We start from the raw sequence: 72,089 nt of genomic DNA, 5'->3' as shown, positions 1-72,089 counted from the left end.
AGTACCCGCTCCTTCACCATTGCCTTCAAATCCTGCAGCTTCTCTTCTGGTAGCCGGCATTCCATTGACACTGTGTCAGTGGTAATGCCCAAAAACTCAATAAAGTTGTGGTTCCTTCCATCTTCTCAGGGGCCAATGGCACCCCGAATCGATGGACGACCCTCTGCAAAGTCCCCAACAATGCCGCGTATGTTGGCGACCCTCCCGGACCTACACACGGAGAATCCTCAAGGTAGTGAATGACCGAATGTACTCCCTCACCACCCATTCCAGAGAAGAACTGAAGGCTTCAAAGTACGCACATGAGATGAAGCATCCCATGGGAAAACACTGATCCGCTAAATAGTGTCCCTCCCAGAAACACCCTAGTAACCGTATATTTTCTGGTGCCACTAGCAGCAGGCATAGAGCTGACTCAATAACGGCCTTCGCCACCAATGCCCCAGTCCATATTTTCTCACCCACTGAACTGCAGTGTCAAACGAAGTATACACCACCGAACGAAGCTCGGAGAATGTACCATCATTAACTGACGCCCCTTTTGGGTACGATAAATGATGAATCAACTGAAATTTATCCCGTTCTTTCTTATGTACCACCCCAAGCGGCGACACAATGAACGCAAAGGAGGTTGCTTAAATGGTCCCACAATGCAACCTAAGCAAACCTCCTTATTGAGTTTCTCGGTTACAGCGGTCAGGCGCAGCAGTGCCGACCGTAAGTTCTTCCTGGAAAAAGGAACTACATGATCAGGGGGCGGAATTTTGAAACCATCCCGCAACCCTCAAGTATCAGCTCCGCTTTTTTCCTATCCTGATATCTATTTAGGAATGGAACCATCTTTCCCAGCTTCCCTGGTGTCATCCCCTTTTCCACCTACACTTAGCCCCATTCCTCTGCCTTTGTGAAAATACTTTGCAGCCCCGTGTGATCCTGCATTGCAAAGGCAGCAGGCATGCTTAAACCGTTTGACAATGATCGGCAATGGTGGCTGTAGATGCACAAAACCACTGATGATACTTAGGGGCTGTTGTGTGGTGGTCTACTTCTGTTCGCTTGGAACTAGCTCTCCTCTTCAACTTTATCTTCAAGGTTTTCACTTTTGTCATCAACACAGTGAAAAATGTGATAACTGTCCGTTGGTTATGTTGTATGGATGCCCAATCGAGGACATTAAACTACTGTCCCCTTAATTGGCCATTTATTAAGCACAAGAATTGACTAAAATTTAGCCATCTCAGCCACTTAATTTTCCCTCTGAGAGTAGATGCTCAAACAGACACCCCCTGGATACACATTACTTAGACACTGGTCTACTTTGCATGAATGAATTAGGCTACGTTCACATGCTTTTTGATTGATCCAGTTTACTAAAAAACGGAAATTAGCAAGTTGGAAAGCTTTCCTTCTGTTTTTTTTTTGTGAATTTATAAAACGAGATCCATTTTTTGTACAGCCTAGTAAAGATGAGAAATCCTAACATGTACAACAGTGGATGTTGCCCTTCTCCACTACAGAAGGTGTTTATGCTCCCCTTAGTACATTTGTGGCCGTGCTTCAATTAATGTGGCTCGTTTCTTAACACACTAGCCATACAGTGCTGGAGTCCCAGGTTCAAATCTGAGCAAGGATAGCATCTGCATGGATTTTTAAAAAACTCCATACAGCTGTCCTTGGTTAGATTTGAACCTAGAACTCCAGTGCTGCAAGGCAACAGTGTTAACAACTAAGCCACCATGACTGTTTGCCCTTTTCAGTAGAAGAACAAGAAACAAAAAAAAAATTTCAAATTTCATGCAGGTGTTGTCCATGGCCAGTTTTAAGCCTAGAACACAAGCACTGCAAGGCAACAGTGCTAAAAACTGAGCCACCATGCTTGTTCTTTCCTCTTCCATCTCCAGAGGTGGAGAAGAAGAACAAAGCAAACATACAGATGTTGTCCTGGATCAAATTTGAACCTAGGACTCTAGCGCAAGAAGATAACACTGCTAATGACTGAGCCACCATGCTTATCTTTCTTTTGTTTCTTCCTTTTTTCTTCTTCTTCCTTTTTGTTCCAGAGGAGAAGTAGAAGACGAGGAAGAAGACTGTTAAAAAGGAGAGGAAGCATTTTTTCTTCTTCTCCCCCTCTGGAGGAGGAAAAGATGGCTAACATCTCTATGGACATTTTCAAGGTGGACATCATTCTTGGAGAAATTATAACCTTGAACTCCAGCTCCGCAAGGCAACAATGCCAACCACTGAACCACACTCATTGACAGAGACCTGTCATGACTCAGGGGCACCAAGGAGAGCATGAAAACCTCCTGTGGTGCTCAGGAAACGAAATTGGAAGAAGAAAATGGATTGCTTTCCAGTTTCATCGTCTCAATTGACTACAAAGCAATAAAAATGGATCCATTTATAGTCCATTTTTGTAACTTTGGTGTTACTGTTTCAGCGTGAAAAGGAGAATGGAGACAGAATTGGATTGAAACTGAAGACCTTCTGCTTCCATACAACGAACAGGTAGATGGAAATGAAAACGCTCGTGTGAAAAGGCCTAACATTGTTGTCTGTTTATACTGATAACCAAAATTAAATGAAAGACTCTTACCAGACACTGAAGAGGTTAATACCAGCACGATGGCAGGAGACCACAAAAGGGTCCTCATTTCCCAGGACCCACAATATTACTTTCACTACCAGATTGACATAAGAATCCTGACTTGGCAGTGAGAAACCTTTATAGCAGGGGCAGGGGCGGTGATTGCAGGTGTCAGTTACGTGATGCAAGGCCCTAGGTGACACATGGGTGACACATGGGTGACACATGGGTGAGATGCTTCATCTGAAGTGCAAAGGTTTATGGTGTTATTGGTTGCATAGAAACAATGATGAGTCCAGCATTAGTTGACCCTTTATTTTTAGCATGCTACAGGTCTCTGGGTATCATCGGGACAAGCTAGGAATTAGATAGTCAATTAAACCTATAGTATGTGGTGGTTTGTAGCCAGATCTGGGGTAGGAGCTCAAGCTCATGACAAGCCCCTGTGGACAGGGCCAGTATGGCAGTGCATGGACCCTGTAAGCCTCACTCATTGGGTAGAATACCTCCATATACACAGTCTGATAGGACATGGAACAACTTGTTGCACCTATGAAATCAGAGGCAAACCCCAGGTACAGCAGAGGGCTCATGCACCTTTATTAACACTTAAGGATGCGGCTCTTTTTTGTTTTTTACTTTCAAAAAATCCAAATTTTTATTTATTTGCTTTATGCTATCAACACTGAGGGCTTGTTTTTGGCGGGACGAGTTGTATTTTTCAAAGTTACTATATTTACTAGTTACTGAAAAACGTAGCGAAATAGAAAAAAATTAACACAATTTCGCAATCTTTAGGGAGGGTCTTGTTTTATAGAATACACACTGCAACAAAAAGGACATCACTTTATTCTATGGGTCAGTACCATTGGCACAGTACAACATTTATATGTTTTTGTTTTTTGCTGTACTACTTAAAAAAAAAATATATATATATATCTTTGGAAAAACATAAGATTATTTTCTGCCGCCGTCTTCTGACAGCCATAACCTTTGTATCTTTCTGCTGACATAATTGTGTGAGGCTCCTTCTTCGCATTCTTTCCTGTAGGATCGTCGATGAGGATTTTGTGGATAAAAGGCTTGACGAGGTACGTGACAAGTTTCTCCAGAGGGGATACCCCAAAACATTGATTGATAACCTAAAGGTCAAGGCTCGCTCTAAAGATCGTGAGTCATTATTGCAGCCTGTGTCCCAGAAGAATGAGGTCACTCGACTATTTGTAACCACATTTGGCCGAATGAGTGGGAGGATTCCCGCATTATTAACCCTTTCCAATCCAATTTGTATCCAGATTTTTCTAGGGGGCTTACTCTTTTTCTGCCGTTATACTATCTGCTGGCTAAAGCCAGTACTGCATGAGGTGACACATTGTATAGGCTCTGACAGCAGAGATGCTGGCAATATACAGTAATAGAACCCTGACGGATGTCTTCCAACATCGGAGCTGTACAGCCTTAAATCATAATGTGTTTAGACGTCAGACAGTGGATTGGAAAGGGTTAACCCCTTTCTGCTCCAGGACGTACATTTACGTCCTGGAGCATCGGGGTATGAATGCAGAGAGGTCGCGGGGCTGTTTACTACAGCTGGCACCTGCAGGCAATAGCCGCGATCATCCGTTCGGCCAATCGTGGCTATTAACCCTTTAAATGCCCCATGTCAGTTCTGACAGTGGCATTTAAAACTACCGACTGATGTTCAGGGGTCCCGTGCGCCCCCCCACGGTGAGATCGGGGGAGCCGTGCAGGTGTCATGGCAGCCGGGGGCTGCCTTGGGAGACTGTCTATCAAGCCATCCCTGTGGGGTGGCTTGATAGGCTGCCTGTCAGAATGCAGTATGACGTAATGCTGTAGCATTACGTCATACTGCAGGAGCGATCAAAGCATCGCATATTATAGTCCCCCATGGGAGACTTAAAAGTAAAGTTAAAGAAAGATCAATAAAGTTTTTTAATTATAAAAAAAAAAGTAATAGAAGTTTGCTATATCTATAATTAAAAAGTCTAAATAATAAAATAAAAATACATATTTGGTATTGCCGCGTCCGCCGCGTCCGTAAAAGTCAGATCTATCAAAGTAGCATATTATTTACCCCGAATGGTGAACGTCGTCCGAAAAAAAAAAATAAAGAACGCCAGAAATGCACTTTTTCAGTCTCCCAGAAAAAGCGCAATAAAAAGCGATCAAAAAGTCGTAGGTATTCTGAATTAGTACAAACGGAAACGACAGGACATCCCACAAAAAATAAGCCCTTGGTGAACTATGTCAACGGAAAAATAAAAAAGTTATTGCGCGCACAAAATGACCGCAGAAAATAATTGAAACAAATTAAATGTCTTTGAAAAAAAAAGAGTAGTATAGGGAAAAAAAAACTATACAAGTTTGGTATCGCAGTAATCGTACGACCCATAGAATAAAGTTATCAGGTCATTTTTATTGCAGTTTGTGCGCCGTAGAAACAAGACGCACCGAAAGATGGCGGGATGGCGTTTTTTTTGCATTTTACTCCACTTAGAATTTTACTCCACTTAGTACATTATATGGCACATTAAATAGCGCCATTAAAAACTACAACTCGTCCCGCAAAAAACAAGCCCTCATACAGCGATGTCGATGGATAAATAAAGGAGTTATGATTTTTTTAAAGGGGGGCAGAAAAAACGAAAATAAAGAAAAAAAGGGCCGCATCATTAAGGAGTTAAAAAAACACAAACCTATAGTAGCACAAAGTCATCCTGAAATTATGGACTTCAGGAAGCCCCCTCTTATGGCATACCGAGGGGTCCAAACCTGAGGGACAGGGTAGTTTTCACCTTGAGGAGGCCATCTGAGCAACCCAGGCAGCAGGCACTCTTTCCTGTCAGGCATGGGTGTTTTCCCTGCATGGGTTGCGCCTGTTGCCACAATCTGCTTAAAGGGGACGGATTCACACACCCTAGATCTGGGGCCGAGTACCGTATCCACCAGAGGTACACTGGTCGGTCCACGTACATAATTTATATGATTTGCTACCCTTGTGGATTGCTGTATGTAGGCGAGACCACAATGAAGGTCAGATTAAGGACTACAAACCATAAAAGTACGATACGTAGGAGGAAAGTGATCTCTCTGTCGCCAAGCATTTTGTGGAAGCGGGTCATGCCGTAAGCAAGTTGAGGTACCGGGTTATTGATAGTGTTTCAGCTGATATGAGAGGAGGAGATTGGGGCTGCTTGAGTTAACATGGATTTTCGAACTCGACACGTTGTACCCTGGGGTCTTAACGTGGAATACCATGCTACATCTTATTTCTAGGTGGTGATTAGGACAATGAGGTTTATTGTATACAGTTTGGGGCCAAATAAGTCTATACTGACACTGTTTGATGTGTTTTTAGAATAATTGTTGTGTATATGTATTTCATGTTTTTATTTTTATTTATTTATTGGTTGTTTGTAGGTTGAAAATGGGAGGAGGACCGGTTGGTGCAGAAGGCCGGGGGCTTGCATATCATAACCATAAACCTGGTTGTCACCGAGCTTGAGGAACCCTGCCAAAGATTGAATAAAATGAATATCCCAGGGTAGATGTCTGTCTGATGAGTCTGTGTCTCTGGTCCGGCCACCCTAGCCAATATATTTTGCCTTCTGTTGGCTATCTTGGCCTACGATGATGATAAGGGGGGTTTAGGCTATATGCCTCTAGGCCCCTGTGGGAACTATTTGGTTGATCAGCTATTCAACATGTGGTCATATATACCCTTAAGATTGCATATGCTTATGCATAGAGTGTAGTAGCACATACAATTTAATAGAACATGGCTTTTCAGACTAGCAGTAATTACTATTCGTTAGTGGTGGTACTTGACTGATGTACGGTGTAATAGAGGTGTTGTTGTCATGCAAATCCTGGCGAGACGCAAGCCCAGTTGGCAACGTGCGAGACATTGTTTAACCTGCCACTTAATTCCAGCATAGGCACATGGGATCTACACTTCACCTTAGGTGAATGCGCCTTATAGCTTATAATTTGATCTAGTGCTGCTGTGAAACGGAGCGCATGCACATGCGCGGCTGGCTGCACACGCCATAGCTATTTCTGCACTGAGCAGTCTTGATGATGCAAGGAGCTATAGGCCATGCAATACTACGGGCGTCCTCTAGCACTTGCGTAGTGGAGTGCCAGGATGCCAGAGGTTACCGAGGCACTATAGGTGTCAGTGAGTGTACAATCTAGTGTTGTAACTGACAGGCATGCGATCCACTTGGTTCTCAGCAGTCGGCACCTAGTGGGACCCTCCTGGATGGCCTGTCACACTGTAGGCATGTGGGGGGGGGGGGGTCTTTTGTTTTGGCACTGATTGGTAGGTAATAGCTCCTTAATGGTGTTAGCACTGTGTGAGCTTGAAAAAGGCCAGATGGTGGCCAGAACGTCGCTTTTAAAGATTTAATAAAGATGCATCTTCGGATGTCATTATTTTAAACAAGAAGATTCCCGTGTGCTGCTTACGAAATATCTACATGCTACTACCCTTTGTTGGACCCTAATGATGTCAGGATCCAGACAGGGAGCGGGCACTCTGCATGCTTCCCCAAGAAATTTGGTCTGTTGGTTGTGCTGCTGGAGACCCCTCAGAGGGGCAGTGTATATCGACCGGTGGCGGGAAAACCCGGCTAATATACGCCCGTGTGAATAAGCCCTTATACTGCACAGTGATCACTAACAAAAAAGACAAAATTGAAGATTTTGTTAATCATGCCTCTAGAAAAAAAAACTGAATAAAGTGATCAAAGTGGTATATGCTCTTAAAAATGGGATAAATGAAGACTAGAGCTCCTCCCACAAAAAAACAAGCCCTCTTAGACTTCCATTAATGGATAAAAGAAGCGTTACGGCCCTTGGAATGCGGCAACACAAAAACAAATTTAAAAAAAAAAGTGTTTTTAGTGTACAAAAGTAGCAAAATCTAAAAAAAACCTGTATAAACCCGGTATTGCTGGAATAATCTTATCACTACTCTGCATGCTGAATGCCGTAATAATGACATTTAAACAATGGTGGAATTTCTTCTTTTACAACTACCTCCCCCAAAGAATTAATAAAAGTTACACAATACATTATATGTACCCCAAAATGTTGTCATTAAAAAATACAACTTGTCCCGCAAAAAACAAGCCCTCATTCGGCCATGTCGACGGAAAAATAAAAAAAAAGTTATGGCTCCTGGAATGCGACGCTGAAATGAACTGAAAAATTGATTGGACATTAGGGCATAAAATGGGCCTGTCACTAAGGGGTTAAAATAAGTTTATTAGTAGTAAATATTAATGAGTCAAACACATAAATAGACCTTTGGTCACCTAGATGGCCCAGAAATCGTTTTGCACTGCGGCCAGGAATGCCAAGCTGTATCTTTTTATGGTCTGGATTGCTCTTTTATTAAGTGTACTGCCCCACTGAGGACTGATAAGAGCCGATTACCGCGAGGGAATCCCCTGCACGATCCAGTGGTGTCAAATGTGATATTCAGATGTCTAACCCCCTAAAGTTCAGGCCTCATTAAGCATTTCTTTTTTCCCGTGTTGCTGCCATAACTTTGTGATTTTTCTATCATAATCCGCTTGTTTTCCGCAGGATGAGCTTCACTTTTCAATGGCAAAAGTTTTGGATACTTCTAACTTATTGATTAACTTTTTTTAACTTTGTTTTTGGAGGAGTTGACAAAAACAGCAGTTTTTGCATTTTAAATAGTGTTTTTCCAAGTTACTTCTGTTATATAGTTTTGGGCTCCCCATGCCAAAAACTATATAAAAGAAATATACTCACCGCAGTAGCAGACCGCCGTTTTGGTGGTCCGCTGTTGCGGCATCTGATAGGTGACATAAACCAGTCATGTGAGCTTCTAATGTAAAGCCCCAAGGCAGGTTTATAGGACGTTACTGATGATGTTCCTGCTGCCCCTCATTGGCTGCTGTGGTCACCTATGTAAGCAACCCATGTGACCGCCACCGCTGATCTAAACAGAGCACTGGAGCAGCAGCCAGCAGCAGCAGGGAAACAGTACGCGGCAGGAGATGACTTTGTGTGGTTTTTGCTTTACATGCAACTCGCTCCCCCACTGCCACCAAAGTAAAAAAAGGTCAGAAAACCACTTTACGTTTTGTGCCATTCACCTTGTGGCATAAACAACATGTTACCTTTATTATATGGGTCGGTATGACTACAGCGATAGCAAATATGTCTAGGGTTTTTTATTTTTTCCTAATTTCTCATATTAAAAAATACTTTTTTGAGAAACAATAATTGTTTTGTGTTTATTTTGAGAGTCATAACTTTTTTATTTTTTTTACATCAGTTGAACTGTGTAACTAACGGTTTAAGTTTTTTTACATAATTTTGCTTAGCTCCACAAGATGAGTTGATCACTTGAGGATTTGATTGCTGGTATAATGCACTGCAATACTTTGGTAGTATGCCAGACAGGCATCCTATTAAGTCCTTCCATACTGAAAGTTATGCTTCTAGTGGGGCAATTCGATTCCCTGTGGCTGTTCTCCTGGCAATCTTTGGTGTTACTAGTACAGGGCATTCACGACCCATGCTCCAGATTTGTGGTTTGGTGCCGTGGATTGCCGGGTGACCAGCACATTCAGCTATAGTCACTTCCTCGGGGTGCAGATATAGTTGAATACTATGGACATCAGCTCCTTGCACATCCACGCACTATGCACTCTAGTAGACCATGGGCTTGGCTGTGTAGAGGGCTCACTTCACCATGATGCCTGCACTGTGCTTATTGCACAGGAAATAAGCTGCTCCACTCAATGTGGGAGCAGGGTAAGGTGAGTGTTGGGTTGTATTATTTTTGTAGGTGAGCACTATTATTGTGTGGAAGACACAGGGGGAGGGGTGAAGTGAAAATGGTTATTATTTGGGGAAATATTATTGTGAGTCACAAAGGAGTTATTCCTTTGGGGCACAGAAGGGGCACTTCTGCTTTACCATGGAGAGATACAAGGCGGGTTATTACTATGGAGGCCATAAATGGAGTTCTACTTCTGTGCGCAGGCACATGGGAGAAATTATTTCTTTGTGAAGGGCACAAAATGGGATTATTACTGTTCGAGAGCACTATTAACGTGATACACAAAGGGAGCATTATTACTTTGGGAAGTACACAAAAGGGGTATTTTTACTGTATGGGAGCACAAAGAAGGGCACTGTTACTGTTGGGCATAAAGAAGGCATTTTTTTTGCAGAAGGAATAGGAGAATTATTACTGTGTATGAATGGAGGCACTAGTAAGTGTGGCACACAAAAGAAGGCACTATTACCATGTAGGGAAGAAGCTATCCTTATTAATACAAAGGCTGGCCAGAAATATAATCTATGAAGGGAGAGCTCACAACTACAAAATTTGTGCTAAAGTGTATAGAGATAAAGTACAATATCACATAGTGGTGTTTTTTTTTAAGGCAGCCATATTTGGATTAGGGTAGACATAACTTAGCATTGGACCACTCATTTTCTACACGATATATAAATACATGAGGGGACAATACAAGGATCTGTTTATACCCAGGACTGCGACTGTAACAAGAGGGCATCCGCTACGTTGAGAAGAAAGCAGGTTTCATCACCAACACAGAAGGGGGTTCTTTACTGTAAGAGCAGTGAGACTGTGGAACTATGTGCCTGAGGACGTGGTGATGGCAAAATCCATAGAGGAGTTTAAGAGGGGACTAGATGTCTTTGTAGAGTGCTATGATATTACAGGTTATAGACATTAAATAACCAGTGGGGTTGTTGATCTCAAATGTTGATCCAGAGATTACTGTCATTATAGAGTCAGGAAGGATTTTATTTCCTACAAATGAGCTAAATTGGCTCGTTTGTGGTTTTTTTCCCCTTCCAACAAGTGGGGGTTGAAACAGGCTGAACTAGATGGACATTGTCTTCATTGAGCCCAACATACTATGACTATGACTACACAACTGTAGCTAGCTGTATCAGTACAGAATAGTGCCAGCTACTAATGAGGTATAACTTACAGTAATTAAGATAAGAGAAGTGGAGCAGGTCAGGCACAACGTCACAGATATGGAAAGGTATTTCTGCTCCGTAATGTTATGCATGATACGTGCCATGCCCTTTATTATTGCTAATAATTACCTCACCCTAGATTGCGCATGAAGGTAATAAGCCTATTACAGAGATACAGGGACTGAAATGACGTTCCATTACATGGAGTTGAGCTCTAGTGGGAAGACTTTAAATTCCACGAAGTTTAGCACTTAGAGGGCCACTCCAGCGAAAACACATTTTTCCATGCCTCACCGGATTTCCTGTTACACCATGGAGGCCTCCTCTGTGTATTCCAGTCACTTCCGTGCAGTGCAGCCCCCTTATCAGACACCATCTTGATGGTGAGATTTTTTTTCTTTTACTTTCAATCCCATGAGGTATCCGACCTGCGTTAATTAAAGCTATAATTTTCGCCTGCAAATGGGACAGTTTGATTATCATTACCTTCTATATTCACCTAAATAAGCTATAAGTATACAGTCAGGAGGATGAGCTGTGATGTCCTCTGTTATAACTGTGTGATAGGAGCTGTGTGATCATCATCAGTAAGTGTAAGTGTGAGCATCATCAGTAAGTGTAACAGGAGATTCTGTGTCCTCCTCAAGCCAATTTATGTAGTAGGTCGATGTAACAGCATCTCACAGACTGAGACATCGAATAGAAAATGAATCCAGAACCACAAGTAGATCTAAGCTGGTTAGAACTGAGATCACATGGCCATCTGAGGAAAAAGAGGCCAGGAGTTTCAAATAAAGATGAAAAACTAACCCAGCCCACTTATATATTTAGGGGAATAGGTACATAGTGAATGAATAAAGATGTCTGATGTCTTATGTGTGTCAGTTGGGTGATGCCTGACACTGCTCCCTGTATGGCAGTATGGTGTCTGACTCTTTCCCCTTGGTGTGAGGACACGTGTGCTAGCAATGGTTTATCTGTATGCATGTGAGGGGGGTTTCTGTGTTGGGTTTCTCTGTCACCCTAGGGTTTTGCATTTATGCAGGATGTGTGATGCGTGTCTGTGCAGGTGGCCGGACGTGTGTGAACAGTGGGGTGTGCATTGGGTCTGTGCAAGTGCCAGACAAGGTGCATGAACAGTCCTGTTCTATTTTGCATGCAAGTTCCTGGGGTGTTGGTGTGAACAGTGGCATGTTCAGTGTCTGTGTAGGTTTCCAGACATCAGATGTGAACAGTCCTGTTCTGTAAGTTGGTGTGAGCTGTGTCCTGTCCTGCTGTAGATCTAGGGATAGGTAGATCCCTACGTTCCAGTGCGGAGTTGTCCTTATCGGGACGATCGCTCTGCTTGCAGGCAGGTTTTCGCGTGGTGGATGTCTTGTTAGAGTAGAGATATCTTATGTCTGTCCGTAAGACCAATTCACAGCCCTACCTTGGTGTTCAGTATGCATTGTGTGTGTTCTTATGGCATTTGTGTGAATGCCGTCTTGCGTCCGTTCTGAGGCTTGGTGCCCTGGTGTTGCACGGACGTAACACATAACCTTTTTATTTTCTGTCAACATGGCCATATGAGAGCTTGTTTTTTGCGTGGTGAGCTATAGTTTGTATTGGTACCATTTTTGGAGTACATACAATGTATTTTGTAACTTTTTATTTTTATGATGCTCACTATGCAGTATAAACGACTTGGTAACTTTTTATTGCAAGTTGTTCCAATTACAAAAATACCAACATTTCAATGAGTGCTGCAGTTACAAGCACCAGCCACTACACAAGGGTTAGACCAGCTGCTTCTGCTCTGACCCAGTGCATATGGGGTCCTGGGCAATAAACTATTGATAACTTATGTTGATGATAGATAATTTCCAGCATGCACCCACCGCTAGTTCTCTGTGGGCAGGAACTCTGTCTCCAATGCTCTCCCTATCTGTCCAATCAAATACTCTATGACAATGATTGATAGCTGTAAAGGTGCACTGCACACCCAGTATGTAAATGTACTCCCTGTGGTGTTAAGGAGTTTATGTTTATATCCCTGGCAAAGAGCACTAGAAGGGTTAATGCTGCATACTTGTGGTCCAGTGCTCACTTATGTATCCAGACTTCAATGTAGCCATGGTTGTAACTTCCCATTATCTCCCAGCACTGATCATAGAGGTAAGTCATGACAGATATAGAGAACCACTGCACTGTAACTGTACAGCTTAACTGTTCTCTCTGTGATCAGGCAGAGTGATCAGGTTCTGCCCAATCACTAAAAGGAGAATCCCTCTGTGATCAGCGGGGCCTATGGGCAGCCTGCAACGCCTGTAGCTCAACTGCCATTCCATTCATTCGAGGGCATTCTAATATATCACACATCATTTAAAGTTTGGGTCTGCTCACAAAGACCAGAGGGACATTTTGGGACTCCATTCCTGGGTAAGACTGCAACTCTGCACCTGTTGCAGCCGTTCTGAGGTTCCCACCTTGCTTTCAGGCCAGACCAGGGTTTAGCAGCATTCCTACTTCTCCTGGAGCTGAGAGGTGTGGTGGTTGCAAGATTAATGTCAGTCAGCACCTGGTGCTAAGTAGCTCTGCTCCTATTTAAGCAGTGCTAACAGTGACACCTGTGCTGGTCAATCACTTCAGTTGTATGTTGGACAGCGATGGAGTAACACAGAGTGGTGAAAGCTCTTTATTATAAGCTAAGTTCTTTGCTGTTTGGTTTTGTTTTGTTTCTCTTTTGTTTTGTGCTAGGGCTCCCAGATAGGGACTGGTCAGTGGCCCAGGCATGAGTGCAGGCTCGCACTTATCAGCGCGGTCGGTCTGCCGAGCAGGCAGGGCCCCCTCCCGGGCTAGGGGAGTATAGGGAGAGAATTCCCCCATTTATTTTGTGGGGTTTTTTGCACAGTTGTGCCTTTGATTTATGTTATTGAGGTTGCACGTTCATAGGACGCAACAGCACCATTTATAATTACACTCTTGGACAAAGGGTTTTCCAGGATATGAAAACCATGGCTACTTTCTACCAGAAGAAGAAAATACACCTGTGCACAGGCTATATGTGTAATTACAGCTCTGCCTTGCAGAGGAGAGATGCAATACCAGACACAACCCATGGACAACAGTGGCACTGTTGTTTGAAGAAATCAGCCAAGTTTTTTATTTTCTACAATCGCTTTGCAGACTTGGAGTCCTGGCATAGTAATGCTTCTATGGTGTAAAAAATAACTGGAACCTGTGCTTTTATAATTCATTTTAATTACAAATGCTAAAAATCTCCAATATAAAATTAAAAAAATTGGTGATCGATTTACAAAATAATTAGAAAGACACTTTTTACTTCATGGATTTTCTGAATGTCAGAGTTTACCACAGTCAGTTTATTTCCAGCTAGAGACATGGATCATTTCACAGCCTTCCAGTGAAGGGCTTTAAGCTTTAAATGGGTTTTACCACCACTGACTTTTATCCCCTATCCATAAGATGAGGGAAATAAATGTCACATCAATGGGAGCCAGACCACTGGGATACCCCACTATCCCAAGAACTGCACCCCGTAATGCCCCTGTGAATGGAGCGGTGAAGTGAGACTAGCACTCCATTTACTTCCACAAGATAGAGGAAGAGTCCCAAGTGCATCAATGTCCTCTTTCTCCACAGAAGTGAATAGAGCGCGATCGAGCATCTGCACCATCATTTTAATCACAGGAGTTGTGTTGAGTGAACCAAAACATGCAAGCCCTCTTTCAGGTCAAACTTTGCTAAAAGTTCATTGCTAACCCGAACTTCATGCGGTTCATCTCCGTCAAACCCACTAAAACGTCTTCTTTTTCTTCTAGTGCATAAGTGTATGTACTATAATATTGATTATTACGAAGAAGAAACCCACACAAACACATAGAGAACATACACATTCCATGTACACTACCAGTCAGAAGTTTTAGAACACCTCATTTTTTCTAGTAATTTTTTACATTAACACAGTTCAAGTCCAGAAAATAATGTGAAGGGGTTAAAAGGTCCAAAAGTAAGTAAACAAATATGAAATTTTAATCTGAAATGCAATAATAGTCTGAATTTATGATTTTAACCAAAAGGCCTTTTTTTTCAGAGAACACATTAAGGGCGGCTGCTCTGCACCACAAAAAGCAAATTATGGCTTGAAATTGGTTACAAACTATTCCTACAGGGTTCTCAACTTTTGAAGATTACTTTCAAACTCTGATTCTATATAACCAGTGTTGGAACAGATTGCATTAAACCCTCTAGGGCAGGATTTGGACAGTTCTGCTCTTCAGAACAGAGCACATGGAGGCAGTTATCAAAAGAACACAGACAATTGTAAGCCTTACAAGTGTAGCTCTGCCCTACAGAGAAGTAGCCAAGAAAGCCAAAGTGGCAATCAGTACAAATTCCTATACCATCAAATGACACTTGGAAACTGGAGGAAACTTTGACAGGAAGAGGTCTACAGATCAAAGGCCACTACATCAGGTGACACTTTTTTGAGAATCAACAGTTTGTGTGATCGGCACCTCACTGCATAAACTCTTCAGGAACAGCTTAATGTAGCAAAAATTAAACAAGTTTCCATTTCAACTGTGAAGAGAAGACTTCCATCTGCAGGTTTGAATCAGTAAGAAAGTCACCGCTTAGATTGCAAAATAAAAAGAAAGACTTGCCTGAGCCAAGCAGCACCTCCAGTGAACTACTGAAGGGTGGAAGGAGGTCTTATGGACTGATGAAGGCATACAAAAACCATGTGTGATGAACAAAAGATGGCAAATTTTGATTCAAGTTGGTGAAAGGATGATTCTGGAGTGTGTGATGCCAACTATCATACATGGAGGACAAAGTGTGATAATCTGGGGTTCTTTTACTGGATCCAGAGTTGCCAACTTGCACAGGGTGACTGACACACTGAATAAAAAGGGCTACCACAGCATTTTGATATGCCATGTAATACCTTCTGGTGTGCGCCTAGTTGGTCAGGGGCTCATATTACAGCAAAACTATGATCCAAAATATACCTCTAGGTTATGGCAGAACTACTTAAGAAGGCAAGAAGAAGCCGGTAGGCTTTAAAGAATGGAATGGCCTGCACAGTCTCCAGACATAAACCCCATTGTGCTTGTTTGGGATAAACTGGACAGAAGGGTGAAAGCAAAGCAACCTACAAGAGCAGCAGATTTGTGGGAACTTCTGCAACAATGTTGGGAAGAAATTTCTGAACAATATCTGAATGTAACTGTAGAGAGAATGCCTCGATGGTGTAAGGAGTCAAAAATCTAGATTTAGTTTGGTTTGCAGTTTGTATGTTCTTAGTGCATACATATATGGGGGTGAAGAAGGAGTTTTATGGCCCTTAGACAGTGTCATGCACCAGTTTTAGGGGTATTGCTGAAGCTCTAGTTGGATTTGAATGAATTCAGACCAAACCAAACTTTTTGTCACAGATGAACCTGTCGATCCAAACTTTTCAAAACTTTGCTCAACACTACACAGTAGCATTAAAAGGTGCAGATCTTGGTATACCTGGGGGACCCAGAGGTTGGACCCTCAGAAGTAAGAAATTGTATCCTGTGAAAAGAGTATAAATGTTTTTGATGGTAAAAGCCCTTTAAGTAAATATATTAATACATCTCATTGCATACAGCAGAATCACACCATCCTCTAGTTTATGTACAAACAACTGTAGAAGCCATAAAGGTATGTTGACACGGTCGGTCAAAGAGGCAGCAAACTTCAACCTGAAGTCCGTGGGGAAGCAGCATCTAAAATGAGTTGATGTAAATATCTGTGTGGAATACACATGGGTTCCTTGCCAAATTCCATTGTGTGAAGAAGGAGTCTAGCTGTTGTGCCTGTATCAGAGTGCACTACTCCACCCTGCCTGCAGAGGGCAGAGGTTCTTTCATTGTACAGTTTATCCAGTCAAATGACGTCTTGGGAGAAACACCTGAAACAGAAAATGTAAAGAAATAGAATTTTAGCAATGTTTTTATGAAACTGGATCATTCTAAGATTAAATACTAATGAGATGCATTTTTTGTACAGTCTTTAAATAAAATATGAACTAAAAGGAGGTTTTGGCTGAATGTTGCTATACAGGAAAAATAAATACTTAGGTTTTTTTTCTATTGACCTTGGTGTTGTAGTAACTCTTGCTGAATGATTGTTAAAAAAACAAAAAAAAACAGCTGCTTTCTTATAAAACAGCGCCACACCTCTTTGTAGATTGTATGTGGTATTGCAGCTCATCCCCATTCACTTCAATGGAATAGATCTGTAAGGCCATGGCAGGTGTAGTGCTGTTTCTAGAAGAAAGAAACCATGTTTTTCTAATCCTGTACCCTTTACAGCTTGGCTTCTCTTTACCCATAAACAGCACCACTCTTATCCATGGGCAGTGTCAGGTATTGCAATCCACAACAAAGAGCTAATGACCACAGGTTGAGTCTGTAAGCATCTTCGGTCTTCATTGTTCAGCAGATGCCACGCTGTTCTCCCACCTATTAGCTATCTCCATCGATCACATGCACTCAGCCTGCCTCTTAAAGGGCAGTGTGAACACCCAGATTTGCTCTTTCTAGGCAGTCTTGATGCTCGGTTTACTGAAGCTTCCCTTCCACACTGGAGAGTTCCTGAGCAAGAACTTCCATTAGGTTCCTCATATCCAGTAACAGTAACTCAGTGATCACTATTTGATCCAACCTTTGAGGAGCCGTTAAAAGTGAAGGAGGGCCACTAAGCTACTGTGTAACCCCATCCCTGATAATTAACATTGCTATTGAAAGGGTTTAGCTACAGAATGCATTTATTAGCAATCCACAGGACCTTCTCTGGATTGGGACCTGCACGAATACTAGAATGGGGGCCCAGACTTCCCTGTTCCTCCTCATTGCATGACTGTGGTGTGGAGGAGTATGAATGTCAAGGCAGTCAAGCATGCATCCTTCCACTCCATTTTAAAGTCTATGGCAATGACAACGGAGTACATCGACAGCCAAAGCTACTTGCAATGAGCTCTGTGGGAATATTTTCGAGCATTCTACGGTTGGCTTTGCTACTGCATCACCCTATCTAATGCTGCATCTCCCACTTCCAATTGGAAATTTATCAGGAGAGGCAACTCGCTGAGACAGGGAGGACTGCCATTTCATACATTAGTCTTAATCCACACTTCATTCTACCCCATAAGGGCACATGCATGTGGATATTTTTTCTGTCCAATGTTTGGACCAAAAATTCAGTCCGAAAGTTGGATGTAAATAGCAGAATGGGAGAATTCACATAGTCCAAGTAAAAAAAAAATTGAGCATGCCCTATTTTTGCCCAATTCTCTGATGAAAATAGTACGTCCTTACATGGTGTCCTGCAGGTCGGACAGGATGTCCATGTGCTGCCAGATCTCAGGCACAGCTTTTTTATGTATTTATGTCCTATACCCTAAAAGAGGCGCAAAACCATTGATAAATTCTCACGCTGTATGATGAAACTACACTCTGCTCCTCTAGTCTCTGTGTTTACACTCTGAGAATGGAGGCACACCAATTCTGAGATGGAACTCGTATGGGAAAAGCACCTATTCATTTCAATTGGTTACTTCAATCAAACGAATTTTCTCTTGGTCCGATAGTCCGAGTTAGAACAATTGCTGGATGTCCTGTTTTTGGGTGATTCTTGTTTGAGAATTATACATTATTTTCAATGAGAGCGTGAAATCCATGTAAGATCCTCACATGACATGAGAGTGCCATCAGTTCATAAAATATTTTATTCTATTGGAACTACATTTGGTTTTTTCACGCATCAGAAGAATGTGTGTGAAAAACTGATATAAATGTGATGCAAATTGTGCAATTTTGTGCAAAAAGCATGACACACATGAAAATTGCAGGGGAACATGTGACTGTCCCCAGCAAGAGAAACCAAGTAATCTTGTGGATAGGATACTTTTTATTGGCTAGCAAAAATACATGATGTTCTAGTGAGCTTTCCAACCTCTCAGGGTTCTTCCTCAGGCAGGGGCGTAACTATAGGGAATGCAGTTGCACCCGGGCCAAGGAGCCTTTGGGGGCCCATAAGGCCTTTCTTCTCTATAAAATAAGCCCAGTACTATGAATAAAGCATTATAGTTGGGGCTCTGTTCCAGGTTTTGCATTGGGGCCCAGAAGCTTCAAGTTACACCTCTGTCCTCGGGCTTAACCCTTTCCAATCCAATTTGTATCCTGGTTTTCCTAGGGGGCTTACTCTTTTTCTGCCATTATACAACGGTACTATCTGCTGGCTAAAGCCAGTACTGCATGGGGTGACACGTTGGATAGGCTCCGACAGCAGAGCGGCTGGCAATATACAGTAAGAGAACCCAGACGGATGTCTTCCAACATCGGAGCTGTACAACCTTAAATCATAATGTCTTCAGAGGTCATACAGTGGATTGGAAAGGGTTAAGCCTGCGGTTTTTGGTGTGTAGTTTACTGTGGCTTGTGGTACTTCCTATGGTGTAATTCTATCTTGTGTGAAAGCTTTCTAAAGCCATATTCACATGGCCAATAATCTCATGCAAGTCTTCTGTGTTCCTGGATGTAAATAGCTTGCATGACAATACAGCCCATTATATGCAATGGGTTCTCTTATATGTGGGATTCTGCAAGAGAGAATATGCTGCGACCTTTCTATTTTTGGGGGGTAGTGGCGCCCATTCTATTCTATTGGAGCCCAAAACAATCGCACTTGAAATAACATGTTTTTTACATGCAGGACAATCACAGGGAAAATTGCAAGTTTACAAGCGTGATATTGGTCTGAGTTTCACTTGCTGTGAGAATACAGCCTTACAAGGTATCAGTCCTGACAATCAATGGACTAGTAGCATAAACGTATCGCCTGCATGGAATTTCAGGCTTATACACTATGTTGGCAGAAGTATTGGAACGCACATAGAAGGTGACAACATTTTGTTTTATTCACATTTTTCAATCCAGTGTTTGGCCGCCTTCGGCCTCAATGACTGCAGTCGCCCTCCTCGGCTGGTTTCCACCAAGTTCCCATAGATGTGTGAAGGAATTTGCCTCCATTCCTGGAGAAGCTTCAGATAGTGATGCGGACGATGATGGGCGCGCATGGGTACACGGTCTAGTTTGTGCCAAAGATGCTCAATTGGATTGAGATTTGGACTTTGGGCCGGACAATGAAGTTTGCAGATGTTCTGCTCCTTAAACCAATCCTCAACACCACGTGCCGTATGACATGGCGCTCAGCCATGTTGGTAGTGACATGGAGCTGTACAAGAATATTACCACAGGGTAGGTGATGCCACATGGTCCATAATGTCTCAGTACCCATTGGCATTGAGGGTAGACTTCACTATAACCAATGGTCCTAGTCCTTCCCAGCAGAAACACCCCAAACACCATAACTGAACCCCATGCAAACTTCACTGTTGGCATAATGCAGTGGTGTAGAAACCATTCTCCAGGCATTGGTGTACCTTGATTCAGCTCCAAGCCCCATCGCAAGCGCTGCTGTGCAGTCACTGCTGGGATGTTGTGTGCAGCCACTTATCCAGGCCGTTCCCTACGGATGGTTCTGGTGCTAATGTATCCTCCAATGTCCTGTGAGACCGCTTGAGCAAGGGCAGACGATGTGTGTGATGTCTTCACAGCTCCTACAAGGCTTTATTGTCCAAGTTCTGTCATTTTATGAGGTCCCCCTGAATGTGGCAGCATCGCATACCGGACGGTCTCCATCTCCCAATGACATGGCCAACAGTGGACTCTAGAAGGTCGAGAAGCTCTGATGCCCCATACTGATTGGATGGTGACATCCCACCACCAGAGCCTTTATACCTAATGCTCACACATCACCTGACAGCATGGGACTAGTGGGGGGCCAGTACTGTTGTCAACATAGTGTAGTTATTGCCTGCACTAATACAGAGCAAGAAACCCTCAAATATGTGAGCAGGATTAGTCAGTGCTGATTCTTTTGGTGGACTCTGTACATAAGTAATTACCATTCACTGACAGCAAGGCAAGATCTTGAAAGCCATGAGGAATTGACACACAGAATATATAATGCTACATTTGCCACTTACGGATCTATGCCTGAGCCGCGGCGACGTCGACATAAAGCAACGACAAGAACTACAATGATCATGAGCAGCACAGTCAGACCAACGGTCACTCCACCATAGACACCCGGCTTACTAACTGCCGTCTGACATCGATCTCCCATGTACCAGAACTGGTCTGAGGTATCACAGCTGCAATGGAAAGACATCAATAACTAAATCACAGTGGACAGCTACAGATTATAAGAAAGCAGGGGAGAAAAATGTGGGAAAAGTGAAAAACAGTGAGATATTCCAGTTTAAAGTATGCACACACATAACAAATGCCAGTTTTATAGTGGATGTCAGCTATATACCCAGGGCATCGCATTATTGTAGATGGGCATGCAGACTTGGCATAGAGTTGTGAGTTATCCGGGGCCCAAAAGAAACATCAAATGACAAACCCAATTCTGCTATATCTGCTTAGTAAATGGAATTTCAAAACAGCTCCTTCTGCAAGTATTGTGGTTGCTCCTTAGAAGCTTATCTAGCAATGAGAGAGATGTTCTGACCAGCCTGGCAGGAAGGGGTCATCTATTCATGCTGCTTGTGCCAAATGCTGACCTCCCATCAGCAAACAGAAATCTTGATTTATCTGACCAGGAGATGTTTTTCTGCTGCTCAATGATACAATTTTTGTGCTGTTTTGTCAATTGGAGTCTCGTCTTTCTACTTCTACTTTCTACTTCTGCTTTCTACTTATCAGACATAATGGTGCTGGAACTGCTCATCTGCTGTTATAGCCCAAAAAACATAGAAATATTGACCTAAATCTGTATTTATGACTAGTGTTTAGTGAACCAAAACAGTTCAACTCTGTTTCAGGTCAAACTTGTTCAAAGTGCAGTGCAAACCCAAACCTGGGGCGGTTCATCTCAGCCAAACCCATTAAAACAACCTCCTCAACAACCTCCTCCATCTCAGCAACTTCCTGCATCTCAACAACCTCCTCCATCTCAACAACCTCCTTCTCAACAACAACCTGCTCCTTCATCTCTACAACCGTCTTCTAGCCTCCTTCTCCTCAACAACCTCCTCCTCAGCAAACTTCTCCTCTCCTACTCAACAACCTCTTTGTCCTCCTCCTTCTCAACAACCTTCTCCTCTTCCATCTCAACAACCTCCTGCTCAACAACCTTCTGCTCTCCTCCTCTTCAAAAACCTCCTCCTTTTCAACAACCTTCTCCTCCTCCATCTCAACAACCTTGTCCAGACACATCTGATCAAGGACAACATCTGGCTTCTCCTCCATAAATGTGCTAATTAAATCAAGGTAATTATTATGAGAAATAAACCAACACAAACACAGGGAGAACATAGAAACTCCTGGCAGATATTACCCTTGGTCAGATTTGACTAGAGAACCACAGCGAGGATGCTGAGAGCTTTTATGGCTCTTAGATAGTTGTATCAACCAGTATTAGGGGTACAGACGAAGTTTTGGTTCAGTTTGCGCTAATTCAGAATGGACTAAACTTTTTGCTGAAACTCTGCAAACTGAAACTCTTACAAAACAGGAGTCCATATAAACTAAGATCAGCGGAGCTGTCTTGGCCACTCCAACCACTTGTGTTCACCTGCGCTAACAGCCTGGTGACTGAATTTTGATGCATTTTTACAGCTATCTCTTAGACCTTATTATCATAGTTCAGTACAACAGCCAAGAAGAACAATGCGAAGAGGAACATTATGAGCAGAATTTCTTTCTTGGACTATTGGAAAGAATTAGGTTATACACATATTTAACTATATACAGATAGAGCAGAGTTGAGCTTATCACTTGGCACCACTCATGATGATATTTGCATGTGGTCATTTAAAATAGTACTGCATGTTGACCAACAGCATTGAGAGTTATCAAGGCACAGTTAGCATCGAAATCCCTTGATATAAGGCTCAGTTCACATCTACATCGAAGCCTCCATCAGGCACATTTGACTACAAGAATAGCATCAGGACTAGAGATGAGCGAGTATACTCGCTAAGGCCCTTTACTCGAGCGAGTAGTGCCTTAGCCGAGTATCTCCCCACTCGTCTCTAAAGATTCGGGGGCCACCGCAGGTGACAAGTGAGTTGCGGCGGGGAGCAGGGGGAAAGCGGGGTGGAGAGAGAGATCTCCCCGCTCTCCCCCGCCGCTCCCCGCCCCGCGCCGGCTCCCGAATCTTTAGAGGTGAGCGGGGAGATACTCGGCTAAGGCACTACTCGCTCGAGTAAAGTGCCTTAGCGAGTATACTCGCTCATCTCTAATCAGGACATATTGAGGTAACAGAGAGATAGGGATTCATAAGTTATAAGGGTCTTACTAGCATCGGGGTCCCACAAGACTGACAGAGCACTGCCCCCAGTTACAGTTTATTGGAGCTTGGTGCCTGATGCTGCACTTGGTGACACAGAGCAGATACTGTGACATGTTCACTCCATAGAAGTAAGGCCTCATATTCTGGGGAATGCACTTCTCCTCCAAGCACAGATCTAAAAATGGGCAGAATACAGCATAGGTGAACTCTTACATGGACCTTGTCACGCATCTAAACCTCAACTCCATAACGCTGGTGCACAATATTTCTGTACTGCAGTGGTGTGTATATTGGAACTTGGGGTGCCTGCAGGTCTACAGAGTGTATGATGCCTTAGGTAATCTTGTCTGAGAATACTGAAAGAGCAACGGACTAATGTTAAAATAATGTGTTTTCAGACATATATTTTACTTCTGATTCTACCAATAAACGATCACCTGCTTAAATGTATCTCTATCGGCCAATTAGCTAACTTAGGCCAGGCTCACACAACCGGGTTGTATTCCGCATGCGGGAGGCCCGCAGTGGATTCTGTCTGTGAGCCTGACCGGTGACCCTACGTATGGTGTGTAATTGTATTGTGTATCACCGCATACACATGCAGGCGGTCAAGAGCAGTGCAGCTTTTTTTTTTTGTATTTCCCATGCTGTGAATTAGCAATGGCGCGGGTACCCGCAGCCCATGCGCAATGTAATTTGGATTTTGTGGTAAAATAGAAAATGCTGCATTTATTTTCCACGAGCAGGTTCCAACCAGCTAATGTGAGCAGAATTGTGTGATCCCATGTATTTGATTGAACTGCATATTACTGAATGTTATACAATTGCGGAATCCGCAATTCAAATCTGGTCATGTGAGACCGGCCTTACATGTTCTTTATACACTTTTTACACTCTTTGTCAAAACAATCACGCCCCTGCAAAACTTGACACACAGCTACATCTCAGACTGCCCGGTCACCAGATTTATTGCCAATAGAACTTGTATGGGACCATCTGAGATGCCAATTTCCACTGCCTATGGGTTTGCAGAATCTAGAGGCTCAGTTACAGCAAATACGAAGAGATATGCTGCAGAATACCATACAGAACCTGCATGCCTCCATGCCCACCCGTATCACATCTTGTATCCAAGCAAAAGGCAGCCTAACAGGGTACCAGAGCCTCCATGCCCACCCGTATCACATCTTGTATCCAAGCAAAAGGCAGCCTAACAGGGTACTAGGGCATCCATGCTCACTCGTATCAGATCTTGCATTCAAGCTAGAGGCTGTACAACAGAGTACTAGAGCATCCAGTCCCTATTGCATCTTATATCTAAGCTAGAAGAGGTACAACAGGGTACTAGAGCCTCTATGCTCGTCCGTATCATACCTTGTATCCAAGCTAGAGGCGGTACAACAGGGTACTACAACCTCCATGCTTGCCCGTATCACACCTTGAATCCAAGCTAGAGGCACTTCAACAGGGTACTAGAGCCTCTATGCCCACCCATACCACATCTTGTATCCAAGCTAGAGGCCAATAAGTTCTCTGCCAGCAGTGTGTATGTCTGGAAAAGTGTAAAACACTGTGGGGAGATGCGCAGCACTTTACATATACGGCTGTGGGAATGAGCCCTTATATCAGCAATACAATCACACAGAGAAAGTTTCATTCCAGTCCAAAAACTTCTAGAGGAAGGATTGTTTTTACACTGCAGACATTTTGTTTATTTCACATATTATGTTGGCAAAACTCCCAGGAAAATGTTATTTAAAAAAGCTGCCAAAAGACCCTGTTATATGCCTAGGACTATAGATAATAGTGTAGCTCTCAGAAATTCCTATGTATATTTTCTACTTTGTAAGACAGGTGTCTCTGCAATTATTCATATACTCCCTATTTCTTGCTTTTTGTACCAACGATGTATATATTATTTTCACTAAGGGCTTAGTCACACGGGCGCATCCAGGCGCCGATGGGCCCGTCTTCCTGCACGAAGAAGACGGCCGCACTGCAGGTGCGGACGAGTCTTTGCAGCACCGGAAGAAAGAACACATGACCGGCAATGGAGACGGTCATGTGTTCTTTCTCCGCACCTGCAGTGCGGCCGTCTTATCCTGCAGGGAGACGGGCGCATCGGCGCCCGGATGCACCCGTGTGACTAAGCCCTAAAGATCTGCTGCAGCCCCACAGTCTCTGTTGACAGTGGAAGTCATCGCCTGCCAGTCAGAGACTGCAGAATCAGCTTTCCAAACTCCTGGCATCATGGTGCCCAGGATGTGAGTACTGATGCCAGGAGAATAGGTGATGCTGCGGCCGCTAAATTTTTAAAAAAAAGTTCATTTCTAAGCAGACAACCTCTTTAATATATTTTACCTGATTCTGTGATATTTTCGCTATTGATTGATGTTTTAGTGATGTTGAAGCAAAGTCTGTCTGTTGGAGAGAAGAGAAGTCATCAATCAGCGATTTATATGATCACAAGGCTGCGCTGAACCGCAGATGATGATAGAGAGCGAGAGATGTAACGACACAATAAAGGTCCTTCATAACGACATCCGATAATCCAGCACTTGGTTCTAACATAAAACGCTAGCAGAAATGTAGGTACTTCATGAGACTAGAATACAGTCTGATCATACGGAATTTCTGGTAATCCAGCACATATAGATGATTGATTTGTGAATAGGAATATACTGTACACGCAAAGAAAAAACATCTGCAATTCACTGAGTGCTCCCTTTTTAAAGCCCCCCTACCAGGGGCGTAACTATAGGGGATGCAGGGGATGCAGGGGATGCGGTTGCACCCGGGCCCAGGAGCCTTAGGGGGCCCATAAGGCCTCTCTTCTCCATATAGGAAGCCCAGTACTATGAATAAAGCATTATAGTTGGGGGCCCTGTTACAGGTTTTGCATTGGGGCCCAGGAGCTTCAAGTTACGCCTCTCCCCTCTACCATCTCACAATTGGCACTTCCCTGTATGTATATTCTCCCCGTGACCTCGGAGTGCAGCATAAATCACGTGCCAAGTTTTCTACAGATCAGTTTCAAGGTGAATCCACATTAGATGGGAAAATGTGAGCGACTTCTAATGAGGCCGGTCATCGGTGCTAGACTAGCTGGGGCCGGGATTTCACTGCCAACCGCATGGGGTTTTCTTATGTAACAGTGTGGAGAGTATACCGAGAATGGCGCGATTGGGGTAAAACATCCAGCAGAAGCGGATCTGTGGACGGAAACAACTCATTTCCATAAGAGGTCAGAGGAGGATGTCAGGAGTCACTCTGACCAACGGGTGTTGCACAGTCAAGAGCAATTGAATACAACTCTGGTGCTTCTACTAATGCCAACTCACTGTTCTTTAGCATGGATGGGCTATAACAGCGCACTATAAGTTCCAGCACCACTGTGTATAAGAGGAAGAGAAACAGAAAGGCGAGATTCCAGGGGGCAAAAAAGTGAAAAAAATTGTATCACTGAGCAGTAGAAAAACATCACCTGGTCAGATGGATACAGATTTTTGTTGCACCATGCTGATTTGGTGCAGGCAGCATGAATCGATGACCCCTTCCTGTCAGCTGGTCAGAACATGTCAGCACCGCCATCTAATCTGCAGCAACTACAAGAAGCTTCCTGTCCATGGGGGGCCAACTGCAGACTGGTTTATTCACCTAATGCAAAGAATTGCTGTGGTTCTGTAGGCCAAAGGTGATGCAATATGCTATTAGATGGGGGTCTTTAAAAAAGTGTATCTGTAAAAGTAGTATTACTGCTTCTATATTAATGCATCCACCTACTGGATACAACAAAACAATGAAAACATATAAAATGAGTGTATGAAGCTGTGAAGCCCTCAGTCTTTACCTGTCTCATTAGATGTGCAATTCAGTTCATGTAAGGTGGTACGCAGCTGGCTCTCTGCTTGTAGCGTTTCTTCCAAGCGAACTCTATAGTCCACCTTCAGGAGAAGCTCGTGGTCCACTATTATACTGCCTGGTCTGATAGAGACATGGAGGGTGACAGAAACAAACTACTCATAAGAAGTTGAAGGGGTATCACGGTATTTCATTTAGATACTCCAAGCGATGGTGAGGTGGAGTAGCACCAACGTGAACAATCCAAACTCACCTGAAAGAGATGACTCTGATCTCCTTGAACCGAGAAAGTGTCCGGTATATCTTGGACATCTGTATAATAGAAGAGAAAAATGTTTAAAACTGAAGAAGCCCTCAATCAGGGGTGAACCAGTCTCCATAAACTCTATCTGTGCCACCTATACTCCCCTACTTTGTGTTTCCAATCAGGCTACAGATCTCTGCTTGCTGTGAATGGCAGTGCTCTTGTTAAGCTCTTGCTCACCCAGTGTCATCTGGACATGATGGATTCTGGAGTCCAAGAAGCCATAATGGGACAGATTTACCATTTCTGTTCTACTAAAATTACGGCATTAGTTGTACCAAAATTTTGGTGCAGACTATTTTGGACAAATTTATTAATAATCTGCTCTAAAAAAGTACAAATGTTTGCGCCTTGCTAGAAATTTTTTAAAGTGTCTAAAAGAGGAAACACAAATTTGTCGAATTGCTAAAATACACTAGAATTAGTACTTGTGTGCAGCAGGTAATTGGTGCAAATAAATATGTCTAAAGTATATCGGCGAAGAAATGCTATAAAATAGGAAACTGAGTCAAACGTGCAGAACAAATGTGCCAAATCTATCATATAGTGTGCAGCACCGTGATAGATTTGGTGACTCTTTGGATTGCTTTAGTAACTACGCTGTCTATATATTAGACAGCCATAAAACAGCCTTCTTTTTTCAGAGCAAAGTTAGGGACCAGGGGGAGGCGTTATATTTCCTGCCGTTGGTTCTCAGAGCCATTGCCCCACAGGTACACAACTGTAGGTTCAGTTTTCACTCATCCAAGGTGGTTGCCAAAATTGTTTACTAATCCCTATAGTGCATTCTCTGATTGGCCAGCACTGCCCATGTGATCACCACTGGCTAATTAGAGAGCAGCACAAAGGTGCCTCAGACTACCTATGCACAGTGTGCATTACACAGCTAGAAGATTTCATTAGCTATCTTGGAAGAGCAAAAATCGGACAGATCGCGGGGCTACAAGGCAAAGGACCAATGCAGGTAATATAATACCCTCCTCCAGTACCTGGACAAAATTTTGTCCCAGAACTGGAGGGTAAGTTTAGTAAATCTGCCCAAAGTTTCCATCCACTAACAGCAGGTAGAGATCACAGAATTGGATTCTATCACTCTAATCAGAGTATCACAGCTCTCTATAAATGGTCAATGGGTCAAATGTGTAGGAAACCTAAAGGACTTAGATTGAATCACCATCAGGCTAGTCAGGGTGGGAGAACTGAGGAAACGCTATATTTTCTCTTTAGGGAGAGCAACTTTAAACTAAGTAAGGAGACTCAAATGGCCATGCACACTCCTCTGGGTAATATGCAAATAAGGGAGATGGAATAAATCCTCTACAGTGCCACCTATTGAAAGGCAGCATTCCTTCATGCCAAAGTCAGACTTTTTATACAAGCCTTGTTACAATGACCGGGAATTACAGCTGTATGTACATGGAGTCTGGCTTTGCTTGTAGTTCCCGGTCATTGCTTGTACAAGGCTTGTATAAAAAGTCTGACTTTGGCATGAAGGAATGCTGCCTTTCATTAGGTGGCACTGTAGAGGATTTAGTCCATCTTTCTTATTTGCATATTACCCAGAGGAGCGTTTATGGCAATTAGAGTCTCCTTACTTAGTTTATAGTTGCTCTCCCTAAGGAGAAAAGATAGCGTTTTTGACCCCGTTCCAGGCCTCTGAGTAGCAAAGCCAGACTTCTACTGTACACTGATGAAGGGCAAAAATCCTGAAACAGCTGTATGTACATGGAGTCTGGCTTTGCTTGTAATTCCTGGTCATTGTAACAAGGCTTGTATAAAAAGTCTGACTTTGGCATGAAGGAATACTGCCTTTTATTAGGTGGCACTGCGGAGGATTTATTCCATCTCCCTTACTTACATAACATATACATTAAAAAGTCACATGGGGCATGACTTAGCTACCAGCAGGAACAGACATGCAGCTCTATAGTTCTGGCTGCCTACAAAGGCATCCTCACCTTCCTTGCCTCTGGGCATCCTTCCTCATCCTAGGTGAGAGTTCCCTGGGTCACACTTTGTGCCGAGCTGTGGCTTAGGCTTGTGGCCTGTTGCTGCCCACTGAAGCATTGCTGTCTTTGGCCTAGATTTTCTGTACTCTTTCGCCCAGTGGAGGTTTGGCCCTGCGGCTCACCTGACTGCATCGGCCGCCTCTCCTGCTCCTTTCTCAGGATAGCGGGGTTCGCCAACATCTGGCACCTGTGGCCTGGCTGGCGCTCTGGCCCACAAAGCTTCTGATAATGGTGCCAAAAAGAGGAGAGAGAAAGCTCTCCTGAAGCTCGTCACCTGAAGCATTTCAGCCCAGTACCAGAACCCCAGAGTGGAAAGGTGGTCAGGCCTTCTGTGACCAGAGTCCTGGCAGATCCTTCACATCAGCCATGCACCACCTGGATCCGCTATCTTGACTTCACAGGGCTTTGCTTATACAGTGGCTGCCATTTTGTTGGGCAAAGTGGAGTGGGACTCTACTACTGCTACTCCAATTCTGGAAAAGAGGAGGGTAGGGAAGGGTACTGTGCCCTGTCTTTTCTGTGTAATCACAGGCCTGCAGCTCTCCTATTTTTAAGGGGGCACCTACAATAATTCTCCAACATAAGGATCATACCAAGTCTCCGAAGAGACACCATGTGTTGCATATTACTTCCCTGGATTGAATAACAGATCACCTCACTGCATGCTGCCTTTCTCTCATTTTCTACAAATCTACAGATTTGTTTAATCTAAGATATGGTTCTTCCATACCATCTACCTATTGTCTCTAAACGATTACTGCCACCCAGTGGTATACATAAGAATCTACTATCCTAAAACCAGACTCAGCCAATTTCTGAAGAAATGTACAGTTAAAGGTCCATCCATAATGGCCTGAGGCACACATACCTAGACATTATTTTTCAACCAGCTTGATTAAGCGGGGGTTTTGTCTCCTCCAGATCTGTCAGCTTAATCTTTTGCTAACAACTATTCCATTTCATGTACTACGGAATTCACAAACATGACAAGAGCAAAAAGAGGGGCGCTAGTCCTCCTAAGCTAACTTCTTTCTTTTCTTATATAGCTCTCATCAAGATCTCAGTGAGATACAATGAACTCTAACTCTACCATTAAATGTGAGTCAAGTATCTCATCCTCCAAACTCTCCTAATAAAAATAATGGAGATTCTCCACACAAACAAGAAATCTCTTTCCAAGATGCCACACTGCCCAAACAAATCAATATAAAACCAGAACATATTTCACCAGAGATCCTTAAGGCCATGTTTCAAGATCTGAAAGAAACAATACAGAAAGATACTAAAGAAACGGTCTCTTCCATTGACAACGATATTATAGCTATAGGTGAATGCACCTCGCACCTCGAAGAAAAAATGGAAGACTACTAGAGATGAGCGAGCACCAAAATACTCGGGTGCTCGTTACTCGAGTCGAACTTTCCGCGATGCTCGAGAGTTCGTTTCGAGTAACGAACCCCATTGAAGTCAATGGGCGACTCCAGAATATTTGTGTATCGCCGATGCTCGCTAAGGTTTTCATTTGTGAAAAGCTGGGCAATTCAAGAAAGTGATGGGAACGACACAGAAACGGATAGGGCAGGCAAGGGGCTACATGTTGGGCTGCATCTCAGGCTCCCAGGTCCCACTATTAAGCCACAATAGCGGCAAGAGTGCCCCCCCCCTCCCAACAATTTTTACTTCTGAAAAGCCCTCATTAGCAAGGCATACCTTAGCTAAGCACCACACTACCTCCAACAAAGCACAATCACTGCCTGCATGACACTCCGCTGCCACTTCTCCTGGGTTACATGCTGACCAACCACCCCCGCGCGATGCGTGTCCACAGCGCACACCAAAGTGTCCCTGCGCAGCCTTCAGCTGCACTCATGCCAAACGCTAGCATCATAGCCACACCACCCTCATGTCTATTTATAAGTGCGTCTGCCATGAGGAGGAACCGCAGGCACACACTGCAGAGGGTTGGCACGGCCAGGCAGCGACCCTCTTTAAAAGGGGCGGGGCGATAGCCCACAATTCTGTACAGAAGCAATGAGAAATCCAATCCTGTGCCACCTCCATCAGGAGCTGCACACGTAGGCATAGCAATGGGGAACCCATGTGCCACACACTATTCATTCTGTCAAGGTGTCTGCATGCCCCAGTCAGACCGGGGTTTTTTATAAATAGTCACAGGCAGGTACAACTCCGCAATGGGAATTCCGTGTGCACCCACAGCATGGGTGGCTCCCTGGAACCCACCGGCAGTACATAAATATATCCCATTGCATTGCCCATCACAGCTGAGGTAACGTCAGGTTTAATGCGGGTGGGCTTCGGCCCACACTGCATGCCCCAGTCAGACTGGGGTTCTTTAAAAGTGGACACATGCAGTTACAACTCCGTGTGGACCGACAGCATGGGTGGGTCCCAGGAAGCCACCGGCGGTACATAAATATATCCCATTGCATTGCCCATCACAGCTGAGGTAACGTCCGATTAAATGCAGGTGGTCTTCGGCCCACACTGCATGCCCCAGTCTGACCGGGGTTTTTAATACATAGACACTGGCAGGTACAACTCCCTAATGTGAAGTCCCTGTGGACCCACGGCATGGGTGGCTCCCTGGAACCCACCGGCGGTACATAAATATATCCCATTGCATTGCCCATCACAGCTGAGGTAACGTCAGGTTTAATGCAGGTGGGCTTCGGCCCACACTGCATGCCCCAGTCAGACTGGGGTTCTTTATAAGTAGACACATGCAGTTACAACTCCGTGTGGACCGACAGCATGGGTGGGTCCCAGGAAGCCACCGGCGGTACATAAATACATCCCATTGCAGTGCCCTGGACAGCAAACTAACGTTAGATTAAATGCAGGTGGTCTTCGGCCCACACTGCATGCCCCAGTCTGACCGGGGTTTTTAATACATAGACACTGGCAGGTACAAATCCCTAATGTGAAGTCCCTGTGGACCCACAGCATGAGTGGCTCCCTGGAATCCATCGGCGGTACATAAATGTATCCCATTGCAGTACCCTGCTCAGCAGAGCTAACGTCACATACAATACAGGTGTGCTTCGGCCCACAGTGCATGCCCCAGTCAGAGTGGTAATATGTACCCTAACAGTAACCACGTTGGTGGGAATGTGGTGGCGACTGCGGACCTAGTAGCGCGGTTTTATTTAGTTGGTTTTCGGAATGTGGCCAGGATTAAGTGGGCCGTGGCGGGGGGATGGTGGGGGCGCTCTCTTGTTGTGTCGGTAAAGGTGAAATTCTTGGACTGCCACCAGACGGACCTATGCAAAGGTATTTGCCAAGAATGTTTTCATTGTTGGAGGAGGAGGGGGATGTTTTTGAGGCACTACGTGTCCTCTCCACGTGTCCGTGGTTATATGCACCTTAACAGTAACAGCGTTGGTGGGAAATGGCCTCGCCGCCATCATGTCTTTGGGAAGCCTCCGTTTCCACACCCCAGTGACATAGCATTAGCAGCGGTATAGGCAGAGCCCAGAATTAGTAACATTTCAGCGGTAGCATTAGGGGCAGGCCCCAGTAACATATCACTAGCAGCATTTTTAGGGGGAGCACAGTATTAGTTCCATTTCAGTAGTAGTAGTAGTCCAGACAGGCCCGAGTAACAATTCCGAAGCAGCAGTATAGGGGGAGCACAGTCTTAGTTCCATTTCAGTAGTAGTAGCAGTCCAGACAGGCCCCAGTAATAATTCCAAAGCAGCAGTATAGAGGGAGCACAGTATTAGTTCCATTTCAGTAATAGTAGCACTCAAGACAGGCCCTGGTAACAATTCCGAAGCAGCAGTATAGGGGGAGCACAGTCTTAGTTCCATTTCAGTAGTAGTAGCAGTCCAGACAGGCCCCAGTAACAATTCCGAAGCAGCAGTATAGAGGGAGCACAGTCTTAGTTCCATTTCAGTAGTAGTAGCAGTCAAGACAGGCCCCAGTAACAATTCCGAAGCAGCAGTATAGGGGGAGCACAGTACTAGTTCCATTTCAGTAGTAGTAGCAGTCTAGACAGGCCCGAGTAACATATCACTAGCAGCAGTATAGGGGGAGCACAGTATTAGTTCCATTTCAGTAGTAGTAGCAGTCTAGACAGGCCCCAGTGACAATTCTGAAGCAGCAGTATAGGGGGAGCACAGTATTAGTTCCATTTCAGTAGTAGTAGCAGTCAAGACAGACCACAGTAACATTCCCGTTGCAGCAGTTTAGGGAGATAACAGTCTCTTGAACATTTCAGTAGTTGCAGTATAGACAAGGCCCCAGTTACATTTATGTAGCAAAAGTGTAGGCCAACCCCACACACCTTGCTGTACCATGAGTGCAGGCGAAGCCCATAAAAATTACTAGGATTACACTGTAGGCGATGGCCTAAAAAATTGGTGTACCAACAGTACTAATGTACCTGAGAAAAATTGCCCATGCCCAACCAAGAGGGCAGGTGAAACCCATTAATCGCTTTGGTTATTGTGGTTTAATTTGTACCTAGGCCTGTAGGCAGCCCAGTTAAAATAAAAATTGGTTTAGGTGCAAGTTTCAACGCTTTAATGAGAATTGAAACGTATAAACATTGTTTACTAAAGTAATATGACTGAGCCTTGTGGGCCTAAGAAAAATTGCCCGTTCAGCGTGATTACGTAAGGTTTCAGGAGGAGGAGCAGGAGGAGGAGGAGGATGATGAATATAATACACAGATTGATGAAGCTAAAAGGTCCCCGTTTTTTATGGTGATAGAGAACGATGCTTCCATCCGCGGGTGCAGCCTACATATTGTTTAGGTATCGCTGCTGTCCGCTGGTGGAGAAGAGAAGTCTGGGGAAATCCAGGCTTTGTTCATCTTTATGAGTGTAAGCCTGTCGGCACTGTCGGTTGACAGGCGGGTACGCTTATCCGTGATGATTCCCCCAGCCGCACTAAACACCCTCTCTGACAATACGCTAGCTGCAGGACAAGCAAGCACCTCCAGGGCATACAGCGCGAGTTCAGGCCACGTGTCCAGCTTCGACACCCAGTAGTTGTAGGGGGCAGAGGCGTCACGGATGACGGTCGTGCGATCGGCTACGTACTCCCTCACCATCCTTTTACAGTGCTCCCGCCGACTCAGCCTTGACTGGGGAGCGGTGACACAGTCTTGCTGGGGAGCCAGAAAGCTGGCAAAGGCCTTGGAGAATGTTCCCCTGCCTGTGCTGTACATGCTGCCTGATCTCCGCGCCTCCCCTGCTACCTGGCCCTCGGAACTGCGCCTTCTGCCACTAGCGCTGTCGGATGGGAATTTTACCATCAGTTTGTCCGCCAGGGTCCTGTGGTATAGGATCACACTCGAACCCTTTTCCTCTTCGGGTATGAGAGTAGAAAGGTTCTCCTTATACCGTGGGTCGAGCAGTGTGTACACCCAGTAATCCGTAGTGGCCAGCATGCGTGTAACGCGAGGGTCACGAGAAAGGCATCCTAACATGAAGTCCGCCATGTGTGCCAGGGTACCTGTACGCAACACATGGCTGTCCTCACTAGGAAGATCACTTTCAGGATCCTCCTCCTCCTCCTCCTCAGGCCATACACGCTGAAAGGATGACAGGCAAGCAGCATGGGTACCCACAGCAGTGGGCCAAGCTGTCTCTTCCCCCTCCTCCTCATGCTCCTCCCCCTCCTCCTCATCGCGCTGAGATATAGACATGAGGGTGCTCTGACTATCCAGCGACATACTGTCTTCCCCCGCCTCCGTTTCCGAGCGCAAAGCGTCTGCCTTTATGCTTTGCAGGGAACTTCTCAAGAGGCATAGCAGAGGAACGGTGACGCTAATGATTGCAGCATCGCCGCTCACCATCTGGGTAGACTCCTCAAAGTTTCCAAGGACCTGGCAGATGTCTGCCAACCAGGCTCACTCTTCTGTAAAGAATTGGGGAGGCTGACTCCCACTACGCCGCCCATGTTGGAGTTGGTATTCCACTATAGCTCTACGCTGCTCATAGAGCCTGGCCAACATGTGGAGTGTAGAGTTCCACCGAGTGGGCACATCGCACAGCAGTCGGTGCACTGGCAGATTAAACCTATGTTGCAGGGTCCGCAGGGTGGCAGCGTCCGTCTTGGACTTGCGGAAATGTGCGCTGAGCAGGCGCACCTTTCCGAGCAGGTCTGACAAGCGTGGGTAGCTTTTCAGAAAGCACTGAACCACCAAATTAAAGACGTGGGCCAGGCATGGCAGGTGCATGAGGCTGCCGAGCTGCAGAGACGCCACCAGGTTACGGCCGTTGTCACACACGACCATGCCCGGTTGGAGGCTCAGCGGCGAAAGCCAGCGGTCGGTCTGCTCTGTCAGACCCTTTAGCAGTTTGTGGGCCATGTGCCTGTTCTCTCCTAAGCTGAGTAGTTTCAGCACGGCCTGCTGGCGCTTGCCCACCGCTATGCTGCCACCCCGCACGACACCGACTGGTGGAGACGTGCTGCTGCTGACACATCTTGATTGCGAGACAGAGGTTGCGTAGGAGGAGGAGGAGGGGGGTGGTTTAGTGGAGGAAGCATACACCGCCGCAGATACCAGCACCGAGCTGGGGCCCGCAATTCTGGGGGTGGGTAGGACGTGAGCGGTCCCAGGCTCTGACTCGGTCCCAGCCTGCACTAAATTCACCCAATGTGCCGTCAGGGAGATATAGTGGCCCTGCCCGCCTGTGCTTGTCCACGTTTTGCGTTGTTAAGTGGACCTTGGCAGTAACCGCGTTGGTGAGGGTGCCTACAATGTTGCGGGAGACGTGGTCGTGCAGGGCTGGGACGGCACATCGGGAAAAGTAGTGGCGACTGGGAACCGAGTAGCGCGGGGCCGCCGCCACCATAATGTTTTTGAAAGCCTCCGTTTCCACAAAGCGATATGGCAGCATCTCCAGGCTGATCAATTTGGCTATGTGCACGTTTAACGCTTGAGCGTGCGGGTGCGTGGCTGTGTACTTGCGCTTGCGCTCAAACAGTTGCCGTTACGGCACTCTGCCCCCCGAGCGCCATGTGGGGTGCCCTGAACTTCCCGCACCCCACTGTCCCTGCCTACTTTCCTCGGCCCTGGCTAACCCCAGGAGGACAACTGGGCGGCTGTCCCTACGCTGGCTAGGGACCTGGCGACTGACAAGAGAAACTAACTGATGGGGGGACAGACTGCCGACAGAGGAGGCAGGTGGAACAGACCAACAGAACAAACCAGGCTACAGGCAGGCTGAAGGAAACTGACTGGCAAACTAGGGCTAGCTGAGAGTAGCTGCAGACAGACTAGCTAGTAGCAGACAGAACCAGAACAGACTGAGTAAAGACAAACTAGGAAGAGACTGACTGGCAACTAGTACTGATTGACAGACACAGGCAGAACTGACTAGTGGCTAGCAGAACCAATAACTGGCCGTGAGCTCAAGTTACTGCCAGCCTTATAACTGCAAGGCTCCACCCATGAGCGGAGAGTGGGAGGGGCCGACTGTCCAACTGCTGTATAAGAAGGGTGGAGGAGTGCGGGCGGCACCCTATGGGTGGACACGCCCACGCCACCGCCCTAAGCCGCTGGAAGAGCCCCGACACAGAGCTCCAGGACGCCAGAGCGACGCGCGCCGACCGCGGCTCCCTGCGCCACCCTGCATGGTAACAGTTGCGCTAGCAACGGCTGGACGCTGCGCTGAGAGACATTGCTGAATGGGGCCAAGGACAGCGGATGTGAGGGTGTGGGTGCAGGCCGGGAGACGGTCATGCCTGTGTCCTGAGAGGGGGGTTGGATCTCAGTGGCAGGTTGGGGCACAGGGGGAGAGGCAGTGGTGCAAACCGGAGGCGGTGAACGGCCTTTGTCCCACCTTGTGGGGTGCTTGGCCATCATATGCCTGCTCATGCTGGTGGTGGTGGCTCCCCGGCTGATCTTGGCGTGACAAACCTTGCACACCACAGTTCGTCGGTCGTCTGCACTCTCAGTGAAAAACTGCCAGACCTTTGAGCACCTTGGCCTCTGCAGGGTGGCATGGCGTGAGGGGGCGCTTTGGGAAACAGTTGGTGGATTATTCGGTCTGGCCCTGCCTCTACCCCTGGCCACCGCACTGCCTCTTCCAACCTGCCCTGCTTCTGCACTTGCCTCCCCCTCTGAAGACCTGTCCTCAGTAGGCTTAGCAAACCAGGTGGGGTCAGTCATCTCATCGTCCAGCTGCTCTTCCTCCGAATCCTCTGTGCGCTCCTCCCTCGGACTTACTGCAATTACTACTACCTGAGTGATAGACAACTGTGTCTCATTGTCATCGTCCTCCTCACCCACTGAAAGCTCTTGAGACAGTTGCCGGAAGTCCCCAGCCTCATCCCCCGGACCCCGGGAACTTTCCAAAGGTTGGGCATCGGTCACGACAAACTCCTCCGGTGGGAGAGGAACCATTGCTGCCCATTCTGGGCAGGGGCCCGAGAACAGTTCCTGGGAGTCTGCCTGCTCCTCAGAATGTGTCATTGTAATGGAGTGAGGAGGCTGGGAGGAAGGAGGAGCAGCAGCCAGAGGATTCAGAGTTGCAGCAGTGGACGGCGTAGAAGTCTGGGTGGTCGATAGATTGCTGGATGCACTTTCTGCCATCCACGACAGGACCTGCTCACACTGCTCATTTTCTAATAAAGGTCTACTGCGTGGACCCATTAATTGTGAGATGAATCTGGGGACCCCTGAAACTTGCCTCCCTCCTAATCCCGCAGCAGTCGGCTGCGATACACCTGGATCAGGAGCACGGCCTGTGCCCACACCCTGACTTGGGCCTCCGCGTCCTCGCCCCCGTCCACGTCCTCTAGGCCTACCCCTACCCCTCAGCATGGTGTATTACGAGTAGAGCAGAAACAGAACGCTGTAATTAAATGTGCGCTTATTGGCCTGTGGTTGGAGGCTGACTTCGCTTATGGAACGCACAGCAGAGCCAGGAAACAATTTTGTGCACGCCTGTAGTGAGACCGAGGTGCGTAGGACTGAGCTAGTGGAATTCACAGCGCAGAAGCAGTCAAGTGGCCAAAGGGCAGTGGTACGCCTTAAGTATTTGGCTTCCCTTTTTTTAAATGGTGAGCTGAAACAGCAGATACTGTATGCAGAGTATATTATGTTTACTGTTTCCCTCTGGCGCTATGACGGCGGTGATGTAACGGAGACAGCAGAGCCAGGAAACAATTTTGCGCACGCCTGTAGTGAGACCTAGGTGCGTAGGACTGAGCTAGTGGAATTCACAGCGCAGAAGCAGTCAAGTGGCCAAAGGGCAGTAGTAGGCCTTAAGTATTTGGCTTCCCTTTTTTAAAATAGTGAGCTGAAACACCAGACAGATACTGTATGCAGCGTATATATTGTATACTCTTTCCCTCTGGCGCTATGGCGGCGGTGATGTAACGGGCACAGCAGAGCCAGGAAACAATTTTGTGCACGCCTGCTGTAACGCTTAGCTGCGTATTAATTAGGACTACTACCCCCAGCAGACACGCAGTACACTGAAGACGGTCACAGGCAGCCCAAAGATAGTATATTTCCCCAATTTTTTTGAAATAGCCCACTGCCTATATAGACAGTATATCTCTTTCACCTTTCCCTCTTTCCCTGCCTCACCAGTACTGCTCCTATACTCTGTACAATGAGTGCAGACTGAGGACGCTATGCTCTGCACGCCCGATATACAAAAAAAAAAAAAAAAATTGTGCAACACTGCTAAAAGCAGCCTCAACAGTACTGCACACGGTCAGATGTGGCCCTAAGAAGGATGGTTGGGGTTCTTGAAGAGTAATATAACTCCTAACGCTCTCCCTATAGCAGCTCCGGCACCAGCAGCACTTTCCCTGATCTCTGTCAGAATGCATCTGTGGCGAGCCGCGGGCGGGGCAGATTTTAATACTCGGGTGTCACCTGATCTCCCCAGCCACTCACTGCAGGAGGGTGGTATAGGGCTGGAACGTCACAGGAGGAAGTTGTAATGCCTTCCATGTCTTTCTATTGGCCAGAAAAGCGCGCTAATGTCTCAGAGATGAAAGTGAAAGTAACTCGAACATCGCGTGGTACTCGTCTCGAGTAACAAGCATCTCGAACACGCTAATACTCGAACAAGTAGCAAGCTCGGACGAGTACGTTCGCTCATCTCTAAAGACTACATTATAGCTCATAATACTTTGGTGGACTCTCATAATGAGGCAGAAGATGACAATCAAATTAAAGCTGGCAGATCTGGAGGACAGACCAAGGAGGGACAACATCTGTTACAGAAATATCCCACAAGCCATAAAAGATTCACAACTCATGGAATTCCTCACTGATCTCTTTGTAGCAGTTATCCATAATGCATCCAAGTCCAACCTCCTGATTGTCAGAGATCATAGGGTACCTAAACCTAAAAACCTATCAGCTGCTGTGGTAATCCAGGGATGTTCTTGCAAGGCTGCACTTTTTCTATTTTAAAGATACTATCTTAAAGACTTTATTGCAAATCAAGCATCTTCCAGACCACTTCCTGCAGGTTTCACTGTTTGCAGATCTCTCACTTGACAGAAGAAGAGAATTTGCAAGATTCACAAAGGTCCTGAGAGAAGACAAAATGCTGTATAAATGAGGCTTCCCTGTGAAATTCTTGGTTTTCACAGCTAGAACCACCCACGTGACCTCTTAACCCAAACAAGCTGCATTCTCAAAATGGTCCCTCGCTTTGCCTAGAGAAGAAGCCAAACCTTCTCCAAAAAAAAGTCCGCCATCTCTTAAACAGGAATCGTCAAAAGTCCCACCAAAGCATCCCTCCAAGACATTCTGCACAAAGACAGAACTGCCACCTAATTGATTACACCACCTTTCTTATTCTAGCCATAAATTTTGATATTTGAAGATCTCTGAATGTTCTGAAAGTTCTACTACTATGTTTTGTGTCTTGGTGCAACATCTATATTTCTTCTTTTACTCTTTTCTATCACCTCAATTTCTCATGCTGTTAATCACCCTCCCATCATGAGTGTCATCACATGTTTCTTTTACAGCATCTATTTTGGTTTATGATCCATAATAAAAACAGTGGCCTCTGGTCTCCTTCCATAATTCAATATTACAAAAAACAAACCCTCATACAGCAACGTCGATGGATAAATAAAGGAGCTACGATTTTTTTTAAGGGAGGAGAAAAAAATGATAAACGAAAACTTGAAATTGACATTCAGAACTTATCTATGTCCCATTGGAAACATTAGGCTTAACCCATATTAACCAACTCTGGGAGGATGGGCGCTCTCTTACACTTTCAGAATTTTTTAACACATTTTGCATACCTAAATCAGATTTTTTTCAAACGCTTGCAAATTAGCCACCTTCTAAAGCAACCCCTTACCCCCTCAAGAATCAGTGTGCCACCCAAACTTGATGCCTGGCTTTCATCTCATCACGGTTCTAACAAAGGCGTATCCACCTGCTATACCATATTAAATCAGTCCTTAATGGATTCCATGGAGAATATCAACAAGAAATAGAGAGATGATCTAAAAATACAGATCTCTGACAACCAGTGGTACAAGGCATATTCCTTAATTGGCTCATTCTCCACCCACTTTCTCACAAAATTCTGTACAGATTGTATTTAACTGCCTGTACTTTGAATAAAATAGCTCCCTGTTTGGCCAAGTGTTGTTGGTGATGTGGGTCACCAGATGGTACACTGCTTCATCTTCATCTGTGGTGGGATTGCCCGTATGTCTGCAGTCTCTGGGGCAGGCCTTTCAGCTTATCACAAAGTTCAGCAATATTCAGATTCCTCCTAGCGCTGCTCCAGCTTTATTAAACCGAGATGCAGATCAACTTCCAAATACTCTACATACTCCAATGATGCACAGCTTGATTGCATGATTGAATGGTGAGGCTCCAGAGCTCTTACTGCTGTTCCCTAATCTAATTCTCTAATGACTGTGTACGAATGACCTGTTCCCCCAGTTACTTCACCCTAATATATCTGGTATAACAAATCATATTTTCACCCGTTTATCTATGTTTATCTCCTTATCAATACTGTTTGGTTTGTAATAAGTTTATGCAATGATACCTACAACGTCATTAACTCGCGTGTCCATACTCATATATCGCTTTATGTCCTTTGTTAAACACTTTGATTAAATTCCATAAAAATACATTATTTTTTCTTTAAAAAGTCACATGAAGATCGTTACCTCCTTCAGAAATCTTTTCTGGAATTTTTGATATTCTGAAGACAAAGGATTATTCAATGAGGTGCTAAATTCTACATTCTGCACATGGATGGAAATTTCCAGTTTGGTAATGACCAAATCTACAAGAAGAGAAGAAAAAAGAGAACGGTGAACTAAAGGCCCTTCATTCACATTAGAGTTTAGATGTCTGAAGTATCCAATAATGGCGGGGCCGGACAACTCTTTGTTGTGTACAGAGAAGGCTTAACTTTCTTCGTACAGATGATGTCTGGGGGGAAAAGAAGAATTGGGGACATTGAATTGCAAGCCTGATTCTTACATTTCCCATCAGAGAAGATAAATACACGACCGCTTTGGTCAAGCCGAACATTCATGTGTAGAGGAGGTGATAGAATGAATGACTGTTTGACTGGCAAAAAATCAAAAAGTACTCTCATCATACCTACCTAGTCTGATTTCATTGTGGATAAACATACAATTTCTCCCATACATGTATGGAGCACATGGATATACCCCTCCATCACAAGGCTCTGGAATAAAGAGAAATTTTGGCAAAGAGTCATCAAAATGTAAAAGATGATCCCTGGAAAACGCAGTAGCTATAAAAACTGTAAGTCATTAAGACTCAACAGCAACTACTGCCGGTGGTCAGATGGTCATCACTTGTGATGCTGGCCAAGGACGTAGGTTTTGATACTTCTTCAGATGTTATATTACCTTGTGCTGAAGGTTTAGTCCAATATTCACTTGTTTGCCCCTGGTTTGAAGTTGTTGTTTGCTCCGTTGACATTTTACTAGTGATTGTTGTTTTCGTTGTATGACTGATGGTAGTATCCAGTTTCATTGTGACTTTGCTGTTGGTAACCATCATTGGAGTAACTTGTGTTATATCTGTAAGTTGAGGTGTTGTCTGATCATTTGCGTTTGTTCTTTCTGTATGGCTGATTGTATTAACTGCAATCATTGTGGTAGTACTATTGTTGGCTGTGCTAGGAGTAACCTGTGTAACAGGGGAAAGACTACTGCTAATTCCAAGTGTTATCTGACTCTGATTGCTCGTTGTTTCTCCTGTATGACTACTTGTATTGTACTGCACTGGTGTTGTACTATTGTTATTCTGTGTCTTAGATGAACCTTGTGTAATGGTTTCTTTTCCTGTAAACTCAAGTGTCGACTGACTAATTTCACTGCTTGTAGTCTCCAGTATGATTGTTGTGTTACTACTGGAAGTTGTTATAGGAGTAACTTGTGTGACTGTGGACATATTTCCGGTACCTTCATTAGTTGTCTGACTGTTAGTGGCTATTTTTTCTGTTGAATGGCTACTAGTTTTATCCAGTACCGTTGTTGCATTATTACTGGTGGTTGACATAGATGTAACCTTTGTAATGGTTGTTTGACTACTTGTCAATTCAGGTGTTGTCTGATTTTCAGTGATTGATGTTTTACCTGTATCACTGCTGGCACTATCCAGAACCATTGTTGCATTACAATCGGTGGGTGACATTGAAGAAGCCTGTATTGTTGTTTGACTGTCTGGGATTGTTGTTTTGCTGCTATGGCTATCTGTATTATCCAGTAATACTGTTACGTTCTTATCAGTGGGTGTAATAGAAGTAACTAGTTTTGTTTGACTACCTGTTAGCTCATGTGTTGTCAGACCATCAATGATTGTTGTTTCTCCAGTATTACTCCATGTGTGATCTGGCACTATTGTTGTAACACTATAAGTGGGTGTAAAAGGGGTGACTTCTGTTATTGTCATCTGACTACCTGTAAGTTCAGGCGTTGTCTGATTCTCTGGGATTGTTGTTTTACTGTTATTGCTACTTGCATTATTCATTAAAATTGTTGTGTTACTATTGAAAGGTGTCATTGAAGTAACCTGTGTTGTTGTTTGACTATCTGGAATTGTTGTCTTGCTGGTATGGCTAGTAATGTTACCCAGTGATATTGCTGTTTTGCTATTGGTAGGTGTAATAGGAGTATCTTGTGCAGTTTGGGTTTTATTACCTGTAAGCTCCATGATTGTTGTTTCCCATGTATTACTACTTGTATGATCTGGCAAGATTGATGTAACACTATTGCTGGGTGTAAAAGGTGTAAGTTGTGTTGTTGGTGCTGTCTGACTACCTCTAAGTTCAGCTGTTGTTTGACCATCTAGGACTGTTGTTTTGCTAGTATGAATACTTGTATTATCCTGCATTGATATTGCTGTGTCACTTTTGGTGTGTGCTATTGATGTTTGACTATCAGTGATTCTTATTTGACTTGTGTGACTACTTGTATTTTCCAACATTATTGTTGTGTCATTATTGGCAGGTGTTATTGTTGTTTGACTACCTGTGATTGCTGTTTCACCTGTATTACTACTTGTGTTATCTAGTATTATTTTTGTGTCACTTTCGATGAGTGCTATTGACGTTTGACTATTAGTTATTTTTGCTTTACCTGCTTCACTAATTGTATTATCCAGCATTATTGTTGTATCACTATTGGTGGGTAGTGCTGATTGAGTTTCTGTAATTTTAGGTTTTATTTGACTATCAGTGGTTGTTTTTTCACTTATATGACAGCATGTAGTATCTGGCATTATTGTTGTATCACTATTGGTACGTGTTGTTTTTTGACTACTTGTAAGTTCAAATATTGCTTGACTATCAGTGATTGTGGTTTCGCCTGTCTGACTGCTTGTGTTATCTAGTATTATTATTGTGTCCCTTTTTGTGTGAGTTATTGATGTTTGAGTATCAGTGACTGCTGTTTTGCCTGTATGAATACTTTTGCTCTCCGGCATCATGTTTCTGTCAGTATTGGTGGGTATTATTGTTGTTTGACTATCTCTGATTGTTGTTTCATCTTGGTGACTGCTTGTATTGTCCATCAGTATAGTAGTATCAGTATTGGGTGTTTCTGTCTGACTACCTTTAAGTTCCGATGTTGTTTGACTATCAGTGATTGTTGTTTCACCTGTATTAGTACTTGTATTATCCAGTATTACTGTTGCATCACTAATGGTGGGTGTTGCTGTTTTTTGACTACCTTTAAGTTCAGATGTTGTTTGACTATCAGTGATTTTTGTTTCACCTGTATTAGTACTTGTATTATCCTGTATTATTGTTGCATCACTAATGGTGGGTGTTGCTGTTGTTTGACTTCCTATGAGATCAGATGTTGTGTGACTATCAGTGATTGTTGTTTCACCTGTATTAGTACTTGTATTATCCAGTATTAATGTTGCATCACTAATGGTGAGTGTTGCTGTTGTTTGACTTCCTATAAGATCAGATGTTGTGTGACTATGAGTAATTGTTGTTTCACTTGTATTACTACTTGTATTATCTAGTATTATTGTTGCATCACTAATGGTGAGTGTTGCTGTTGTTTGACTACCTTTAAGTTCAGATGCTGTTTGACTATCAGTGATTGTTGTTTCGCCTGTATTACTACTTGTATTATCCTGTATTATTGTTGCATCAATAATGGTGGGTGTTGTTTTTATTCCTCTCTTTGTAGATTCAGATGTTGTTTGACTATCAGTGATTGTTGTTTCACTTGTATTAGTACTTGTATTATCCAGTATTATTGTTGCATCACTATTGCTGGGTGTTGCTGTTGTTTGACTTCCTATAAGATCAGATGTTGTGTGACTATCAGTGATTGTTGTTTCACTTGTATTACTACTTGTATTATCTAGTATTATTGTTGCATCACTAATGGTGGGTGTTGCTGTTGTTTGACTTCCTATGAGATCAGATGTTGTGTGACTATAAATGATTGTTGTTTCACCTGTATCAGTACTTGGATAATGCAGCATTATTGTTGTATCAATGTTGGTGGGTGTTGTTTTTATTCCACTCTGTGTAGATTCAGATGTTGTTTGACTATCAGTGATTGTTGTTTTGCCTGTATTAGTACTTGTATTATCTAGTATTATTGTTGCATCACTAATGGTGGGTGTTTCTGTTGTTTGACTTCCTATAAGATCAGATGTTGTGTGACTATCACTGATTGTTGTTTCACCTGTATTAGTACTTGTATTATCCAGTATTACTGTTGCATCACTAATGGTGAGTGTTGCTGTTGTTTGACTTCCCATGAGATCAGATGCTGTGTGACTATCAGTGATTGTTGTTTCACCTGTATTAGTACTTGTATTATCCAGTATTATTGTTGCATCACTAATGGTGGGTGTTGCTATTGTTTGACTACCTTTAAGTTCAGATGTTGTGTGACTATCAGTGATTGTTGTTTCACCTGTATTAGTACTTGTATTATCCCGTATTATTGTTGCATCACTAATGGTGGGTGTTGCTGTTGTTTGACCTCCTATAAGATCAGATGTTGTTTTACTATCAGTGATTGTTATTTCACTTGTATTACTACTTATATTATCCCGTATTATTGTTCGATCACTAATGGTGGGTGTTGCTGTTGTTTGACTTCCTATGAGATCAGATGTTGTGTGACTATCAGTGATTGTTGTTTCACCTGTATCCGTACTTGGATGATGCAGCATTATTGTTGAATCAATGTTGGTGGCTGTTGTTTTTATTCCACTCTGTGTAGATTCAGATGTTGTTTGACTATCAGTGATTGTTGTTTCACCTGTATTAGTACTTGTATTATCCAGTATTATTGTTGTATCACTAGTGTTGGGTGTTGCTGTTGTTTGACTTCCCATGAGATCAGATGTTGTTTGACTATCAGTGATTGTTGTTTCGCCTGTATTACTACTTTTATTATCCAGTATTGTTGTTGCATCACTAATGGAGGGTGTTGCTGTTGTTTGACTTCCTATAAGATCGGATGTTGTTTGACTGTCAGTGATTGTTGTTTCTCCTGTATCAGTACTTGGATAATGCAGCATTATTGTTGAATCAATGTTGGTGGGTGTTGTTTTTGCTTCACTACTTGTAGATTCAGATATTGTTTGACTATCCGTCATTTTTGTTTCATCTATATGCCTGCTTGTATTTTCCACCAGTATTGTAGTATCAGTATTGTTGGGTGTTTTTTTCTGACTACCTTTAAGTTCCGATGTTGTTTGACTCTCAGTGATTGCTGTTTCATCTGTATTACTATTTGTATTATCCAGTATTATTGTTGCATCACTAATGGTGGGTGTTGCTGTTGTTTGACTTCCCATGAGATCAGATGTTGTGTGACTATCAGTGATTTTTGTTTCACCTGTATTAGTACTTGTATTATCCAGTATTATTGTTGCATCACTAATGGTGAGTGTTGCTGTTGTTTGACCACCTTTAAGTTCAGATGTTGTGTGACTATCAGTGATTGTTGTTTTGCCTGTATTTGTACTTGTATTATCCAGTATTATTGTTGCATCAGTAATGGTGGGTGTTGCTGTTGTTAGACTTTCTATAAGATCAGATGTTGTTTGACTATCAGTGAATATTGCTTCATCTGTGTGACTACTTCGATTATCAGTCTCTGTTATTGTATCTGTATTGATGGTAGTCTTATACGTATTTTGTGTCATAGCTGTTAGACTACTTGGATCTTTTGTTGTTTTATGACTGTCAGTAATTGCTATTTGACTTATTGTATGGTTACTTGTTTTTTCATGCATGGCTGTGGTATCACTATCAGTGACTATCCCTTGTGAAATATTAGAAATACTATTTGTAACTGCTGTACTTTCAGATACTGCTGTTGGATTGAGGTTGGTGATTAGAGTTGTTGGAGTTGGATCACAGTCAGTTGGGTCCTCCGTTATGGCTTGACAGTCATTGGCAGTGTCTTGAGATGTTGAACAGTCTATGACTGAGATCACTGTTACGCAATCTGTTATTTCCTCTGTGGTTATATCACATTCTGGTATTTCATTGGGTATGTCCTCACAAATATAATTACTATTTGTATTATCTAATATTTCTGTTGTGTCACTTTCAATGTGTGTTATTGATGTTTGACTGTTAGTGATTGCAGTTTCATCGGTATGACTCCTCGTTTTATCCAGCATTATTGTTGTATCACTATTGGTGAGTGTCACTCTTGTTTGACTACTTGTAAAATCAGATGTTATTTCACTATCAATGATTGTATTTTTACCTGTCTGACCACTTGTATTATCCAGTATTATTGTTGTGTCACTTTTTGTGTGAGCTATTGATGTTTGACTATCAGTGACTGCTATTTTGCCTGTATCACTACTTGTGCTATGCAGCATCATTATTGTATCAATATTGGTGGGTATTACTGTTGTTTGATTATCTCTGATTGTTGCTTCAGCTTGGTGATATCTTGTATTATCCCGCATTATTGTTGTACCATGTTGGGTGGGTGTTATTCTTGTTTGGCTACCAGTGATTTTTGTTTTGTCTGTATGACTGCTTGTATTTTCCGTCATTATAGTTGTATCAGTATTGATGAGTGTTTTTGTTTGACTACCTTTAAGTTCAGATGTTGTTTTGCCCGTATTACTGCTTGTATTATCCAGTATTATTGTTGTATCACTATTAGTGGGTGTTAGTGTTGTTTGACTACCTTTAAGTTCCGATGTTGTTTGACTATCAGTGATTGTTGTTTCACCTGTATTAGTACTTGTATTATCCAGTATTACTGTTGCATCACTAATGGTGGGTGTTGCTGTTGTTTGACTTCCTATAAGATCAGATGTTGTGTGACTATCAGTGATTGTTGTTTCACCTGTATAACTACTTGTATTATCCAGTATTATTGTTGTATCACTATTGGTGAGTGTTACTGTTGTTTGACTACTTGTAAAATCAAATGTTGTTTGACCTTCAGTGATTACGGTTTCGCCTGTCTGACTGCTTGTGTTATCTAGTATTATTGTTGTGTCCCTTTTTGTGTGTGTTATTGATGTTTGACTATCTGTGATTTTTGTTTCATCTGTAAGACTGCTTGTATTTTCCATCAGTATTGTACTATCAGTATTGTTGGGTGTTTTTGTCTGACTACCTTTAAGTTCCGATGTTGTTTGACTGTCAGTGATTGTAGTTTCGCTTGTATTACTACTTGTATTATCCAGTATTATTGTTGCATCAATGTTGCTGGGTGTTGTTTTTATTCCTCTCTTTGTAGATTCAGATGTTGTTTGACTATTAGTGATTGTTGTTTTGCCTGTATTAATACTTGTATTATCCAGTGTTATTGTTGCATCACTAATGGTGGGTGTTGCTGTAGTTTGACTTCCTATGAGATCAGATGTTGTTTGACTATCAGTGATGGTTGTTTCACCCGTATCAGTACTTGGATAATGCAGCATTATTGTTGCATCAATGTTGGTGGGTGTTGTTTTTATTCCACTCTGTGTAGATTCAGATGTTGATTGACTATCAGTGATTGTTGTTTTGCCTGTATTAGTACTTGTATTATCTAGTATTATTGTTGCATCAATGTTGCTGGGTGTTGTTTTTATTCCTCTCTTTGTAGATTCAGATGTTGTTTGACTATCAGTGATTGTTGTTTCACTTGTATCAGTACTTGTATTATCCAGTATTATTGTTGCATCACTATTGCTGGGTGTTGCTGTTGTTTGACTTCCTATAAGATCAGATGTTGTTTGACTGTCAGTGATTGTTGTTTCACCTGTATTAGTACTTGTATTATCCCGTATTATTGTTGCATCACTAATGGTGGGTGTTGCTGTAGTTTGACTTCCTATGAGATCAGATGTTGTTTGACTATCAGTGATGGTTGTTTCACCTGTATCAGTACTTGGATAATGCAGCATTATTGTTGCATCAATGTTGGTGGGTGTTGTTTTTATTCCACTCTGTGTAGATTCAGATGTTGATTGACTATCAGTGATTGTTGTTTTGCCTGTATTAGTACTTGTATTATCTAGTATTATTGTTGCATCACTAATGTTGGGTGTTGCTGTTGTTTGACTTCCTATAAGATCAGATGTTTGACTATCAGTGATTGCTGTTTCACCTGTATTAGTACTTGTATTATCCAGTATTATTATTGCATCACTAATGGTGGGTGTTGCTGTTGTTTGACTACCTTTAAGTTCAGATGTTGTTTGACTATCAGTGATTGTTGTTTCACCTGTATTACTATTTGTATTATCCAGTATTACTGTTGCATCACTAATGGTGGGTGTTGCTGTTGTTTGACTTCCTATAAGATCAGATGTTGTTTGACTATCAGTGATTGTTGTTTCACCTGTATTAGTACTTGTATTATCCAGTATTATTATTGCATCACTAATGGTGGGTGTTGCTGTTGTTTGACTACCTTTAAGTTCAGATGTTGTTTGACTATCAGTGATTGTTGTTTCACCTGTATTAGTACTTGTATTATCCCGTATTAATGTTGCATCACTAATGGTGGGTGTTGCTCTTGTTTGACTTCCTATGAGATCAGATGTTGTGTGACTATCAGTGATGGTTGCTTCGCCTGTATCAGTACTTGGATAATGCAGCATTATTGTTGTATCAATGTTGCTGCGTGTTGTTTTTATTCCACTCTGTGTAGATTTAGATGTGGTTTGACTATCAGTGATTGTTGTTTCGCCTGTATTAGTACTTGTATTATCCAGTATTATTGTTGTATCACTAGTGTTGGGTGTTGCTGTTGTTTGACTACCTTTAAGTTCAGATGTTGTTTGACTATCAGTGTTTGTTGTTTCTCCTGTATCAGTACTTGGATAATGCAGCATTATTGTTGTATCAATGTTGCTGAGTGTTGTTTTTATTCCAGTCTGTGTAGATTCAGATGTTGATTGACTATCAGTGATTGTTGTTTCACCTGTATTACTATTTGTATTATCCTCTATTATTGTTGCATCACTATTGCTGGGTGTTGCTGTTGTTTGACTTCCTATAAGATCAGATGTTGTGTGACTATCAGTGATTGTTGTTTCGCCTGTATCAGTACTTGTATTATCCAGTATTATTGTTGTATCACTAGTGTTGGGTGTTGCTGTTGTTTGACTACCTTTAAGTTCAGATGTTGTTTGACTATCAGTGTTTGTTGTTTCACCTGTATCAGTACTTGGATAATGCAGCATTATTGTTGTATCAATGTTGCTGAGTGTTGTTTTTATTCCAGTCTGTGTAGATTCAGATGTTGATTGACTATCAGTGATTGCTGTTTCACCTGTATTACTATTTGTATTATCCAGTATTACTGTTGCATCACTAATGGTGGGTGTTGCTGTTGTTTGACTTCCTATAAGATCAGATGTTGTTTGACTATCAGTGATTGCTGTTTCACCTGTATTAGTACTTGTATTATCCAATATTAATGTTGCATCACTAATGTTGGGTATTGCTGTTGTTTGACTTCCTATAGGATCAGATGTTTGACTATCAGTGATTGTTGTTTCCCCTGTATTAGTACTTGTAATATCTAGTATTATTGTTGCATCACTAATGTTGGGTGTTGCTGTTGTTTGACTTCCTATAAGATCAGATGTTTGACTGTCAGTGATTGTTGTTTGACCTGTATTAGTACTTGTATTATCTAGTATTATTGTTGCATCACTAATGGTGGGTGTTGCTGTTGTTTGACTACCTTTAAGTTCAGATGTTGTGTGACTATCAGTGATTGTTGTTTCACCTGTATTAGTACTTGTATAATCCAGTATTATTGTTGCATCACTAATGGTGGGTGTTGCTGTTGTTTGACTTCCTATAACATCAAATGTTGTTTGACCTTCAGTGATTGTTGTTTCACCTGTCTGACTGCTTGTGTTATCTAGTATTATTGCTGTGTCCCTTTTTGTGTGTGTTATTGATGTTTGACTATCAGTGATTTTTGTTTCATCTGTATGACTGCTTGTATTTTCCATCAGTATTGTACTATCAGTATTGTTGGCTGTTTTTGTTTCACTACCTTTAAGTTCCAATGTTGTTTGACTGTCAGTGATTGTAGTTTCGCCTGTATTACTACTTGTATTATCCAGTGTTATTGTTGCATCACTAATGGTGGGTGTTGCTGTTGTTTGACTACCTTTAAGTTCCGATGTTGTTTGAGTATCAGTGATTGTTGTTTCACCTGTATTAGTACTTGTATTATCCCGTATTATTGTTGCATCACTAATGGTGGGTGTTGCTCTTGTTTGACTTCCTATGAGATCAGATGTTGTTTGACTATCAGTGATTGTTGCTTCACCTGTATCAGTACTTGGATAATACAGCATTATTGTTGTATCAATATTGCTGCGTGTTGTTTTTATTCCACTCTGTGTAGATTCAGATGTGGTTTGACTATCAGTGATTGTTGTTTCGCCTGGATTACTACTTGTATTATCCAGTATTACTGTTGCATCACTAATGGTGGGTGTTGCTGTTGTTTGACTACCTTTAAGTTCAGATGTTGTTTGACTATCAGTGATTGTTGTTTCACCTGTATCAGTACTTGTATTATCCCGTATTATTGTTGCATCACTAATGGTGGGTGTTGCTGTTGTTTGACTACCTATGAGATCAGATGTTGCTTGACTGTCAGTGATTGTTGTTTCTCCTGTATCAGTACTTGGATAATGCAGCATTATTGTTGAATCAATGTTGGTGGGTGTTGTTTTTGCTTCACTACTTGTAGATTCAGATGTTGTTTGACTATCCGTCATTTTTGTTTCATCTGTATGCCTGCTTGTATTTTCCACCAGTATTGTAGTATCAGTATTGTTGGGTGTTTTTGTCTGACTACCTTTAAGTTCCGATGTTGTTTGACTATCAGTGATTGCTGTTTCACCTGTATTACTATTTGTATTATCCAGTATTACTGTTGCATCACTAATGGAGGGTGTTGCTGTTGTTTGACTTCCTATAAGATCAGATGTTGTGTGACTATCAGTGATTGTTGTTTCACCTGTATTAGTACTTGTATTATCCTGTATTATTGTTGCATCACTAATGGTGGGTGTTGCTGTTGTTTGACTTCCTATAAGATCAGATGTTGTGTGACTATCAGTGATTGTTGTTTCGCCTGTATTACTACTTGTATTATCCAGTATTATTGTTGCATCACTAACGGTGGGTGTTGCTGTTGTTTGACCACCTTTAAGTTCAGATGTTGTTTGACTATCAGTGATTGTTGTTTCACCTGTATCAGTACTTGGATAATGCAGCATTATTGTTGTATCAATGTTGCTGGGTGTTGTTTTTATTCCAGTCTGTGTAGATTCAGATGCTGTTTGACTATCAGTGATTGTTGTTTCGCCTGTATTACTACTTGTATTATCCAGTATTAATGTTGCATCACTAAAGTTGGGTATTGCTGTTGTTTGACTTCCTATAAGATCAGATGTTGTTTGACTATCAGTGATTGTTGTTTCACTTGTATTACTACTTGTATTATCTAGTATTATTGTTGCATCACTAATGGTGGGTGTTGCTGTTGTTTGACTACCTTTAAGTTCAGATGTTGTGTGACTATCAGTGATTGTTGTTTCACCTGTATTAGTACTTGTATTATCCTCTATTATTGTTGCATTACTAATGGTGGGTGTTGCTGTTGTTTGACTTCCCATGAGATCAGATGTTGTGTGACTATCAGTGATTGTTGTTTCACCTGTATTAGTACTTGTATTATCCTCTATTATTGTTGCATCACTAATGGTGGGTATTGCTGTCGTTTGACTTCCCATGAGATCAGATGTTGTGTGACTATCAGTGATTGTTGTTTCACCTGTATTAGTACTTGTATTATCCTCTATTATTGTTGCATCACTAATGGTGGGTGTTGCTGTTGTTTGACTTCCCATGAGATCAGATGTTGTGTGACTATCAGTGATTGTTGTTTCACCTGTATTAGTACTTGTATTATCCAGTGTTATTGCTGCATCTCTAATGGTGGGTGTTGCTGTTGTTTGACTTCCTATAAGATCACATGTTGTGTGACTATCAGTGATTGTTGTTTCACCTGTATTAGTACTTGTATAATCCAGTATTATTGTTGCATCACTAATGGTGGGTGTTGCTGTTGTTTGACTTCCTATAACATCAAATGTTGTTTGACCTTCAGTAATTGTTGTTTCACCTGTCTGACTGCTTGTGTTATCTAGTATTATTGTTGTGTCCCTTTTTGTGTGTGTTATTGATGTTTGACTATCAGTGATTTTTGTTTCATCTGTATGACTGCTTGTATTTTCCATCAGTATTGTACTATCAGTATTGTTGGGTGTTTTTGTTTCACTACCTTTAAGTTCCGATGTTGTTTGACTGTCAGTGATTGTAGTTTCACCTGTATTACTACCTGTATTATCCAGTGTTATTGTTGCATCACTAATGGTGGGTGTTGCTGTTGTTTGACTTCCTATAAGATCAGATGTTGTTTGACTATCAGTGATTGTTGTTTCACCTGTATTAGTACTTGTATTATCCCGTATTATTGTTGCATCACTAATGGTGGGTGTTGCTGTTGTTTGACTTCCTATAAGATCAGATGTTGTTTGACTATCAGTGATTGTTGTTTCACCTGTATTAGTACTTGTATTATCCCGTATTATTGTTGCATCACTAATGGTGGGTGTTGCTGTTGTTTGACTTCCTATAAGTTCAGATGATGTTTGACTATCAGTGATTGTTGTTTCACCTGTATCAGTACTTGGATTATGCAGCATTATTGTTGTATCAATGTTGGTGGCTGTTGTTTTTATTCCACTCTGTGTAGATTCAGATGTTGTTTGACTATCAGTGATTATTGCTTCATCTGTGTGACTACTTGGATTATCAGTCACTGTTATTGTCTCTGTATTGATGGCAGTCTTATACATATTTTGTGTCATCGTTGTTAGACTACTTGGATCTTTTGTTGTTTTATGACTGTCAGTAATTGCTATTTGACTTATTGTATGGTTACTTGTACTTTCATGGATGGCTGTGGTATCACTATTAGTGACTATCCCTTGTGAAATACTAGAAATACTATTTGTAACTGCTGTACTCTCAGATACTGCTGTTGGATTGAGGTTGGTAATTAGAGGTGTTGGTGTTGGATCACAGTCAGCTGGGTCCTCCGTTATGGCTTCACAGTCTTGAGATGTTGAACAATCTATTATTGAAATCACTGTTACACATTCTGTTTCTTCTGTAGTTACATCACATTCTGGTATTTCATTGGGCATGTCCTCAGAAAATGTAATTTCTATATTTATTTTTGAATTCAACATGCCTGAAATTAGAGAGACAACGTTGTTTAGGTAAGAGAGTTTATATGCCAGTGTAGAGTTTCATGGGGTCCTGCTGTGCCTGCATGAGCCCTATTTCATATGAAGGCATACAGAGTTAATATACAGTTATTATATAAGGGGGAGGCACTGCCTGCTCCTCCTTTTTACAGAAGAATGGTATGACAGATTGGCTAACAGCTGCAAGTATGATTTCCACCCCTTCAGGTCTAGTGCATGGCCAGGAGGGGGCTTCTGTCTACTAGTGGATGGCCCGCCCTGATAAGGATGCATCCATCCTTGTGCCTGTGTGTTACGATCTGGATCAGGGTTGGAGTCCCTTAGTTGCAACCCGTGCGGATTGGTAGCGTGGTCAGGGAAGCCAGGGGTCGTTACATGGGTAGTTATCAGTTGCAGCACAAAAAAAACAGCCAGGTAACACAGTCAAGGAAGCCAGAGATTGGTACATGCGTAGATATCATTGTGGTACAAAAGTAGGAGGCGGGTAGCATAGTCCGAGAAGCCAGAGGTCGGTACATCTCAGGTGCCTGTGCCACTCATTAACCCTGATAAATGACAAAGGCAAAACTACCATAAGATTAAACCAAAACCTCAAAGAATAAATCTCAGTAATAAATTTTAGAACTTATCTGAAGAGATACTGAAAGAACCATGGAAAACAGAGATGTCCTCACTCCACAGCATAAGGAGACTACACTGAAACTGACCAGCACAGAACCCAGGCAAGGAGGGAACGAAAAACCCTCTATAATTACCCCCAGGTGTACCTCCGCAGCTGACACACCCATCAGAGTCAAAGTAGACCAAATGCACAGTTAAGCTCAAACTGACACAACAGTACCTCCCCTTCTAGAAGGGACCTCTGGACCCTTAGGCCCTGGTCAACCAGGGTTATTTTTAGGATGGCTTTTTATGAGATGGTCTGCATTGACATCCATGGCCGGGTCTCACATCCTTTCCTCTGGCCCGTATCCACACTAATAAACCAAAAACTGTAGTGTGTTCCTCACATGGTAGAAGTTTATTACGACTAAGCTCAAATTGAAGAACTCCATCCACTTCGACCAGGGCAGGATGGGACGAGCCAACCCCAGGATCAATATATTGCTTTAGTAGAGACTTGTGAAGCACATTTGCTATCCTCAAGGAGTCTGGAGCTCAAATCTAAAAGAAACCACATTGATCTTCTCCATCATTTTGAATGGTCCAATAAATTGCAGGCCTAGTTTGAAGGACTGTTGTTTAAAGGCCGTTTCCAGAGAGAATACTATTGATGACCGATCCTCAAGATAGGTCATCAATAGTTGATCGGCTGGGGTCTGTCGCTTGGGACACCGACCGATCAGCTGAGGGGGCACATATTGCCAGCATCTCAAATATACAGAGGTCGGCGGGGAAGCAGCTGAAGTCTCTGCTCAGACCTCTGTGTACTGGCTGGCGCTTGTAACTTGCGTTGATTTCAATGAGAGCTTTGCCAGAGACTACCACTACTTCTGCTCTGACCTCTGTGTATTTGCGGCGCTGACAGCATGCACCCACTCAGCTTATTGGTGGGGTTCCCAAGCAATGGATCAAAGACGATCAACAATTGATGACCTATCCTGAGGATAGTAATTACTTATGGTCCTCTTGAGATTTGCCTGGATCTCCTCCCAAATCATCTCACTACTAGAGGAAAACTCCCCTTTCTCTGGTACCTCCAAACGTGCATTAGTAAACAAACCAAAACAAGAGTGAAATCCATAGTTACAAAAAATGGCAAAATGCCTGTAGATTCCAGAGACCTATTGTTCAGTGTGAACTCAGCCAAAGGCAAAAATTCAGGCTACTCTTCCCGATTATCCGAAATATAACACCGCAAGTATGGCTATATTCTCCTTGAAAAGTGGCAAATCCATAATAAAATTCATGGACAAATGAGTGCAAGGTTTTTAAGAGACAGGAAGGGGTAACAACCTTCCTTCAGGAAGAGTCTGAGGTGTTTTGGTTCTTGCACATACCTCACATGCAGAAACAACCCTGGCCACCAGAAAGTTCCAGTTAATAGTTTGCTACTATTATTTATTCCGGGATGGTAAGACTGAACTGTGTATCTTGGACAGAACTCAAAAAACGTACCAGCATGAAAAACTTCTCAGGAAGACCCAATGGAGCCCAATCCTGAGCCTGATGAATCTACATAATGAAGTCCAGTGACACTCCTGATACTACTACACCTTCAGCGAGAATTAGCACCGGAGGCCCGTCTGGAACAGCCGGGGCCAAACTCCTGGACAAAAGCATCACCCTGACACTTTCAATACAGGGACAGTCTGCATATGTTGGCAGACATTGCAAGTGGAGAGGAAGAGGAAATCACACACACGAGCTGGGAGCTGGAAGTGACATCAGGTTGGAATCCATTGAACAGGGGCAAAGGATGCATTGGAGCTGCCAGATGATCCGTTCGGGGGTGAGCCGGGAGAAAAGGCGTGGGCTGGAGTGTGAGGCAGCCAGTGAGAGCGGACACCAGTGAGAGAGGAGAGGAGCAGGTCCTGACACAGAAGCTATGCCTGGTGTGATGTAATTGGCAGCCCAACCAGGCTGGAGAGGAGCTGCGAGGAAAAAGACTGCTACTGATAAGTATATTCTTAAGTGAGAAAGTTTAAACAAGTGGTGTGTAAGTGAGTGTGTCTAATTGAGAGTGAACGAGCACTGAATGTGATATAGAAAAAAAAAGTGTGAATGGGCAGAGGCACGTGAGGAAGCGCAAATGGGCAGTCACATGAGGAGTGTGATCTAGTTGATTTTCGTTTCTTCTTTAATTTAAATTGTAGATCCCACTAGAATGTGCTCCATGCTTAGCAATGCCATCCAGTGTGCATCTTGTGGCATGTATACAATCCTTGACTAGCTAGTTGAGTGTGCATACTGCTGTGCGAGATGTGAGTTCGCTGTGCATTTGGAAGCCCAGATCCTGGATCTAAATGAGAGACTTACAATACTGAGATCCGTTGACAATATGCATGTTACCACTGGCGTAACTATAGGGGATGCGGTTGCACCCGGGCCCAGGAGCCTTAGATTGCCCATAAGGCCTGTCTTCTGCATATATGGAGCCCAGTACTATGAATAAAGCATTATAGTTGGGGTCCTGTTACAGGTTTTGCATTGGGGACCAGAAGCTTCAAGTTACGCTTCTGCATGTTACCATGAGGCCAGTCAGGGACCACAATTGGCAGTGGCGCGGTTCGCTGCGGCATTCTGGCATGGTGTTGCGCCCACTTGCGGGTCGGCAGGCGGCGGCGGCGTGCTCTGGTGTGCGGGCGCGGCGTGCGCAGCTGTGTGCGTGCGCATGCCTGCTGTAAGGTGCACGCACGCTCTACCTCTGTGAGTTATAGTGGCTGGCTGGGAGCTCCAGTCAGCCGACAATTGGTCTCCGTCCAAGGGAGGGAGACTCCTGAATATAGTCTGGCAGCTGCTGATAGCAGTTGCCAGTTATTTGGTTCGCTCCCTGTGCGTCTTACTTCGGCCCTGCTCCAGTGTAAGTTACCTTGTCTCGATCCAGCTCTGCCTGTGTTCTGTGGTTCTCCTTTCGTGTTGGTTTATTCTATTGGCCTAGGCTGTCACTACTAGTAAGTTGTCATCCTCATAGGTACGGCGGTTCCTTCCTGTTCTGCCACTAGGCAGGGTAGGGTCAGTGTTGGCGGCCTGAACCTGTCCACCTGTGGGGCTACCTTCAGGAAGGGACATTGGCGTGGGTGAGGGTCAGGGAGTCCAGCGCGATGCGTTTCTATGCACACTACTAGTACTGTAACATAATAACTGGCCCAAAAAATATTTTCCTGTGGTTTTGAGGTGGGATTCACAGTGTGAATGGAGTCCTACAATATGATTACCGGTCAGATTCGTGACCTGGCCGGGATGGTTCAGGACCTGTCGGGGCGTCTCAGCCATCATGAGCAGCGGTTGGTTGTGCCCACTGATCCAGTACCTGAACCTAAATGCCCATTACCCAAGGTGTTCTTGGGGACCGGAAAAAATTCTTTGTCTTCCGGGAGGCTTAGAAGTTGTTTTTTTGCTTGCGGCCTCATTCCTCTGGGTCCGAGCCCCAACGGGTGGGAATTGTTTGTTATGTCTCTGCTCAGAGAAGGGCCTCAGTCATGGGCCTATTCTTTACTGGCTGATTCCGCTTGTCTGCAGTTGGTAGACTCTTTTTTCATTAAGCTCGGGAATATTTTTGATGAACCCGATCGTGCAAGTTATGCAGTCAGTAAGTTGTTGGCTCTATGCCAGGGGCGCCAGTCCGCAGAGGAATATTGCTCTAGTTTCAGGCAGTGTTCAGGTGAATCTGCATGGAACGACTGTGCGCTCAAAGATTTGTTTTTGGTAGGCCTGTCTGACGCAGTAAAAGATCTATTGCTGTCCCATCCGTCACACTCTACTTTGAATCATGCTATGGAATTGGCAGTCAGAGCTGATCGTAGACTTAGACCTAGAGGGGAAGCTAAGCTAGAGTACCGTCAAGAACGTGGTGCTAAGTCTCTGGCGACTTCTACAGTCTGTACCCCATTGTCAACCCCCGAAGTTGATGGTATGGAAGTGGACCGGTTGAGTCCTGAAGAGCGGAGGCGGTTCCGTGTTTTAAACCATCGCGTCCTTCCAGGAAAAGGCATATACAGAAGCAGCAGGAAAACTTCAGCTCCTAGGTGACTGTCGGGCAGATCATCTAGGAGGTCAGGTACTCCCTAAATTACTGGTGCCTTGTAGTGTGTCTTACAAAGCTTTTCACAGGGTGGGACAGGCATTTATTGATTCTGGATCAGCCACGAACCTTATCCATTTGCTGTTCGTAAGACCACTGTTATCAAGTTTTACAACGTTGAGTTTCCCAATCCACTTTACCAGTATCGATGCAACCCCTCTGTCCTCAGGGGTAGTGCGTTGGAGGACACCAGAACTTCGGAATTTTCAAGATGTGTTCTCTAAGAAGCTTTCTGAGGTATTACCCCCACACCGCGAATACGATTGCAGGATTGATCTTGTCCCGGATAGTAACATCCCTAAGAGGGCCATATATAATCTGTCGGGTCGGGAGCATGAGGCTCTTAAATTCTATATTTCAGAGTCTTTAGCCAAGGAACATATCAGACCATCAAAGTTGCCAGCTGAAGCAGTCCTATTTTTTGTTGAAAAGAAAGATGGGTCTTTGCGGCCTTGTGTTGACTATCGGGCTTTAAACAAGATCACCATAAAAAAAATCAATGCTCGCTCCCTCTGATCCCTGATCTGTTGAATCAGGTGGTGGGAGCACGCTGGTTCTCTAAGCTTGACCTTCGGGGGGCTTATAATCTTATACGTATTAAGTCTGGTGACAAGTGGAAGACCGCGTTCAACAACCCATTGGGGCACTTCGAGTGTCTGGTTATGCTCTTCGGGTTATGTAATGCCCGTGCAGTTTTTCAGGGGTGTATGAACAACACCTTCCACGATTATCTAGGGGTTTTTATGGTTATCTATTTGGACGACATTTTGGTGTACTCGTCGGATTGGGACACGCATCTCCATTTAGTGTTAGAGCGGCTACGGGAGTACCAATTGTATGTTAAATTGGCGAAGTGCTCATTTGTGGTCAAACGCATGTCATTCCTTGGGTATATCGTTACTCCAACTGATATGTGCATGGAGTCAGACAAGGTTGCGGCAATAACACAATGGGCTAAACCAGAAAGTTCATAAGCAAGCGGGTTTACTACACGCGTGATGACAAAGGGACCCACATAACGCAGCGCCAGTTTCAAAGACGGAACCTTCAATTTGAGATTTCTAGAAGACAAATATACCTTCTGTCCCATCCTGTAAGGTTCAGATACAGATAGACCCCTCCCACCACGCAATTTCATACGAGCCCCCGTTGCTTCCAGGTTCTTCTGTACTTCTTTCCGTACCCCCTGCAGCTTATCTGTGGCGACATAAGTTGCAGGCACCAGTAACGGTCTCAGAGGCCCCTCCGGACGCCGATGCCGACTTTTACTGCGTGCACAGACAGAGCATCCCTTAACAAATAGCAGATCTCCCGAGACATGACTGGCCACCAGTAGTGTCTAGTACAAAGATCCAGAGTCCCCTGAACCCCCGGATGGCCTGAGAGAACAGATGGGTGAGACTGTTCAATGACTCTAAGACGCAAGGTCTCTGGCACAAACCATCTGCCCTCCAGCACCCCTAGGGACAGTCCTGCTGACAATTTTGTAGATGAGGAATGAGATCAGATTCTACAGCTGCCACCACCACCACACCAGGTGCCAAGGTATTCTCGGGAGCCACTGTCTCACTTTCCGGCGAACCAAAACTCAGTGAGAGGGCGTCTGCCTTCACGTTCTTCTCCCCTGGAATATATGTAACGACGAGGTTAAACCTGGTGAAAAACAATGCCCACCTGGCCTGACGATCTGTGAGTCTCTTAGCGTTGGCGAGAAATACCAAGCTTTTATGATCGGTATACACGGTAATGGGATGCCTTGCTCCCACAAGATGGTGACGCCACTCTTCTAGAGACCACTTAATCGCCAATAACTCACGATTACCCACGTCGTAGCTACCTTCTGGCTAACTGAACTTCCGCGAGAAGAATGCACATGGACTATACCCAGATCTCCTGCTGACTTCCTGAGACAAAACAGCCCCACCCCCACCTCAGACGCATCGACCTCAATGAAGAACGGTCACCTCGCGTCAGGCTGTACTAGCACCGGGACAGAAGTAAACGCCCTTTTGAGACGACTTAAAGCCTCCAGGGCCTCTGGCGACCATCTTACCAAGTCGGCACCCTTCTTGGTAATATCGGTCAGGGGTTGAGCAATAACAGAATAAATCTTACAGTAAAAATTTGCGAAAACTAAAAACCGCTGGAGAGCTTTCAGGTTATCTGGTCTGACCGATTGGGAGATTGCTGCCACTTTATCAGACTACCATTGAATCTCCGTGGGTGAAATCATATAACCAAGGAATGACACTTGTTTAGTACCAAAAATGAATTTCTCCAACTTGACAAAAAGTTGGTACTCACGCAAACAGGTCAGAACCATCCTCAGGTGCCACACATGTGAATCCCAGTCTGGGGAATAAACCAGAATGTCATCAAGATATATGACCAAAAATACCCCCAGGAAGTCGTGGAAGACCGCGTTCATAAACCCCTGGAACACAGCGGGGGCATTACAAAGTCCGAAGGGCATGACTAGACATTCAAAATGTCCAAACGAGGTGTTGAACGCGGTCTTCCACTCATCTCCCTTTTGGATGCAAATTAAATTGTAAGCCCCCCTTAAGTCCAATTTGGAAAACCAGTGGGCCCCTACCACCTGATTCAACAAATCAAGAATCAGGGGCAAGGAGTACTGGTTCTTCACTGTAATTTTATTCAAAGCCCGATAATCCACACAAGGCCTCAATGTCCCATCCTTCTTCTCTACAAAGAAGAGACCTGTCCCGGTAGGGGACCTGGACTGCCTTATATGTCGTTTGGCCAGAGACTCTAAGTTATAGGACTTAAGGGCTTCGTACTCACGCCCAGACAAATTAACAATGGCTCCCTTAGGGATAGGAGTGTCGGGGATCAAATCAGTACCACAGTCCCACTCCCTATGGGGAGGCAGAGTCTCAGACAGTTTCTTGGAAAATACATTATGAAAATCAGACAAATACTCAGGAACAAGTATGGTATCTGCTGAACACATGGATATAGTAGGTAAGTGACTATGACAGGACAACCTCCAATGTGTCAATTCCCAAGTGGACCAATCAAATCGGGGATTGTGCAGCACCAACCAGGGCATACCAAGCACTACCATCAACAGACATCCTTTCCATTACCAAGAACGACAGATTCTCAGAATGGAGAACACCCACAGTGAACTGTAAAATGGGAGTCCTCCATTGTACAACACCTGCAGTAAGAGTTGTAGAATCAATACTGGTGAAGCGTATAGGAATCTTTAACGCCGAGAATTCAGTCATCAGAGGTCTGACAAAACTTAAACTAATCAAATTGGCGGCAGCACCCGAATCAATTAAAGCTTGACCGGACCAAGTGAAATTCCGGAAGTCAATCTGACAAGGCACCAACAACTTAGGGAGTACCTGTGATCCTAGGCGATCCTCCCAAAAACCGCCTAGGATCTGAAGTTCTTCCGCCGGTTCTGACTGATGTTGTAAACACTTCTGAGGACAGGTCTCTACACAATGTCTGGCTTTCCCACAATAGAGGCAGATACGATGAATCATCCAGAACCGTTGCCGTTCCTCGGGACTTAGTGGGTCCACTTCCATAGGCTCGGCACCAGAAGTTGGCATGGGAGAAGTGGGAGCAGGTCTGCTGGATTCCCTAGCCTTACAGGCCTGACGTTCCTCTTTTCTAGATCTCAGCCTCCTGTCAGCTTTAACCGCCAATTCCATTGCATCATTGAGTGTCCCGGGAGCCGGATGAGAAATGAGTAGATCCTTGACATCCCCAGAAAGACCCAACAAAAACACATCTTTAAGGCTTTATGGGTGCTATCGTTCCAAGAGGTTTCACCTGCATACAGTCTGAATTTAGAGCAATAGTCTTCTACCGACTGCTGCTCTTGACGTAGAGACATGAGATGAGATACCGCCAACCCCGCACAGTCCGGCTCATCAAAAATACCTATGGGTTCCCGAAAAAACAAATCAACTGACTGCAGGCAAGCCGAACTTTCGGGTAAGGAGTAGGCGCAAGTCTGGGAGAAACCCCGAAGTAAGGATATAATCTATCCAACTTTTTGGGATTCTGAGGTAGAGGAGCGGGGCCACATCCGAAAATACAATCTACATGCATGCTGAAAAACAAAAAACTTGCTCCTCTCCCCTCAAAATACCTCAGGAAGGGGACACAGGCTCAGGAATAGAAGGGTCAATAGAAACATGCACTAACTCTCACTGCTCCTGGGCCACCATACGACCGGACAGGTCTTGGATCACGACCACTAAACCCTGCAACTGACTTGCAAGGGAACTCATAGCCTACATTGGAGAGCAATTTTGGGGTCTAGTTATTATGTTACGGTATACTACCCTTGATATGCCAGCCCGGGTGCCCTAGATCTCACCCACAACCCCTGTCCTTGCCTACTTGCCTCCACTCCTGGCTAACCCCAGGCAGGCAACTGGGTGGTGGTCCCTACTCTCACTAGGGACCTAAAAGGGACGTTGGCATACCTGGATGGAAAGGGTAGAATACCGACAGAAAAGGCAGATGTAAATAATCAATGCGAACAATACTAAGCATAACTGAGGCAGATGGAAAAACCTGGCAGATAATAGCAGAGTATAGCAGACAAAATGAAGGCAGCAGGAGAGTAACAGAGGCAGACTAGCTAGCACACTGAGGGAAACTAATAACTAGCAGTGATTGCAAGTCTCGGCCCGACCATTAAACAAAAGCCTCCGCCCAGGGGTGGAGAGAGGGAGGCAGCCAACTCCCAACAGACACAACCAAAAGGGAGCTCGTGCATGGCAGCTGCACTCATGGGTGCATGCACGCCACCAGGAGTACGCCGCCCACGCCGGCCAGGCCCCAGCGCCCCTGGCAGCCAGACAACAAGCCGGGGGGACGCACTCGGACTGCGGGACTCTGCACACCGCCGCTCCGGGAGGACCAGCAACCGCTGAATGGTAACACCTGCATTTTTCTAAAGCATTTGACACCGTGCCACATAATAGGTTAATATATAAAATGAGACAGCTTGTGTTGGGTGAAAATGTGTGTATCTGGGTAAAGAACTGTCTCAGAGATAGAAAGCAGAGGGTAGTAATAAATGGTTTGTAATCTGATTGGGCCACGGTCACTAGTGGGGTGCCATAGGGTTCAGTATTTAACTAGAAGAAAGAAGGTTTCATCACCAACACAGCCTAGGAGAGTTTGGGCCTTGTCATGGGGCTCTACCATTTCCTGCCCTGAGGGTAGCAAGGGGACCCGTCCAAAGAACCGAGGACAGGCTATTAAATAGGGTAACCCAACTATGGTTTAACTTTAGTCTTTGTCATGGGTGACGCCACCATTCCATCCTATGCAGTGAATCCGAAGACGTTAACAAAGAGTCCACATACACAAAGTTAACTTTTCAAGGCTGAACCAGGAATGGTTGGTAAAGCCTGTTTACTTGAAGAATACCTTGAACAATAGTTGAAAACAATTTACATCCACCGTAAGGACACTAGTGCTGGAGGATTTGTGGTGTGACAGGGAGGAATCACAGGGGAACCGATGAATCCACCAGCCAAGTTATCTGTGGGGTTCTGTTCCTGGCCACTCTTCTTCTCTCTCTCTCTAACTCTCTACTGGTGCACACTCACGCTCCAGGATAGGTACTCAGTGCTGCACAAGAGCTCTTGCATATTTGCAGTTCTCCAAAGCATCTTTAGCATAGAGGCCTGGGTGGATTGGGCCCAGGACACACACATAGCAATCGCTCTGCTTTTTCCATCTGCACTACACACAGACTGAAGGTGTCTGTCTGCAAGCAGGCTCTCCAACTCACACTCCAAGGAGAGATTGCAAAGACAAGCCTCTCTCATGCACCTTGCAAACACACACACACACACACACACACACACATATATACATATATATATATATATATATATATATATATATATATATATATATAGCAAGGTCACATGACATACAACATTTTCCATCCGTAACCCAGACAGTAACCCATTCAGTACTGCAGCTATACAACACACATCAAATGCACTCACATAGAAGATGCTAACAATTAGAGATGAGCGAACGTACTCGTAATGAGTACTTACGCACCCGAGTACCGCCATTTTCGAGTACTTCAGTACTCGGGCGTAAAGATTCGGGGGGCGCCGGGGGGCGGGGAGAGGCGCGGCGGTGCGGGGGGTAGCAGCGGGGAACAGGGGGGAGCCCTCTCTCTCTCCCTCTCCCCCCCACTCCCCACTGCTACCCCCCGTGCCGCCACGGCGCCCCCCGAATCTTTACGCGCAAGTACTGCTGTACTCGAAAATGGCGGTGCTCGGGTGCGTATGTACTCGTAACGAGTACGTTCGCTCATCTCTACTAACAATACATAAGCACAAGACATACATAAATCATTCGGAAACGTCTGGAAACTTTTGTACACTAACTTCTGTCCACTGCAGGGTAAATTGGCATCTGCCTCATTGGAGGTAATTTGCCTTTCTCTGGATGAGCCAGGTGAGGTAGAAACATGCTGAACTGGATGGACATTTTTCTTTTTTCAGCCTTGCATACTATGTTACTATGTACGTGATGACAAAGTTAAATGTAAAAAGAACAAGGACAAGCGCACCTCTCGCGGATTAAGCCTTTTAGCCGACTCGAGGTAGATCAAGTTTTTATGGTTTGTGAACACCATACTTTTTGGTTGTGCCCCTTTAAGGAAATGATGCCACTCCTTAAAGGCTAACTTGCTGGTCAACAGTTTTCTGTCCCCTATATCATAATTTTGTTCAGCAACAGAGAACCTTCATGAGAAAAAGGCACAGTTATGAATGTTCTGTAGTGTGTCCATGCCCTGAGGAAGAACAGCCCTCACCCCAATCTCTAAAGCGTCCACCTCTACCACGAAAGACTTGGACTCTTCCGGCTGAATCAAGACTGGAGCAGTAGCAAAACTTCTTTTGAAAGACTGAAAAGACTGTAGTGCTTCTGAAGATCATTTTGAGGGGAAGCAAACCCTCCTAGTCATGTCCGTTAGGGGCTTAACAACACCAGAAAAACCTTGAATTAACTTGTGATAATAATTGGCAAATCCTAGAAATCTCTGGAGGAAACTCTGAGTTTCTGGTCTCACCCAGTCTTGAACTGCCCAAACCTTCTCTTGGTGCATTCTGAATCCCTTCGAGGTGACAATATGACCCAGAAAGGAAACTTCCTGAACAGCAAAGACACATTTTTCTCTTTTTGCAGATAATGTATTCTTAGCATGAAGAACATGACAAACATGAGAAACTTGAGATTTAAAGTCTAAAATCAGTAAAAATAAAAATATCATCCAAATACATGAGTACAAAGTGACAAACTCATACAGAACTTCATTTATCAAGGTTTGAAACACCGCAAGCGCATTGGTTAGGCCAAAAGGCATAACCAAGCTTTCAAAATGTCCCTTCGGGATGTTAAACGCTATCTTCCATTCATCTCCCTCCTTGACCCAAATCAAATTCTAAGCAACCCGTAAATCCAACTTAGTAAACCAGCTAGCCCCAGATAACTGACTAAAAAGATCTGGGATAAGTGGCAATGGATATGGATCTTGGTTCGTAATTTTGTTCAATTTCCTGAAATTTAAACAAGGCCGTATGACGGTGATGTCATCACAGGTCCTTTATTCTCCCTCTGCAGTAAATGAGGAATGATGGGCAGACTAACATAGTAACATAGTATGTCAATCTAGTTCAGCCTGTTTCAACCCCTTATTGATCCAGAGGAAAGCAAAAAAACCCAAGCAGCCATTTTGGTCAGTGGAGGAAAAATTCCTTCCTGACTATATAATGACAGCCAGGGTAATCCCTGGATCAACATTTGAGATCAACAACCCTCTGGTCACCTAATGTCTATCTCTTGTAATATCATAGTGCTCTAGAAAGACATCTGGTCCCTTCTTAAACTCCTCTATTGATTTTGCCATTACCATGTCCCCAGGCAGAGAGTTCCAAAGTCTCACTGCTCTTACAGTAAAGAACCCCTCTTTGTGTTGGTGATGAAACCTGCTTTCTTCTAGACATAGCGGATGCCCTCTTGTTACCGTCGCAGTCCTGGGTACAAACAGATCATGAGAGAGATCGTTGTATTGTCCCCTCGTGTATTTATACATAGTTATTTGATCGCCCCTTAGCCATCTTTTTTTCCGGGGTGAATAATCCTAATTTTGATGCCTCTCTGGGTATTCCAGTCCTCTCATTCCGTTTATTAATTTAGTTACCCTTCTTTGAACCCCCTCAAGCACTGCAACATCTTTCCTGAGCCCCGGTGACCAGAATTGTACGCAGTATTCCATGTGAGGCCTGACAAGTGCCTTATATAGTGGGAGGATAATGGTCTCATCCTTCGCCCCTATACCTCTTTTAATGCACCCAAGACTTTATTTGCTTTTGCAGCAGCTGACTGGCATTGACTGCTCCAATTACGTCTACAGTCAACTAGTACCCCCAGGTCTATTAGTGACATCTGTTTCTCCTGCCCATGTGCATAACCTTACATTTATCATCATTAAACTTCATTTGCCATTTTTCTGCCCAAGCCCCCAGCTTATCTAGGTCTGTTTGTAGCCGCATATTGTCCCCTGTTGTATTAATTACCTTGTATAATTTTGTGTCATCTGCAAAAATTGATATTTTACTGTGCAGCCCCTCTATCAGGTCGTTGATAAATATATTGAACAGAATGGGGCCTAGTACTGAGCCCTGTGGCACCTGACTAGCAACAGTGGGCCAATCAGAGTATGAACCATTTATTACCACCCTCTGTTTTCTATCTCTGAGACAGTTCCTTACCCAGATACACATGTTTTCGCCAAGAGAGAGCTGCCTCATTTTATAAATCAACTAGAGATGAGCGAGCACCAAAATGCTCGGGTGCTCGTTACTCGAGACGAACTTTTCGCGATGCTCGAGGGTTCGTTTCGAGTAACGAACCCCATTGAAGTCAATGAGCGACTCGAGCATTTTTGTATATCGCCGATGCTCGCTAAGGTTTTCATTTGTGAAAATCTGGGCAATTCAAGAAAGTGATGGGAACGACACAGCAACGGATAGGGCAGGCGAGGGGCTACATGTTGGGCTGCATCTCAAGTTCACAGGTCCCACTATTAAGCAACAATAGCGGCAAGAGTGGGCCCCCCCCCCTCCCAACAACTTTTACTTCTGAAAAGCCCTCATTAGCATTGCATACCTTTGCTAAGCACCACTCTATCTCCAACAAAGCACAATCACTGCCTGCATGACACTCCGCTGCCACTTCTCCTGGGTAACATGCTGCCCAACCCCCCCCCCCCCCACGACCCAGTGTCCACAGCGCACACCAAACTGTCCCTGCCCAGCCTTCAGCTGCCCTCATGCCACGCCACCCTCATGTCTATTTATAAGTGCGTATGCCATGAGGAGGAACCGCAGGCACACACTGCAGAGGGTTGGCACGGCTATGCAGCGACCCTCTTTAAAAGGGGCGGGACGATAGTCCACAATGCTGTACAGAAGCAATGAGAAATCCAATCCTGTGCCACCTCCATCTGGAGCTGCACACGTGGGCATAGCAATGGGGAACCTATGTGCCACACACTATTCATTCTGTCAAGGTGTCTGCATGCCCCAGTCAGACCGGGGTTTTTTATAAATAGTCACAGGCAGGTACAACTCCGCAATGGGAATTCCGTGTGCACCCACAGCATGGGTGGCTCCCTGGAACCCACCGGCTGTACATAAATGTATCCCATTGCAGTGCCCTGGACAGCAGAGCTAACGTCAGATTAAATGCAGGTGGGCTTCGGCCCACACTGCATGCCCCAACCGGACCAGGGTTTTTAATTCATAGACACAGGCAGGTACAACTCCCTATTGTGAAGTCCCTGTGGACCCACAGCATGGGTGGCTCCCTGGAACCCACCGGCGGTACATAAATATATCCCATTGCATTGCCCATCACAGCTGAGGTAATAATGTCATGTTTAATGCAGGTAGGCTTCGGCCCACACTGCATGCCCCAGTCAGACTGGGGTTCTTTAGAAGTGGACAGATGCAGTTACAACTCCCTGTGGACCCACAGCATGGGTGGCTCCCTGGAACCCACCAGCGGTACATAAATATATCCCATTGCATTGCCCATCACAGCTGAGGTAATAATGTCATGTTTAATGCAGGTGGGCTTCGGCCCACACTGCATACCCCATTCAGACTGGGGTTCTTTAAAAGTGGACACATGCAGTTACAACTCCCTGTGGACCCACAGCATGGGTGGCTCCCTGGAACCCACTGGCGGTACATAAATATATCCCATTGCAGTGCCCAACACAGCTGATGTAACGTCAGCTGTAATGGAGGTGGGCTAAAAATTAATTTGATTACACTGTAGGCGAGGGCCCCCAAAAATTGGTGTACCAACAGTACTAATGTACCTCACAAAAATTGCCCATGCCCAAGCAAGAGGGCAGGTGAAACCCATTAATCGCTTTGGTTAATGTGGCTTAATTGGTAACTAGGCCAGGAGGCAGCCCAGTTAAAATAAAAATTGGTTGAGGTGAAAGTTTCAACGCTTTAATGAGCATTGAAACGTGATTATGTGAGGTTTCAGGAGGAGGAGCAGGAGGAGGAGGAGGAATATTATACACAGATTGATGAAGCAAAAAGGTCCCCGTTTTTGATGGGGATAGAGAACGATGCTTCCATCCGCGGGTGCAGCCTACGTATTGCTTAGGTATCGCTGCTGTCCGCTGGTGGAGCAGAGAAGTCTGGGGAAATCCAGGCTTTGTTCATCTTGATGAGTGTTAGCCTGTCGGCACTGTCGGTTGACAGGTGGGTACGCTTATCTGTGATGATTCCCCCAGCCGCACTAAACACCCTCTCTGACAAGACGCTAGCCGCAGGACAAGCAAGCACCTCCAGGGCATACAGCGCGAGTTCAGGCCACGTGTCCAGCTTCGACACCCAGTAGTTGTAGGGGGCAGAGGCGTCACGGAGGACGGTCATGTGATCGGCTACGTACTCCCTCACCATCCTTTTACAGTGCTCCCGCCGACTCAGCCGTGACTGGGGAGCGGTGACACAGTCTTGCTGGGGAGCCATAAAGCTGTCAAGGGCCTTAGAGAGTGTTGCCCTGCCTGTGCTGTACATGCTGCCTGATCTCCGTGCCTCCCCTGCTACCTGACCCTCGGAACTGCGCCTTCGGCCACTAGTGCTGTCGGATGGGAATTTTACCATCAGTTTGTCCGCCAGGGTCCTGTGGTATAGCAACACTCTCGAACCCCTTTCCTCTTCGGGTATGAGAGTGGAAAGGTTCTCCTTATACCGTGGGTCAAGCAGTGTGTACACCCAGTAATCCGTAGTGGCCAGAATGCGTGTAACGCGAGGGTCACGAGAAAGGCATCCTAACATGAAGTCCGCCATGTGTGCCAGGGTACCTGTACGCAACACATGGCTGTCCTCACTAGGAAGATCACTTTCAGGATCCTCCTCCTTCTCCTCCTCCTCAGGCCATACACGCTGAAAGGATGACAGGCAAGCAGCATGTGTACCCTTAGCAGTGGGCCAAGCTGTCTCTTCCCCCTCCTCCTCATCTTCCTCCTCCTCCTCCTCCTCACCGCGTTGAGATATAGACAGGAGGGTGCTCTGACTATCCAGCGACATACTGTCTTCCCCCGGCTCTGTTTCCGAGCGCAAAGCGTCTGCCTTTATGCTTTGCAGGGAACTTCTCAAGAGGCAAAGCAGAGGAATGGTGACGCTAATGATTGCAGCATCGCCGCTCACCACCTGGGTAGACTCCTCAAACTTTCCAAGGACCTGGCAGATGTCTGCCAACCAGGCCCACTCTTCTGAAAAGAATTGAGGAGGCTGACTCCCACTGCGCCGCCCATGTTGGAGTTGGTATTCCACTATAGCTCTACGCTGCTCATAGAGCCTGGCCAACATGTGGAGCGTAGAGTTCCACCGTGTGGGCACGTCGCACAGCAGTCGGTGCACTGGCAGATTAAACCGATGTTGCAGGGTGGCCGCGTCCGTGTGGGACTTGCGGAAATGTGCGCAGAGCCGGCGCACCTTTCCGAGCAGGTCTGACAAGCGTGGGTAGCTTTTCAGAAAGCGCTGAACCACCAAATTAAAGACGTGGGCCAGGCATGGCACGTGCTTGAGGCTGCCGAGCTGCAGAGCCGCCACCAGGTTACGGCCGTTGTCACACACGACCATGCCCGGTTGGAGGCTCAGTGGCGCAAGCCAGCGGTCGGTCTGCTCTGTCAGACCCTGCAGCAGTTCGTGGGCCAAGTGCCTCTTATCTCCTAAGCTGAGTAGTTTCAGCTCGGCCTGCTGCCGCTTGCCCACCGCTGTGCTGCCACGCCGCGCGACACCGACTGCTGGCGACGTGCTGCTGCTGCTGACACATATTGATTGCGAGACAGAGGTTGCGTTGGAGGAGGAGGAGGGTGGTTTAGTGGAGGAAGCATACACCGCCGCAGATACCACCACCGAGCTGGGGCCCGCAATTCTGGGGGTGGGTAGGACGTGAGCGGTCCCAGGCTCTGACTCTGTCCCAGCCTCCACTAAATTCACCCAATGTTCCGTCAGGGAGATATAGTGGCCCTGCCCGCCTGTGCTTGTCCACGTGTCCGTTGTTAAGTGGACCTTGGCAGTAACCGCGTTGGTGAGGGCGCGTACAATGTTGCGGGAGACGTGGTCGTGCAGGCCTGGGACGGCACATCGGGAAAAGTAGTGGCAACTGGGAACTGAGTAGCGCGGGGCCGCCGCCGCCGCCATCATACTTTTGAAGGACTCCGTTTCCACAACCCTATATGGCAGCATCTCCAGGCTGATAAATTTGGCTATGTGCACGTTTAACGCTTGAGCGTGCGGGTGCGTGGCGGCGTACTTGCG

General features: G+C 44.4%; 1 protein-coding gene across 1 annotated transcript; it reads right to left on the bottom strand.

Annotated features, from left to right (window-relative positions):
• Positions 1 to 16,528: 16,528 nt before the first annotated feature.
• Positions 16,529 to 68,021, bottom strand: LOC136610277 (mucin-22-like). The gene is made up of 15 exons (XM_066589510.1): positions 68,010 to 68,021; positions 66,308 to 66,480; positions 65,872 to 65,978; positions 51,677 to 54,445; positions 45,387 to 47,167; positions 42,050 to 42,332; positions 41,333 to 41,451; positions 27,123 to 27,181; positions 26,859 to 26,992; positions 26,284 to 26,400; positions 25,370 to 25,429; positions 23,015 to 23,183; positions 21,848 to 21,970; positions 20,694 to 20,861; positions 16,529 to 16,553 (listed from the first exon to the last, which is right to left on the bottom strand). Exons 1-15 carry the CDS (start codon positions 68,019 to 68,021, stop codon positions 16,529 to 16,531), a joined length of 6,099 nt encoding a protein of 2,032 aa, XP_066445607.1.
• Between the last annotated feature and the right edge of the window lie 4,068 nt (positions 68,022 to 72,089).

This window comes from Eleutherodactylus coqui, chromosome 2, assembly GCF_035609145.1.
Source record: "Eleutherodactylus coqui strain aEleCoq1 chromosome 2, aEleCoq1.hap1, whole genome shotgun sequence".
NCBI lineage: Eukaryota > Metazoa > Chordata > Amphibia > Anura > Eleutherodactylidae > Eleutherodactylus > Eleutherodactylus coqui.
This window is presented reverse-complemented; position numbering and strand designations above follow the sequence as displayed.

Coding starts and splice junctions, on each gene's coding strand:
- LOC136610277 (XM_066589510.1), bottom strand. Junction 26,993..27,122: donor ATCAGAGTCATCTCTTTCAG/GTGAGTTTGGAT, acceptor TGTCTCTATCAG/ACCAGGCAGTATAATAGTGG. Junction 26,401..26,858: donor TTGCACATCTAATGAGACAG/GTAAAGACTGAG, acceptor TCTTATACACAG/TGGTGCTGGAACTTATAGTG.